At 33.7% G+C, this 70632-nt stretch overlaps 11 protein-coding genes and 3 pseudogenes across 12 annotated transcripts; 8 read left to right on the top strand and 6 right to left on the bottom strand.

Annotated features, from left to right (window-relative positions):
• The first annotated feature begins 7422 nt into the window (after positions 1-7422).
• Positions 7423-10953, top strand: LOC11406813 (oligopeptide transporter 4). The gene is made up of 5 exons (XM_024780348.2): positions 7423-8024; positions 9066-9635; positions 9727-9979; positions 10058-10240; positions 10339-10953. The coding sequence occupies exons 1-5, from the start codon at positions 7423-7425 to the stop codon at positions 10951-10953; spliced, it is 2223 nt and encodes a 740-aa protein (XP_024636116.1).
• Positions 10954-12036: 1083 nt separating this feature from the next.
• LOC11413350 (uncharacterized) lies at positions 12037-15652 on the bottom strand. 2 transcript variants are annotated; one of them, XM_003608306.4, is made up of 8 exons: positions 15292-15652; positions 15022-15123; positions 14755-14914; positions 14485-14664; positions 13811-13945; positions 13412-13494; positions 12770-12863; positions 12037-12670 (listed from the first exon to the last, which is right to left on the bottom strand). In XM_003608306.4, exons 1-8 carry the CDS (start codon positions 15564-15566, stop codon positions 12581-12583), a joined length of 1119 nt encoding a protein of 372 aa, XP_003608354.1. In that variant the 5' UTR covers positions 15567-15652; the 3' UTR covers positions 12037-12580. The 2 variants fall into 2 exon arrangements, 1 of the variants encoding a protein (XP_003608354.1); XR_003011634.2 differs by having other exon boundaries at positions 12630-12670; positions 13407-13494.
• Positions 15653-16911: 1259 nt separating this feature from the next.
• LOC11415399 (F-box/LRR-repeat protein At4g14103-like) lies at positions 16912-18463 on the top strand (annotated as a pseudogene).
• A 2659-nt stretch (positions 18464-21122) lies between these two features.
• LOC11416417 (MADS-box transcription factor 23) lies at positions 21123-33650 on the bottom strand. The gene is made up of 8 exons (XM_024781848.2): positions 33477-33650; positions 33073-33321; positions 30161-30239; positions 22405-22466; positions 22192-22291; positions 22010-22051; positions 21839-21919; positions 21123-21468 (listed from the first exon to the last, which is right to left on the bottom strand). The coding sequence occupies exons 2-8, from the start codon at positions 33252-33254 to the stop codon at positions 21343-21345; spliced, it is 672 nt and encodes a 223-aa protein (XP_024637616.1). The 5' UTR covers positions 33255-33321; positions 33477-33650; the 3' UTR covers positions 21123-21342.
• A 3212-nt stretch (positions 33651-36862) lies between these two features.
• On the top strand, positions 36863-39446 carry LOC11413351 (L-type lectin-domain containing receptor kinase IX.1). Its single transcript, XM_003608312.4, has one exon. The coding sequence runs from the start codon at positions 37368-37370 to the stop codon at positions 39372-39374; it is 2007 nt and encodes a 668-aa protein (XP_003608360.1). The 5' UTR covers positions 36863-37367; the 3' UTR covers positions 39375-39446.
• A 1108-nt stretch (positions 39447-40554) lies between these two features.
• On the top strand, positions 40555-42813 carry LOC11409269 (L-type lectin-domain containing receptor kinase IX.1). The gene has a single exon (XM_003608313.3). The coding sequence runs from the start codon at positions 40555-40557 to the stop codon at positions 42520-42522; it is 1968 nt and encodes a 655-aa protein (XP_003608361.1). The 3' UTR covers positions 42523-42813.
• A 351-nt stretch (positions 42814-43164) lies between these two features.
• On the bottom strand, positions 43165-43585 carry LOC112420913 (18.2 kDa class I heat shock protein-like; annotated as a pseudogene).
• Positions 43586-45156: 1571 nt separating this feature from the next.
• Positions 45157-47857, top strand: LOC11406814 (L-type lectin-domain containing receptor kinase IX.1). The gene has a single exon (XM_003608315.3). It carries the CDS (start codon positions 45314-45316, stop codon positions 47495-47497), a length of 2184 nt encoding a protein of 727 aa, XP_003608363.3. The 5' UTR covers positions 45157-45313; the 3' UTR covers positions 47498-47857.
• Positions 47833-48537, bottom strand: LOC112421259 (18.1 kDa class I heat shock protein-like; annotated as a pseudogene).
• Positions 48537-50805, bottom strand: LOC11405239 (L-type lectin-domain containing receptor kinase IX.1). The gene has a single exon (XM_024782065.2). The coding sequence runs from the start codon at positions 50699-50701 to the stop codon at positions 48614-48616; it is 2088 nt and encodes a 695-aa protein (XP_024637833.2). The 5' UTR covers positions 50702-50805; the 3' UTR covers positions 48537-48613.
• Positions 50806-55480: 4675 nt separating this feature from the next.
• On the top strand, positions 55481-57778 carry LOC11407225 (L-type lectin-domain containing receptor kinase IX.1). Its single transcript, XM_003608319.3, has one exon. It carries the CDS (start codon positions 55613-55615, stop codon positions 57662-57664), a length of 2052 nt encoding a protein of 683 aa, XP_003608367.1. The 5' UTR covers positions 55481-55612; the 3' UTR covers positions 57665-57778.
• A 1177-nt stretch (positions 57779-58955) lies between these two features.
• On the bottom strand, positions 58956-60191 carry LOC120579977 (uncharacterized). Its single transcript, XM_039832778.1, has 2 exons — positions 59620-60191; positions 58956-59469 (listed from the first exon to the last, which is right to left on the bottom strand). Exons 1-2 carry the CDS (start codon positions 60189-60191, stop codon positions 58956-58958), a joined length of 1086 nt encoding a protein of 361 aa, XP_039688712.1.
• A 5395-nt stretch (positions 60192-65586) lies between these two features.
• On the top strand, positions 65587-68168 carry LOC11408375 (L-type lectin-domain containing receptor kinase IX.1-like). Its single transcript, XM_024781167.2, has one exon. It carries the CDS (start codon positions 65742-65744, stop codon positions 67791-67793), a length of 2052 nt encoding a protein of 683 aa, XP_024636935.1. The 5' UTR covers positions 65587-65741; the 3' UTR covers positions 67794-68168.
• A 472-nt stretch (positions 68169-68640) lies between these two features.
• On the top strand, positions 68641-69144 carry LOC112420914 (class I heat shock protein-like; the record flags this gene model as incomplete). Its single annotated transcript, XM_024780721.2, is given in 2 exon segments — positions 68641-68922; positions 68924-69144. Coding segments are annotated over 2 exon segments (363 nt in total), but the record flags the coding sequence as incomplete, so codon positions are not given.
• Positions 69145-70632: the final 1488 nt, after the last annotated feature.

The following is a 70632-nucleotide window of genomic DNA, read 5'->3' on the forward strand; positions in this document are numbered from 1 at the left end:
CATCGACAAAGATTTTCATGACTATTTCTACGCCTTTCATTGCATTGTTGTGGTTTGGGCAAGAGTTTTTGCTGCTGCAGTTTCTATGTCTGCTTTGTTTGCATATAGTGCATCTACCATTGTTTGTACTACAAATGGTGTTGGAACCCGAACGATTGTCTGTTGAGAAAATAGTGATAGTTTTGGTGGACTTTGTCGAAGTGGTTTCTGTCTTTTGCGGTGTGCCCTCGAGGGGCAGCAGGTTTGTTTTGGTGCCTCAAGGTTGGCTGCGTGAGGTTGCTGGTTTTTAGTTAGCAGGTTTATGGTTACTGTCATTAGGAACCGTAGTGTTGTTTGTGCTTTTGGGTGCTGCACTTTTGTTTTATGCCTAGCCTTTGTCCTTTGTTTTTCTTTTCGTGAATCATGAGGCAGGGGTATGCGTTTGTGTTGTGTTTTATAGGTCTAGATGATGTTTTTTTAGCTCACTGGTGTCCTATTAGGATTCATTCATACTCATATCGCTCTTTGCTTTTAAAGATATGAATCCCCTAAAAGTTTTGAAAGTGTGCATGTGTTTTATATCTGTCCTAATTCACCAAAAAATTGAAGAAGTCTTTTGTTTTCTTTTGTTCAGTATCTGAATTCCTATGATTTTTCATTTAAAGATGCGTTTTAAGTGGTTAGACTGAATTGCTTACAAAACTATCACTGTACGGTTGAGGATTAATATATTCTACTACAAAAAGGCTATTAAATTATATTATTATCATATCAAGGAAAATCATTTCTATGTTTTTTTATGCTTTAAAATAGTGGCATTCTCATAGTTGATAAGAATTACTATTCAAAACTCTCATTATTGATAATTGTGTTTAATCAAACTTTTTGATTGAGATTTTAAATTTATATCTTATCAAATCTATTACTCCTAATGGTTTTAATTTGTACCTCTTTGAGACACTTTGGTGATTTTTTATTTACCTGTTATGCAGATTTGTTTAGAGATATGCTTTGAGCCAAGTACCACCCCTTGTTGTCACAGATATTAAATTGTCACGGGTATGAAACACACTTGCTGAGTAGCATACACCTTAATCTCATGCTTTATTCTTGTGCTTGTTTTTGGTATAGAAAAATGTAGAAAAAAATTACAGTAATGTTTTAACATTCTATAGGAGGATTTTAGGAACTAGATTAAACTTAGATTATATATAGCTTGCTGCATTCTAGTGAGTATATACACATATAGTCATAGATGCAACATAGAGTGATTTTGTTGCAGCGTGTGTGAGCTATAACGTGTTGTGAGGATTTCACGTAACTCATGAACCGAAAATGAAGTTAATCAAAAATCGATCGGTTTGGAACCGAATAAAGGAATAGCTTACACGATTTTGGTAAGAAAAAAATAGTGATTGATTGATTGATAGGTTGTAATGGAATTAAAATTGAATTAAGGTGTAACAAATAACAATGTAACAGATCAAAATAATTATGAGGGGATTGTCTTGATAAATAGCTTTAAATGGAGTTGGATGACAAGGTTTCAATCAATATGAAGGAGAGGCCCATAAAAACTAGTCAACGATTTTGACTTGTCTAAAGGTATTAGAGAATCTTAATGGAATCCTAAGCGTTATTTGAAATCAAAGCCACTAGTATTAACTAAGAGAGCCTCACGAGCTGCATTTGGAAATAGAGAGGATTAAAGTGGTAGCACTCTTGAGAAGGAATGCAGGCAATATCATTTTTTTTTTTGGTATAAGAGAGGGCAAAGCCCAAAAAAAAAACAAAATTAAGAAGCTAATCGAACATTCCTAGGCATGCAAGCTCCGGATAAATCATCAAAAAGGATTCTTTTGACCTCACAAGGAGGAGACTCCAACACTAGAAAATTAAAATGATCTGTATAAATGCTTAAATTAGCGAGCCAATCAACACTCCTATTTCCTTCACGCCAAGTATGGTTGAGTTGAACATTCCAACTCATCTTCAGCAACTTCCGGATCCGGTAAACTAAAACAGGAATATTCACATTGAACTTGAAATTATTAGAAATCATGTCGATCAAAATCTTTGAATCACTTTCCACTATAAGATGAGAGTAATGTTCCCTCCAAGCCATGTCCAAACCCAAATATAGCCCCCACATCTCAGCATGTAAGGCATCACAAGCTCCAATCTTCTTAGTGTAGCCTTTGATCCATCTACCGTCTGAATCATGAAAAAAGCCGCCACATCCAGCAATAACCCCCATATCCTTGCAAGCACCATCATTATTAAAGCTTGATCCAACCTTCTCGAGGCCGCTTCCAACCTATATAGAGATTTCCTTCAACTTTGGACCAATATGAACATGCTCCAGGTTACAATCTTCAGTATTTTGGACAAATCTCCAAATTAAAGAAATTGGGTTGTTCGGCCTAATAAAATCAGCTTCCAAAATACTTTTATTCCTCCACTTCCACAAATACCAACATGTCGTCATGAAAGTTGTCTTTCAAATTAAAGCGTTTGTCCCAATGTCTTTCTTGTTGAGGTTATTGAAGAACCAATCCCTGCAATCGAAAGAAAAGAAATTAGTTACAAAATCATATGGAACGATGTAAAGCCATACCTGAGTAGCGTAGATGCAATCGCGAAGCACATGAAAAACAATTTCATCTTCATTTCCACAACACGGGCAAGTAGGAGAGATTCCACCACCCCATTTACTCCTTCGGAAATTTGTAAGAATGCGCTCGTGCGTAGCCAACCAAATAAAGGTTTGGATGCGATGTGAGCCATGCCACTTCCAAATACTTTTCTAGTCACCCTCCAAAGTCAGGAAATCCTGATGTTGCAAAGAATAAACGCTTTGAACTGTGAAATGCTGGGTTCTTGCCACTATCCAACGTAAGATTAATAAAAACTAGACCATGCAAATATGAAAATAAATACTTACCTTGAATCGAAAAAATAGTATAATTCAATTCATAAATAAATTGCCACAAACGTTTTTAATGTACCACATTAAACAATTTCCATGACATCGACTCTGTTACGGTAACATAACATATAAATTTAATGGCATAGTTTATTGAAGAAAAGAAAATCCAACGTCTGTCGACATAAAAATAGTACCGATATGCAATAACAACAATACTACAAAACAAAGTGCTAAACATTACGGAAAACTTCTCTGTAGACCACATTTGATGTCATATCAGTATCTTGGCCGTCCTCATCATTGATCAATATCTTTAAACCATCCCTTGAAGTTACCCTCGATATTGCGACGTACAATTGGCCATGTGAAAAAACAGGAGACGGTAGATAGACACCAACATTTTTCAAAGATTGACCCTGAATCTTGTTAATAGTCATTGCAAATGAGACAGACAACGGAAACTGCCTTCGTTTAAACTTGAACGGGATTCTAGTATCAGACGGTTGAGGCGATAACCTTGAATAAACACCTTTTCACCTATATTAGATCTAGATATTACCTCTGCTTCGAGCACAAATTTACCCATCTTTGTAATAATCAATCTTGTATTGTTACATAAGCCCAAATTTTGATCTATGGTCCTCAATAACATCACATGTACTCCTACTTTCAATCGAATCCTATGATTTGGCAATCCGGATGCAACAATGGTGTTGAGAAATTCAGGCGTGTGGATATCGTCCACTGCGTCACCGTCTAGGTTTTTACGATAAGGTGTATCATAACTCAAATAAATTTTTTCCTCACCAGGAATCAAGTTTAACACATAATCATTAACCTGATCAGCAATTGTATTCTTTGGTGCCAATATTGCTCTATTTTGAAAATATTATGCTTTACCAATGTTTCATAACAAATTTGGGTAAGTGCTTTCAACAATAGATGCAATAGGATTACCTGAACTTGGAATAAGCAAGTCGGACGGGATTTCAACAGATATGTTGACATCATTGATTTCCCCAGTTTTACCATCCCCAACTCTTAAAACCCAGTCAGAAAATAACTTCCTCTCTTCAATGTCCGCTTCAGATGCGCCGCTTAGAACCCTCATATTTTTTGTAAGCGTAAGGACTTCACAGTACCTCCATAAATTAGATGAGTTAATTGAAGCATAGACAATCTCTGGCCTGGTAGCTTTGGGCATAACTAGTAATATCTGTCTGAAATCTCCACCTAAGACAACAACCTTACCACCAAACGGTATGTCCTTGTTTCTTTCATCTACAGTCTTTAGAACATCTCTCAAGGATCGATCAAGGGCTTCGAAACAATGTTTATGCATCATCGGCGCTTCATCCCATATGATAAGTTTAGCCTTAATCACCAGCGATGCCAACGGTATATTTGGCGTAACTCCACACATTGAGGTCTCGTCGATTATAAAAGGGATACCGAATCTTGAATGTGCAGTTCTTCCACCGGGCATAAGCAAGGCATCAATCCCACTCGATGCACATGCTAAAACAATCTCACCTTCAGACCTCAAAGCAGCTGACAAAGCCCTCCAAATAAATGTCTTCTCCGTACCACCATAATCGTACAGAAAAAACAACCCAGAGTTGTCTTCCCTGACTCTTGTAATGATTGTATCATATACATTACATTGTTCCGAAGTCATAGTCGACATCAACCGGGTATATATGTTCAGCAGCTAGTATAGACTTATTATAATTCATCTCATCATAAATCAATCTACATCCGACATCACAGACCAACGATGCATCGACCTTTGGTATTGGAGGAAAATCAGACAAACTCTTCCCAGCACGCAACAACATTTCTAGTTCGGCCAACACATACGCCTTCAACTGCTCATCAATCAACCATAAATATGGGAGACAAATCAAGGTTGTTAAAAATAAGCAGGACTTGTTTATCGAAAATATCCATTCTTTCAAAATCGGTTCTTGCCACTATCCAACGTAAGATTAATAAAAGATAATTCCTTGCAATTTTAATTTGATTAAATATTGAGTAAATTACACTCCCCTCCCCTCAAAGATGCTTAAATTACACTCCTCCCCTTTTAAGTTAAAATATACACTCCCCTCCCCTCTTATTCAAAATATATTAGAAAATATTTCATCCCACTCCTCTAAGAGAAGCTTGAATTACATTACCCTCCCCTCTTATGTTAAAATCTACACTTTAATCCCTCAATAAAATAATTTATTTTTAATAATCTAGCAAAAAATTATAATCTAACACACTTTGGAAAAAAAATAGTATTACAGGCTATTTTAATATAATCAAAATTTGAATACATATTTTCGCTATTTTTTATTCACAATTTCATTAACATATAGTTTTAAACCCTAATATAAAATATGAAACAACCCAAAATAAAATAAAAATATGTGAAAAATAACTAAATACAATAAAGTATGGTTATTTAAAAGCTATAGCAAAATATTTAAATTTAATTATCATTGATATTTAAATTATAAAGAAATGAATTTACTTTTCTTAAATGGTGGTTCAAAATTATTATATATCATAAAAATATTTATTTAAGTTAAAATAGATTAAAGTGTAGTGCATATTTAATTATTATGGGAGACGGTTGTAATTCAAACATCTTATAGGGAATAAGAGTATAAATTTTTCTTTTCAAGGGAGGGGAGTGTATATTTTAACATAAAAGGAGAGGGGAGTGTAATTCAAGTATCTTTGAGGGGAGGGGAGTGTAATTTACTCATATATAGCCGATAAATCCACATACTAAAAAAAGTAATCATATTTTTAATTATTAGCAAGCTTTATGAATTGGTAAATAAAAGAATCGATCATAAAGTAGATAAATATTTTACCAATTGAAGGGAAATATCTATTGAAAATATTAACACATACATAATAAAATAAACTTTTAGGGATTTGTGTTATTTCTGTTGAGATATTTCTGTTACATAAAATATTAGGAATTCAATGAAAAAGTTAAGTAAAATATTTAATAGATATGATCAAAAGTTTGTTGAGATATTTATGTCAAATCAAATATTGGTTTTAAAAAGAGAAAATTATAAAAATATTGCGAATAAATGTGAAAGTGACACGTGGCATAAAAAAACCTTACTTTATATATATATATATATGCTATTGATTGATTGATGATTTATAGTTGAAGGGTATCGTATGTAATTTGTTGAGATATTTCTGTTACATAAAATATTAGGAATTCAATACAAATGTTAACTAAAATATTTAATAGATAAAATCAAAAGTTTGTTGAGATATTTATGTCAAATCAAATATTGGTTTTAAAAAATAAAAAATAATAAAAATATTGCGAATAAACGTGAAAATGACACGTGGCATAAAAAAACCTTACTTTATATATATACTATTGATATATATGATATGATTTAATTGACTGGATTGATTAACCTTTGATAATCCCTTCAATTCATATTTATTTATTGGAAACTAGCAAATTATTCGTATATACATATACAAGTTTTTCCTAGTATATATCTTGTTAAACAAAAAAAAAAAAATTCCTAGTAATTTATTTTATGTATAGAGGAATATTGGATGAAATTTGTATCACCCTTGATTTAATTAATAAATCAGTATTTGACTCTAACTATTTTATACACTTATTTATTTTATTTTATCTACTCAATTTGACGTGGTAAGAGTCGATCAATATTTAACTCATATTTTATAAACCTTATTTTTGATCATATCTATTAAATATTTTACTTAACCTTTTCATTGAATTTCTAATATTTTATATAGTAAAATTATCTCAACAGAAATAATACAAATCCCTAAAAGTTAATTTTATTATATATGTGTTAATATTTTTACTAAATCCAATTAATTTTATCTGTATGTGATCTATAAATTTACGAGTAATTATAATATGGTATATTTTATTATATTTGTGTGTATTTATTAAGATATTCATCCTATTCCAATCCGTAATAAATTTTATTTGCGGATATCATACATATAATTTTTTTATCTTCTTGAATATGTCTAATCCGGGCAACGCCGGGTAAATACACTAGTGTGTGTGTGTGTGTGTATATATATATATATATATATATATATATATATATATATATATATAAACCTTTTATAGACTTGTGCGAAACACAAAAACAAACTTTCCAAATATATATATTTTTTTGATCAGGTAAACTTTCCAAAATTTAAAACACCTATAAAGTATAAGTACTAGTGAAAGTAACAAACTATAAACATAAAACCTTAACCTTTTAAAAAAATAAAACAAAAAACCTTAAAAAGAAAAATTAAACAAACAAGAAGTAAAAAAACAACTAATTATCCGGAAGACAAGTAACAAACTAGTCAAAGGTAACAAACTAAACATAAAACCCACAACAAAAATTCCAACCTATGTGGACCAAAAAAGACTATATATAATAACCATTGTGGCAAACCATAGTGCATCACAAAGTAGGGAAAGGAGAGTTGAGAAAATATCAATGGAGAACATCAACGTAGACACCGAAAAAGGAACCATGAAGGAAGAAGAAGAAGAAGAAGAGTCACCAATCGAGGAAGTCCGGTTAACGGTGAAAAAAACCGACGACCCAACACTTCCAGTATGGACCTTCCGCATGTGGTTTCTAGGTCTTCTCTCATGCGCTCTCCTCTCCTTTCTCAACCAATTCTTCGCATACCGAACCGAACCACTCATCATAACTCAAATCACCGTTCAAGTCGCCACACTCCCCCTCGGCCACCTCATGGCCTCCGTGTTACCTTCAAAGACGTTCAGGATCCCAGGTTTTGGATCGAAACGGTTTTCGTTTAACCCAGGTCCGTTTAACATGAAGGAACATGTTCTTATTACCATATTTGCAAATGCTGGGGCTGCGTTTGGGTCTGGTTCATCTTATGCTGTTGGTATTGTGAATATCATTAAGGCGTTTTATGGAAGGAATATATCGTTTCTTGCTGCATGGCTTCTGATTATTACGACTCAGGTGTTGGGATATGGATGGGCTGGTTTGCTTAGGAAGTATGTTGTTGAACCAGCTCATATGTGGTGGCCTGGTACCCTTGTTCAAGTTTCTCTTTTCCGGTAATCTATATATATATATATATATACATACATGCTTCCAATTTTTTTATATTATATATGCTTAAAATTTTCTATATTAGGTTAATTTGCATGTGCTTTTGGTAGGGTTAATTTTCTATATTAATATTGTTTTTCTAGGTTTTTTTATAGTGTACATATAATAATATTTGAACATAATTTTCCATTGCTTTGATTTAATTTGTTATGGTATATTGGTATGGTATCTCAAAGTGACAAAACTCATTAACCATCAAATAAACACAATTATAATTTTGAATGTCGTTAACTATAATATTCTGGTGTTCAAATAGACTACCTCCGTCCCTAATTATAGGGCCATTTTGAAAAAATAACGAGAATTAAGATAGTGGATATTTGTATTAAATATGTTTGTAATTAGTATTGTTTTTACAATTTTATCCTTAAGAGAGAGATGATTTATGTTTTCAACATGTTATTTATTGTTGATTGAAGAAAAAGATGTATAATTAATAGGGGCATGTATGTAAAGAAATAATTAATGTAGTTGGAAATAGCAAGGGAGTCTTACAAAAAGGGACAAAAAAAAAATCTCAAAAGGATCTTATAATTAGGGACGGAGGTAGTACATATATCTATTAATCATCCAAATTGTGTTATACAAACATACATAATTTTCTGTAATATACATATTAATCATTCAAACCGTGTTTTTTTTTTTGTTAAGAACCTTAATATTATCAAAAGTTATCGGTCGTATGTTGGGATTCATATTTGGTGGTGGTTGAAAGCTAAGAATGCTAACTTTTGTTACGATTTAAATCATTGATGACTTAGTCCTATTTGATTTTTTGGCACCTTGTATTGTTTGGGTGCTTTTTGTTTTTCCTCTGTGTGATCATACATTTGTTTCTCTTCTATTCTTGGCTTAAATTTTTAATTTTATCAAACTCATACTTATCAATTATGTATGTGTGCCGATGTTGACTGAGTTTTGTGTATCTATTAAGGGTACATTTACATATCAATTCTTACCAAACATGTTTATGTTTATGTACACAGAACTTTGCATGAGAAAGACGATAATCCCCATCAATTTTCAAGGGCAAAGTTTTTCTTCATAGCACTAGTATGCAGTTTTACATGGTATATAGTCCCAGGATACTTATTCACAACGCTTACAAGCATATCATGGGTATGTTGGGTATTCTCCAAATCAGTCACAGCTCAACAAATAGGTTCAGGAATGAATGGTTTAGGACTTGGAGCCTTAACACTTGATTGGTCTGCTGTTGCTTCATTCTTGTTCAGTCCTCTTATCTCACCTTTCTTTGCCATTGTCAATGTTTTTGTTGGCTATGCATTGCTTGTGTATGCTGTGATTCCTATAGCATATTGGGGATTCAATGTGTATGGTGCAAATAGGTTTTCTATTTTCTCCTCTGATCTGTACACAGCACAGGGACAACCATATAACATATCTAATATTGTTAATGACAAATTTGAGATTGATCTTGCAAAGTATCACGAACAAGGTCGAATTCATTTAAGCACGTTTTTTGCTCTTAGTTATGGATTTGGATTCGCCACCATAGCATCCACCGTTACACATGTTGCTTGCTTCTATGGAAGGTATAATGCTCTAGACTCATTAATCAAAGTTAAACTATTTAATCAGCGATTAATCAATGATGTTTAATTGTTTATGATATCATGTTGCCAGGGAGATTATGGAGCGGTATCGTGCTTCGAAAAACGGAAAAGAAGATATTCACACAAAACTGATGAAAAATTACAAAGACATTCCTTCTTGGTGGTTTTATTTGTTGCTAGGAGTGACATTTGTTGTTTCTTTAATGATCTGCATCTTTCTAAATGATCAGATTCAGATGCCATGGTGGGGACTTCTCATTGCTTCAGCATTGGCCTTTATATTCACCCTCCCAATTAGTATCATAACTGCAACCACAAACCAGGTTAATATCTTTAAACTTTTGCTTAAAAAGAAACAAATTTGATTTAAACTAAATAATAATCTATTTCTCTGCATACAGACACCGGGGTTGAATATCATCACTGAGTATATCTTCGGTATCATTTACCCTGGAAGACCAATAGCAAATGTATGCTTCAAAACCTATGGTTACATAAGCATGGCTCAGGCTGTCTCATTCCTCAGCGATTTCAAGCTTGGACACTACATGAAAATCCCTCCAAGATCAATGTTCTTAGTGCAGGTATATTTACTCAGCTCTTATTATTGTGTCTGAAAGGTTTTACTAACATTAGATTTCTTCTATGGTCTCTGATGTACTTTTTTGTGTTATTTTTTTAGTTCATTGGGACAGTGCTTGCTGGAACTATCAACATTGGTGTAGCATGGTGGTTGCTAGACTCAGTCAAAAACATATGTAATAAAGATCTTCTTCCCAAAGGCAGTCCATGGACATGTCCCAGTGATCGTGTTTTCTTCGATGCATCGGTTGTTTGGGGTTTAGTAGGACCTAAGAGGATCTTTGGTTCTCTTGGAGAATACTCAACATTGAACTGGTTTTTCCTTGGAGGTGCAATAGGGCCCATACTAGTTTGGCTATTGCACAAGGCATTCCCAAAACAGTCATGGATTCCATTGATCAATCTTCCGGTACTCCTGGGAGCAACAGGAATGATGCCACCAGCAACAGCATTGAACTACAATTCATGGATTATAGTTGGAACCATTTTCAACTTCTTTATCTTCCGTTACAGAAAGAAATGGTGGCAGAGATACAACTATGTTTTATCAGCAGCACTTGATGCAGGGGTGGCTTTTATGGCTGTACTGCTTTACTTGGCATTAGGTCTGGAAAATGTGAGTCTCAATTGGTGGGGAACTGCTGGGGAGCATTGTCCTTTGGCAGCTTGCCCAACAGCTAAGGGTATAGTGGTTGATGGTTGCCCTGTCTTCTGATGACATGGTCTCTTTTTATATATTTTTTTTATTATTTAAAATTGCAAAACTTTATGAAGTAGTACTTGAATTGTACGTTACTATATTTTATCAGCAAACAATGGTATTATGTTCTGTTTTTATTTGGTTTATAATTTTATATTGTTATTTTCGTATTTTCTCCTTCCGTTAGAGGTCGATTTAGATCTTATAACTCATTTTACCTTTAACTCAAACTACTTGAGCTATCCAATCACCCCATTTGGTTTATTAGAGCATCTCCAATGGGAGGTCCTTAATAAAGACTAGTTCCTGTTAAGGACTCCCATTGGAGGAAGAGAAAATGAGTCTCCATTAAGTAACATGTAACTATATAAGGACCCTCTCCCTTCTAGGTAACAAACGGGTCCCACGTTTCAGAGAAGTAATAAAATATGTACTATGTGCTCCCACTTACGACAGAAGTAATATTTTAATAATTAATAGTTGTTTTAAACATTATTGTATCTATTTTGTCATCATTTTAAATAAAATGTAATTCATGCAAATTATTATTATTATTTTTTAACGAAGGTATGTAAAATTTGTAATGTTAATTTTTCCATTTTCAAATTATTAGCAAATGTGGCAGAAATTTAAGTTCATACGAACAAATAAATATTTTATAATTTAATTTTATGTTAAGGATTATAATTAAATATTATGAGGTAATTTATAATTTAATAAATAAATTATTTTTGTTTAATGATGTAAAGTTAGTGGAGCCTATTTAAGTATTTTTCACTGGAGTCCTTATTAGTGTACTCCCATTGGAGCCATTGAATCCTTGATAAATACTTTTATTAAAATATTATAAATAAATAATGTGTAACATGGGGTCCATTTAATGAGTCTCTGTTAAAGAACTGTCATTGTGGATGCTCTAGTTGCCGGAAACTCATAGTAATATTTGATGGACTTGTTTAGGGAATTTGTATCAACGAGAGCATCAAATCAACCACCCAAGGGTGAAATTCAATTTTGTAGATGGTGAAAACATTCCACCCTTGAAACTAAAAATAATAAGTACATATGAATTAAGGATGCAAGTATAAGAAGTGAAGATAACAAGGATAGAAGTCACTGCCTTTCAACAAAAAAAAGGATAGAAATCACTGAAGCTAATAATTGAATACCAAAATGTCAAAAAATATGTAATAAAAAAGAACACTGGTGGAAGAAGATCCAATAACTGATGGTAAAAAACACAATTGCAGCGGTGGTATTAGAGCCTCAACAGTTAAAACTAATCAGAAAATAGACGCTAGGAATGTTATTTCAATTTCATCTACTTCGACATCTTTGTCCTTGAAATCAACCTCCTAAACAATAGCCTGTTTACCCCCAAGATGAATGCTTTGTTCTTGCTCATGCTCTACCTTCTCAACTCTTATCGTGTGCAACATCAATGATCAAGACAGTCTATGGATAACGCTACTGTCATTCTCCATATCAGATGAGGAATATAAGTGTTCTACAGACACCGCACCCTCTGTCTCTGCCTCAATAGATCCTTATTTTGCCTCAAAATTTGATATTACATCAAGTACCACAAACCATCATATTATCATTCCTAAAGGCAAGACGAGATATTCAAACCCGGAAACCATCATAATGAATTAGCTGAAAGCCATTGGTTATACTCATCCATCCTTATTATGAAGGAGCTTGAACTTGCAGAACCTCCTCCGCCATATGCCTTCAAGTTGGCAATGCAGAAACAAATTAATGTGTATTCAAGTATTAAAAATATCAAATAGGTAAGACAAAAAAAAAAGTGGAACTAAACCGCACGCACCTTAGCAACTTCAGAAGTATCAGTAGCATTATCAGAACTTCGCAGGCACATTTTGAGATTATTCCGTTGCATGAATATCACAGCTCCTATGGGCCTGTCATTGATGAAAATGGCCAGTTGATCACATTATAGAATTTGACAATTCTTTAACCAAATTAAAATCCACAATAAGAGTTGGCATGCAATCATGCCTATAAGTTGTTAGGAAAATATTTTGATTCTTCACAAAAGAGGATACTCAGAGGAAGAATCAACAAATATTTAGAATTAACAAACCATAATCGAGATCCAAATGCTTTTTATCGATATAATTGTTTCCACATATGTATGTCACTGAATTTCAAGCCCAAATGCTGACAAGCAATTAGTACTGAATGATTGCAAGTTTTTTGTTCTTCTGAAGACAAAATTAGTGTAATGAATGACTACTCCAATCACCATGAGCAACCTTTTCATGAGAAAAGGTTGCTCGAGTTATATAGTCAAATTTGAATTGAATTTTTATTACTGTCTCAGACAACGTCAACCTCTTGAAAACCCACTCTTCTTCTAACAAGATAATAATACAACTCAGACAACGTCAACCTCTTGAAAACCCACTCTTCTTCAAAACAAAAATTTCATCAAAACAAATTACCTCACCTCAGACCAATAGAAGCACTTTTTACGCTGAGAAGCATGCCAATTTCATCACTTAAGTTAGAGTTCCCATCTGCCCGAACTCCCTGCGTAGTAACCATGGTAACAAAAAGTGAATAAAAATTTCAACAAAAAAATGGGGGACCACATTACCAGTGCATGATTCTGTCATATTCAATTATTACAATCTAACTGGCAAAAATTAGTTATGCATTAAGCACTAAAAAAAGCAGCAAGCAGCAGAGAAAGTTCTTGGTACAAATTCGGATTTTATTTATTATTATTTGGTTAAAATGTCACTGATTTGTAGTGAAAGTTTGGCTACACAAACATGCACTAAATACAAAATTAGAGCATGTTAAGAACAATAGAAACTAAGGTGATTATATCCTGAATTATTACCAGACACTCTCCATAAAATCCTCTACCCAGCCGAACCCTGAAAACCTTATCCAGCAATTTACTTGCAGCATTCCGGCGAGCTAAAAGAGATGAATTTCCTTTAGCAATTAACTCTTCAACACTCAATTCCAGCAACTGCAATACAGATTTTTCAAAGGATAGGCAATATTTAGCGAATATACATAATAACCAGAGATAAATAAAGAGTAATAAATACAGATGTTTTTGCTTTGTGGAATGTTACAGTAAGCACATAAAAGCAAGTTAGCAACAAAATAGATGGTTGCTATAGCCTGAAATGTCACAGTACTTCTTTATGACAGTGTAATAGAAAGGTTCTGAGTTTGTATTAGTCATGGCACTTCAAATAACCAACCAACTTATGAAGTTGTTTATTCTCTTCCTAAGCAGGAAACAAACAGATGACAGATCAACAGTCAAAGGTCATAAGACATGTCTACAATCTCAGGAGGATGCATAGTTCTAAGTAGCTCGAACACATTAATCTATTTGACTTGGCTTAAGTAAATTACATCCTTTTGAGGAGAAGAAATCGTATATATACACAAATTTATTACTTAATCCATTGTATTTGTGTCAACTTAAATTAAATACCTGCTTAAACAACATCAAGGATAATCAGAAAAGCAACACCCAAGGATAATCAGTCATACCTGCTTAAACATGTATGGGTTAGAAATGCAGCTAAACCTCGACCGCCATTCACTCAGTCCAATGTTAAAGGGTTTAATGTCAGGCAAGCTCCAATGGCGAAGATCAGCATCCTCAATATACTTAAGAATAAGCTCCACTCGCCCTTTATCTTTTGAGTCCACCAAACTTGGAACCACACCCTTCAAAAAAATCCAAGCATCTTTCTACCTCAGCCATTGTTGCATGAGATGCAAAAGAACTAAAGCGCATAAACAAATTAAAATTCTTACATTAGAAGTTTTAATGTCTTCGTGTTTGTCGGTAAAGTACTCATAAACAGCTCTTGAACTACTCTTTTCATGGTTAAGATTAATCATAATATTCTCAGGACACTCATTTGTTGAAGGAATCTGTGAAAGCACCGATTTTCGATGATCAAACCCAATAATCCTAGATACATACAAAATACAAAATAATTACATCAATTATAATTAATCAAAATCACATGAGAAATGGAATTAAAAATACATATATAACACAGAGTGCAATAAACCTACTTGCAATTGGATTGATGGGAAAGTTTGAAAATGAATTCGTTTGGAGGAAGAAAGTCAAGCAAATAGCATGTCTGAAGGCTTTCAATGCACAAATCTTCAACCCTATATTATAACAAATATGTAAATTTCTTTTATAATATTAAAAACAGAAACTTTACAATGACCCTTTTCACCCATTTCAATTTTTCAACTACAGAATCAAGTTAAGCACATAAATTAGAAAAAAGAAGAAGAAAAAAAATTAGCGGGTTGAAGAATGAAGAAACGAACCTGAAAGCGAGGGAAGGGACAGAAGAGAAAGGTAAAGAAAGGGAAGGGAGATTGTGACGAGTGTGGAAGAGGTGAGCAAAGAGAGAAGAGAAAGCTCCAGAAAATGAAGGGTAATTGTAGAGAACTATGTTGGGAACTTTGTCTTCTGAAGCTTTAGCTATGGCTTCTAATGCTGCATCTGAACGTAAGCTTCTATACCCAATTTCTACGCATGGAGGGAATGAGAATTGGATGTTCTTCTTCATCCCCCATTTTCCAAGCAAACACCATTTCATCTGAATGCGATTTTTTTTTCTCACTGATTTTGTTGTTGTTCCAATAACCCTTTTAGTATGACCAAGACTTTAGAAGGTAGCCTCTCTAATATAAATTAACATTTTTAATTAATTACACAAAATTACCTAAAACCCCTTTTCTAAATTAAAGTTTCACATTTGTCTTTTATTATTTTTATTTTTATATTCTCAATTTTTTTTTTCTATTTTTCTTTCTTTGAGAAATTCCTTCAAAATATTAAAAGAGTTTAACTGTGGTGGGTCGACATTCCAAAACTATTTTGCACAAACAACCAATTAAAACATTCTGAATTGCTATGTTTGGCCCACGTTAATTAAAAAACATTAATTGATGTGACAATTCAGAATGTTTTGATTGATTGTTTGTGCAAAACAGTTTTGGACTGTCGATTCACCACAATTAAACTCATATTAAAATATTGAGTTAATATCTTAATTATGAAGCTTAAGAATAAAGGTACTTGTAAAAAAAAAAAAGAGTTACTTAAAAAATGACAAAAAAGATTTTTTTTCTTTATAAACAAATGTTAGTTTGTTAGTAAATTGTTATATGACATTTATTTTTTAATCGAACTCCAAATTATTATAGTCACTTATCCTTAAAAATTGAAGGGTTAACATCAAAATAAAAATTGCTAAAGGGGGAGGCAGAGATGTTTGATTCCAAAGAATGAACCTCTTTCTTGAATCTCCTTCATCGTTATTTAGCTTACCAGCCAAACTATCTACACGAGACGATAACCTAAAATAGATAAATAGTATAACAGTGACAATTTTGGTTGGGAATGTGATAATTTATTTTCCGTGTCCCATATTTTTTTAAATTAATATCTAAAATTTTACATCCTTAAAAAAATATTAAAACTTTACATTTAAGTTTTTGTAAATTTACAAGATTCATAAATAATTTTACAATTTATTCTTAAAATAAAATACTATATAAAAAAAGAAAATAATAATAACAAAAGCTGACTCCGTTCCCCCTTAAAATTTTGTTTCCCTCCCTCGCACAAAATCAAAATAAGGAACCCTAGAAAGCATAATTGATTTATACACGTTTCAATCCATTTTGTGCGGTATTTTACATTTTCCGTCTCAATTTCATTTCTCTGTTTCACCCCTAAATCATACTTTCTAGGTTTTCTCCCCCAAATTGTTACGTTTGATTACTCCTACTCTCATATTAGTTTATTTTGTTACTTGAACAGTTTACTTTAATTTGTTTCATTACTGGAACATAATTTTGCTTTGCCTTGAAATCTCGCTTTATATATTCTCATTTTCTTCTTGTTCCGTTGTATTACTATCACTGCATTACTGGACCATGTCTGATTATCTTGAACAAAGCGCGATCCTAGAAAAGATGAAGTAAAGAACCCAATGTGAGAATGAAAATAATGAAGACAGACTGAGTGACTTACCTGATGCTGTTATCCTTCACATTTTATCATTCTTGAATACCAAACATGCCGTCGGAACTTGTGTTTTTTCCAAGAGATGGGGACATCTCTGGAAGCGAATTCCAACTCTTATGTTACATTCTTCAAGATTTTCCACTATTAAGCAATTTACAACATTCGTGTCTAAGATTTTGACTCTCCACCATACTTCAACCGCACTGCACAAACTTGATCTTGACCGCCGTGGTGATATTGAGCCTCAACTCCTTAAAAAGATTTTAAACTATGTTACTTCCCATAATACCCACCTCCATGAATTAGGAATCTCTGTCCGTGGTGACAGTAGTCTCATTATGAGATGCGTTTCTTCATGTCATGCCCTTACATCTCTTAAGCTTTCGCTTTACCCTAGAGGTAGCACTCATATTCATAATTATACAAAAACATTATTTCCAAAATCTTTGAATTTCCCTTTCTTGACCACCTTGTATCTAGAAAACTTTGCCTTTTGCGGTAGTGAAAACGGTTGTGCTGAGCCCTTTTTCGCCTTTACCAAGTTGAATAGTTTGGTCATTAGTAGCTGTGAGGTAAAGGATGCTCAAATCCTCAACATATCAAGTGAGACACTTGTCAATTTAGCCCTGCACGATAATTTACTTGACTTTGTCAAATTCAAGTTATCTGCTCCAAGTCTTTGTACCTTTACTTTTACCGGTGACCTTCTTCAGAAAATATATGGGAGCAGTCTCTCTTCTATTAAACAAGTAAATATCGATGCACAAGAAGTGTTATATTCGGAGGATTCTGCTATGGTTCTATTAAGCTTGCTGCAAGACCTTGCCAATGTAGAATCATTGGCAGTCACTTCAACTACTCTTCAGGTACCTTGTCATGTTTTCAAGCTTTATTTTTACTTTCTTCTTAAGATGCATTTTTTATTTTTAAATTTTGTTAAAATTCAATTGACTTGCATAAACTGATCCTAACTCATCCTCATTTCTTAGATTCTGTCCTTAGTTCCTGATTTATTGGAGGTTAAATTCCATTCTTTATGTAACTTGAAGTCATTGGAAGTAGAGTTGATACCACTTCAGGATGGATATTTATCCCAATCAATCAAAAATGTCATGTATAAAAAAGCTGCTGCCAAGTCACATGAAGAACTTCTTAAGTTATGCAAGGCATTTAAAAGACGTATGGAACTACCTGCCATACCTGATGGAATAGTTGACTTCTTGCGACAAAACTCGCCCTCAGCGGAAGTTAACATCACAACAGATTACTTTATTTATTTTAATCTTAAGCAGGTAGCTAGTTATTTAAAAACCATATGGGAGCTGAGTGTGTTAATTTTTTGTTGAGAATCTGAGCTTAGATAATTTTAAATGACACAACCATAAGAAGAGTTTGTAATTGGTTGTTACTAAACAGGTTGTAGAATCTATAAAGGGCGCGAAGATTATCAACCATTGTTCATAATATTATCAACTACGGCTCACAATTTGCCGCGCCTGCCACTGCCGCACCTGCTCCGGCTGCCGAGTCTGCTTCTGCCACTGCGCCTGCTACTGTTGCACTTCCAAATCTTCTTCTCTGCCACGCTGAAAAGGTAACATTCCTCTCATGCCTTTTGATGGATTCCCTTTGAGTTTCTGTTATTAAATTTTTGGGTGCCATTTGTTGTTTTCATGTGGAGATTTCAGTTTTTGTGATAATTCAGAATGAGATAGTATGCTAGATAACTGTAGGAACCCTTGTCTGCAATTTACTCAAGTAGAAATTGTTCAAGAGTGACGACAGAGGCATCTATAATAAACTCAGTTTTGAATCTTTTATATTCAGTTATTGTTCTTTTGGTTTTTTATAACTTGTAACCTTTTTTTATATGATTGATTTCACAGTGACAATTAAAAGTGTTACTTTTTCTGCCTTTAGGACGACAAATCATCAATTGAAGATAAGGTGGAGAAGCACTGATCTAACTCCAACTGTCCACTTCTAGATAATGAACTGATAGTGAAGAGTTCTCATACCACCTTACAAGTTACAATGCCTTCTTTGTGAACTTTTCTTTTAAGATTAGTGGCTGAAAAAAATCGGTTAGGCTGACTTACTAAAACATGTTTGATTTGACAATCATTTGGTCTATCGCATGACCTCTTCATCTAGCTGATGGTCTCCAATTTTAAAGCCAAATTGTTATACTTATTTAGCTACCATCTCAGAGTATGTATGGGATACTAAATTGTAATGTCCAAATCCTATACTCTTACAATTGTATGTGTGCTCGTCTCTGTAGGAACAAATTTCTTTTGTTGTGCTTTAATGAATCATTCAGTTGTTACCGGACCTCGTTTATCAATGACTTTTGGTTTGTGCAATAAATTTGTTTTTTGATCATGATAATTCAAGGCTTTCTTCAACATATAACTTGAATTAGGCTGGCTAATGCGTACAAGTAAAATAGTTTTGCATCGTGCACAACTTTATTTTTCACCATTGGATAATAAGTTCCATCTTATCTCATTTGATCAAATGGTGAAATTTATGTTCCAATGGTAGAAATTAACTTGTGCATGATGCATGATTTGTCTCATTTGTACACCATAGAATTAGCCCCCAAACTAAAGAGTATATTTCACTGTGTTGATACGACTTTGCTTATGATGAGTTAACGAGTCCAAATTGCATCTTTACAATGTACGTTTCTAAATTGATATAGGTGGTAGTATAATTCCTTAATATTGACGAGTCTACACATATCTTACACACCGATCTTAGGGATATAGGGATATTTTATGTTGGATCCAGAAGTGCTCTAAACCATCAAACGTTAGTAGTTTTATTAAAACAAATTGCCAACTCAAGAAGAGTTGAAGTCTAGGGGTGTTTTCCAAGATGAACAGCAGTTGAGCTCTGCTTTCTGTTTTGTGCCTCGGGAGCACGTTAACCACTTGTTATGTAGTTTCCCTTTTGCTTTGTTATGTATGGTTGTTTGTAGCCGTGTGGCTTGAGTCTGATGGAGTGTTTCCTAATGAAGCCGAGTGCCCACTGCATTCAATTTGGGAGGTTATTTAGAGGGAAGTGGGCAAGGAGAGTTGGACATTTCTCAGGTTATTTGGAGCGTTGTTGTGTGAGTTCATTGACCATTGAGGAATCAAATTATTTAGGGATGGTGTGACTGACTGTAATGAGGCCATTTCTCAGGTTAAAACAACTTCTTGGAGTTGGTTTGTGTTTCGAGTAAAGTGAGTGAGAAAATCAAAGATTGTTATCGTAACAAACTCATGATTTGTTAAGATTATTATCTACTTTACACTCTAAAATGAGTAGTTCATTTTGAATCAAAGGAGGCTTCATTTCATGTCGTATTTAATAACTCATTTGCAATTGCATGTCATCGATCCTGAAAAACAATAATTATATCATGTATTTGCATCTCTTGAGAAAAAATATTCACAACATTTAGTTGGCTTGGCTTGAATTATTGGATTTAATTTTTCCAGTTCAATATATTTGAACCAAACACAAGTGGTTTACAAAAAAAAAAAAAAAAAAAGAAGCGAGAATTTGTCAACATGCTCCTGATGTTACCGGAAACACTCCTAGTAATGTATTCTGACAGATTTCATTTGAGGTATAGGGAGAAAATTGAGAAATTATCAGAAAATGGCTGAACAAATAATTCGAATAAAATCAAATCTTTGAAATTATTATTATTCCCTTCCTCCATTCACTCTTTGTTTTTTTTTTTTTTTGGACCAGGACACCCACTATTGGATTTTGAAATTAATTTAGGACTTTTTTCTGTTTATTTTTGTGTGGCTAAAATTAGGATAACATCAATCAACAACTTTGCGGCCTTATTTATACGAGTCTGAAATTTTCACTTTAATGTTTATCATGTTGTCCCTTATTTTCAATATATTTTTTCCTTCTCACCTCTAGGAATTAATTATAATACGTCTTAATTCTAGGAATAATTATGGAGAGCATGCTTAGCTTGTCATCCGTTCAATCAATCATAAGAATAAGAAATCACAAAACCACACCATGCACAACACAACGATGTCGATGACATTACAAATTTACAATACAGAGGTAGGCAATCCTTAAAGTTTATGGAGACAAGTTGGAAGCTTTGATTTTGGCAACTAATTTAATCTGTTGACAGCTTATGAGACAGACACGATAAACCAAATCGAGTATATCTGCAGCTGTGATCATCTACTCTAGTAATGCAGACATTATAGCTCATTAGTTTTTAGTAACAATGAAATTAAAAATGAACATATTTATAGTTCTAATGTTTTAGTTTTTACATCCTCATTTTGAGGGAATACCCCATATTTGGTTCACTGTCGCGGTTGTGGCTGCCTCAGCTGGAGACTGATTGATTCATCATGCATATCATGTCCATAGCTGATAGTACTGTGTGAGGCATTGGATGTTGCATATTCCCTACGCCTTACTCCAATAACCTAGTTTCCAAATCAATAGAGCAAACAAAGTATAAATCATTATGCGTGACACTTCTATATTGTGTTTGTGTGTAGTCTTTTTTATTCATTTGCAGGCACGCCAAAAAGTCTTACATTGTTTGAGAATTGAGTTTAATGGTAGTTCATAAACATCCACTCTCTATTGAGGTGCTTTCTCATGACGAAATCGCGAGTCTTCACATAAATTACTCAATGCAGAAAATACCTCAGAAAAGTGTTGCCTTGTACTCGAGGTTGGAACAATTTATAAATTTATGAACCATGCATACTTTTGAACATTTATGAACCATGAGTATGATCAATGACATATTGTTAAATTATAGAATGTGTTTTCCTTGATGTTGTTTACCTTCTCTAGTTCTGCATTTTTCTCACCAATGAGGTCTATCTTCTTATGAAGATCTTCATTTTCTTGACTACTAAGGCTTCCCTACAATGACATCAGCGGAAAATTGGTAAGAACTTTGCTGGGAAAACTTTAAATCATCAAAAGACATTAACCAAGTCTGATTTCTGCAACCTTTTTGAGTAATTCATTGATCTCATCACTAAAAATTAGACCCTGCAGGTGAATAAATGTTTGTGTTATATATATAAGACTAAATACCGGAACAACCAAAAAACCTCTTTTATATATCATTCAATTAGTTCATTCCTAATCGATGTGGGATTAAGCTTTCACACTTGAATTCCAATAAATACCTTTCTCGTGCGGATGCTTTTCAAACTCATCTCCAATTGACTTTCTAGATGCTGCAGCTCATTTAAATCTAAACCAGATAGTTCTTGGCCCATCAATTGCCTGCATTTACCAAAAAGTGAGATGTGGAATCCTTTCTTGTGTTAAATTTGTTTATTGCTGACAAGTATAATATCTCTTATATTCATTTAATGCAAGTCTGTTTAATATATTACCTTTGGCTATCATTCAAGTGCTGCAATTGTTGCCTCAAGCTTGCTGCTTCTCTTTGCCAAAACTAGCACGTATATAGTAATACAACTATTTAAGCAATGTACCTTTAGTTTTTTTTTTTGAAGGAAGCAATGTACTTTTAGATTTGTAGAACTTATGAAATAAGCATCTAAGTTCTAAGGAAGTCTTTGGCAAACCATAAAAAATGATCATGACCTATCTTATAAATCAAAATATTAGAGCAAGCATAACTATTTCATTAAGCTTTGTGTATAAGCTTGTGAAAATTAATCAGCTTATGCACATTACGTCAATTTACCAATATCTTCCAACTAGAGAAGTTAATAATAGTATCAATTGTACTAACATCCTCTATCATATAGGTATGGGGGTAAGGTAGATGTGCAGCAGAATGAATGAGAAGTTCATGAATGGTAACTTTCTGTTAGCCTTGCTATTCATAGCCGGTCCAAAGCCCAGATAAAAGGAGAGGGTTGTGTTAGGTAGTCGACAACCAATGTAAGTTGACTCTATAACATGGATCAAATACAATATAATATGAATGCTAGATCATCAATCGAAAGTAACACACTGTATAGCTTGAGTATAATGTCAAATTAATGAGCATGGGTCGTTGGATCGCCACCTGGATGCCGTGAAAAATACTCGAGAGTCCTCACATCTTTGTGAATAGGCGTGGATAAAAAAGTTAGTTCATGAGAGTAGAATTTGTTTTGGAACAAGAAATATAGGCACACTTATAAAAAAATCTATGGAAACAATGAAAACTTTGATTAGGGGGAGGATCAATTTCATGTCCTATAAGAAACCAAGTGGTTGAGAGGAAATGTGAAAGAATTAGATAGTTCAGATCTTAAGCTTTAGTACACTAGCAAAGTAAGGTTGATAAATTGGATATGTATCATTGTTGATAAGAAGTGAAAGAAGGACATTGTGGATCTAAAAATCATATAAGATCATATCATAGCCCTAAAATTTATAGTGAGACGAAAGAACTTTAAAGATAGTAGTGCTTAGGTACCTCTGGTAGGGCTTGAAGAGCATATTACAATAAAGTTCGAGAGAATTTAAAAGGCTTAATTCAGGAAATATCTCTAAGAGAAGAGATTTTCAACAAAATTATTTATGATTTGTTGATTATTAACATGAATCTTGAAGATAAGGATACAACTTAACTCTTGTTTAGTTCATCTCCTAGGTCCTCTGAGCAATTTAAGGATGCACTCCTTTATGGAAAGGAAGACACTATTACTCTGGATGAGGTCCAATGGACGATTAGGACCAAGGATCTAACCTAGCCTTAAGTGTGGTGCATCCTCTGAGCAATGTGATATTTAATTTTGGTTTGGTGCATTTTAATGAATGAGTTTAGTTGGAATAGCTGAACAAGGATTGATAGGTGATGGAAGTGTACTGGAAATGCTGGAAACTGACAATGATTGGGAGTTTTTCATAACAGTTGAATGAATTTTTCCGATTATAAGGCAGAAGATATAATGGATGTACATTTTTGAAGTTGAATAAGACAACCAATAATGTCTCCTAGTTATCTTGTAATAGATAGGGAAAAGGGGTCACTGTTGCACTAGACTAACAAGACTATGGAGCCCTTGTGTGGTATGCTCTAATTGAGTTTGAAAAAGTGCAAGACGCAAAACCGAGGAAGTTCAGGGAAGTAATAGAGAGCATGAAAACTAAGACTTTGAAACTCGTGGACTACCTCAAAAGCCAAGGGTATTTAAATGCAAGAAAATAATTAAAAGTACACAATATATTCTAGGTGTTGAAGAGGTAATGATACAACTTATGGGACTATCAAGCGTAGTTGGACGCAAGTGGATCCACAATCGTAAGAAGGGTTTGGAGATACATTAAATACTCAATGAGGGGCCTTAAGAGTCTGCAAATAATACTCAACCTCATATTGGAAAGGTTGTTCTGTGAGTACTTAACCTAAAGAGATTGTGTTAACAATACTCATCATTAGTTTGGAGAGGCAATGTTAAGAATACTTGATATCATTGGTGAAATAAGCAAGATGGTTGATGGTTAACTTGATATCATCACTGTTTCCGAGTAAAGTTGGAGAATTATAGTGAAATGTTGACTTAAAAACATGGATAGTTTAGTCTATTTATAAATTTTCTATAATTAGAGTTTTTTTTACCTCATTGTTTGGAATCACCAAAAAGGGAACTTTCAAGGAAACATAAGGGTTCTGGGTTAAGAGATTTTGGGCGATAAACTAGGGTTGAGAAACACATTCTACACATTTTGGGTGGAGATATTTCATCAAAGTAAGTGTTTGACCTTTCTCTCTTGCACTTAATTCTCCTTGATTTGGTGAATACATATGATAGAGTGCCTACAAATACTTTGTGGAAAGCCCTGAAGAAGAAATAGGTTAGGATACCTATATTTGAGATATCAGAGATATGTATGAGGGAGCCTCAACTAATGTGAGGACACATAGTGGTTATATAAAATATTTTCCCATAACAATGAGACTACACCAAGGGTCAACTCTAATATCTTAACCCTAGAAATTTTATACACTTTTATGTTGTGTTGATCTGTAGATTCCATCCTTTTCATCTTCCCATGAGAATTGTGTCTCCCACTATTCTTGACGTTAAAACAATCTTTGGAATGTCTATTACTAGGGTTGAAGCTCCTTTTTTAATGATACTCCTATTCCCTCTTAAAATTTCTCATTGGAATCTTCTGTGGATTGGAAAAACTTTATTAAAAATAATGATGGCATCTTCGATGATGTTATGGAAGTCGAGCATAATGCGTTTCTACATTGGTTCAGTTAGATACTTTGTTTGTACTGGCTCAAGTGATGGTTGTTCTAGAAATGCAATTGTATCTCACCCTTCTTCAAAATGGTCAAAGAGTATCTTGAGGTTCCCTATTTATTGACACTAGAATGAATGACTTGGCTCCATTTTCTCAGACATTTGTTAATGAGAGTTGGTCGTATATTTTGACAACTAGGCACTTGTTTTGTGGGTTAAAACCTACTAGCCGATTTAATCCGACTTCAAATGAGTATTGTAATCCACAATGCATTGCCCGCCACTTTGGTCTTTATCAACATATCTCATTTAGTTGTCGTATGTTCCAGGTAGTGATCGAGGATTTCTCGCTTCGACCGAGATCTATTAAATATATCACGACCCTCTCCTCGACATGGTCTGTTAACAAGATCTTTGGTGTGGAACTCCAATAGAGACCATGTCTTCTCCCTCACTCCTAATAGCGGATAATGGTGCTAAGAAGAAGGAAAACATGGTTCTCTCGTCATTGTCCGGTCCCACTATGTCTTGACTCAGTTACGTACCTCTAAAAACCCATGTTCTCAAGTGGTCACCTCGAGAAAGGTCAGCCCCTTTCCTCGGCTACTCTAGCATCTCCTAACCTTCAATTGGTTGAGAGGCTTCAGCGCCCAATAACTCAATCTTCTATTTTTCGAGTTTGACTAATAATATAATTATTTTTAGATGTAAACAATAGGTTTGTGTGATTTTGCACAATGTTATTTTCTCAATCTCTTTGATTTATAAGTCTTTATCACTTATTTTCATGCCGACTTCTAGTTGTTGAGGGATATGGTTAAGGTATTGAGTTTCCAATGGAAGATTATCTCTCCTTCCAAGTTGATTTTCATTTTATTTCCTTTTTGAGTCAAATGATGAGGGATAAAGGTAATTTTAGTTGTTGAAGCTAGGCATGGCAATCAGGCGGGGTGGGGATGAGTTTTACCTTCCCCGTCCCCATACCCTACTCTCATATACTTACCTGTTACCCTGTCCATATCCAGCGGGGATGAGAAATTGAATTCCATCCTTGTCCCCGCCGGGTTCGGGTATTCTCGCCCCATCTCCATCCCCGCAATGGATATTTTTTTTAATTAAAATGATTATTTTGAAGCCCCGAGCGCAATGTTGTAATGCATTATCCAGCAAAAAGATGATGGCAATCGATGACTGCGGAGAAGGAGAAGAGAGAGGCCGAGAGTGTGACGCATGTAAGGAGAAAAAAGAGAAATATGACAAGTGGATGTCATCTGAAAGTCTGAGACTCTACTGTGTGAGTGAAATGATTTAGAGTTTGAGTTTCTATTTATATAAAAGTGGTAATAAACTGATTTTCTACATCCGGAACGAGTTTGGGTATGGGTTAAGGATGGATACCTATATCCACGTTACTCGTCCTATACACATGTTTTAAAGTCGGGGAAAACTCAAACTCATACCCAAACCCAGTTAAAGCGAGAAAAACCCGTCAAATTGAGTTTGGTTCGGATGCGTACCCGCGAGTATGAGTTTTGTTGTCATGCCTAGTTGAAGCATCAAATTGTGTCTTTTGTATGTACACTTGTTTTCAAAGTGTGATTTTTCCATATCAATTCCGCATGTAGTTTATCGGTGGTTAGGGGTTCATTTTCGGTGAATTATCTTAGTTGCTGCGAATTCGATGAAAAATCACACCAATAACAAACTTGATGTGTGGAGCAAGGGATAATCAGGCAACCAAAATAAAGTGTATGGAACAATTATAAACACAAGTCAAAAGTAGAAAACAGCGAGAGAGAAAGGAAGAGAGAACACAAAAGAATTTGTTGACCCAGTTCGGTCCAAATTGACCTAGTCTAGGGGAGAGAGCAGCCATCTATTCCACTATATGATGAATAACGTTACAAAAGAGATATCAATGGATTACAAGAATAAGTCTCCCGCCTAATTCTACCAAAAGTCCCAGCCTCTTCCCGTAACCAAGAGACTCAATCCTAATAGTGTTTCCCAAGGTGAATCAACCCTCAAACCCTAGTGTTTGTTGCCAAAGAGACAAACTTTATCCAAACCCTAGTTTTGTTGTTGCCTTTCTAAACCCTTGTTTCAGCCCCCTATATCTATCAAAGTTTACTCTGATACAAGGTCTATATTTATAGTAAAAGTATCGCTTAAAATTTGGAACAAATCTGCACCCAAAAATACGTTTCTACTATTCGCTGCCAGCGCACCATCGTGCCACGATGCGACCCCATCGTGCCACGATTTTTCCAGTGACTTGCCTCAAAATTGAAACCTCCAATCGTGCCACGTTGCCCAGCCATCGTGCCACGATTTTGCAGAACCTGATTTTAAGTTAACTCTCACAATTCTCCACCTTGACTTCAAATCAGTGATGATGCCAATTATCAACCACCTTGCTGCTCTTTCCCTTGCTTCTCACTATACTAAGTAGCTCCACAAGTTTACACCCTAACCTCTTCAACCATCGGAATGCCTTCCGCCCTTTTGAAGATCCTTGTGTCCAAACTACTCAAGGAATTTAGGTAGTTCCACAAGTGCACACCTTATCCCCTTCAACCATCAGAATGTCTTCCGCCTTCTCGAAGGTCCTTGCAGTCCAACTACGCTAGGAATTTTAGGTAGTTCCACAAGCATTCACCATAATCTCTTCAACACAGGACATCTCCTGCTTCCTTGAAGGTCTCCTTGCATCCAATCACCCTTGGCCTTTTTTTAGGGTAATCCCGCAAGCTGTGCTATACATTCTTCAACCTCCGGAATGCCTTCCGTCTTCATGAAGAAATCCCTTGCTCACCATAGAGCATTGCACCCAAGGTCCTCCATAGTCGTACCATTACCGGTGTGTTCAAATGCACCTCACGCTGAACGTACTCTACCTCAACTAGCAAATGCGTACATCCCACTATGTCTTCAACCTTGAAACTCCACCTCAACAGGTAGATCATGAATATTGTTGCCTCCGCCTCTCCAGACTGATGTTGAGTGTTTAACGTCTCTCCAGACGATCACCGCTCCACTAGGCATCAATCTCAAGGTGAGACACATCACATTCTTCATCCTCCAAACATCACCACACCATCAGAGCACCCGCATCCCTAAGACGCACCTCAATGTTCTCCAAATCACCAATGATTTTGTTGAACTCCACAAGTAGCTCCATGATGGCCTTTGACTTTACCATCTTGAATGAGTAAAGTTGTTGCTTTAAGACTTGCCAATGAGCCAAAGACTTTGTCATATACAAATATTCAAACTTTGACCACATCGATGCCGCGATTGGATCCTTTGCTGCTTCTCTCAAAACTTTATCCCCGAGGTACAAGACAGTGGCACTCCTGGCCTTGTCCACCATCTCGGTGTTCTCCGCTCGTGACATGGTGACTGGTTACGAACCTTCACCCTTCAAAGCTTTCTCACACTTTTGTTGTATTAACACCGCTTCCATCTTTACCTTCCATAACCCAAAATTGTTATCTCCGGTAAAATTCTCAATATCCCACTTTGAACCCATGATACTTGATTATCCTCTGACCCTTGCCCCATGGTGGGCGCCAATTGTTGCGAATTCGATGAAAAATCACACCAATAACAAACTTGATGTGTGGAGCAAGGGATAATCAGGCAACCAAAATAAAGTGTATGAAACAATTATAAACACAAGCCAAAAGTAGAAAACAGCAAGAGAGAAAAGAAGAGAGAACACAAAAGAATTTGTTGACCCAGTTCGGTCCAAATTTAACTAGTCTGGGGGAGAGAGCAGCCATCCGTTCCACTATATGATGAGTAACGTTACAAAAGAGATATCAATGGATTACAAGAATAAGTCTCCCGCCTAATTCTACCCAAAGTCCCAGCCTCTTCCCGTAACCAAGAGACTCAATCCTAATAGTGTTTCCCAAGGTGAATCAACCCTCAAACCCTAGTGTTTGTTGCCAAAGAGACAAACTATATACAAACCCTAGTTTTGTTGTTGCCTTTCTAAGCCCTTGTTTCACCCCCTCTATCTCTCAAAGTTTACTCTGATACAAGGTCTATATTTATTGTAAAAGTATCGCTTAAAATTTGGAACAAATCTGCATCCAAAAATACGTTTCTGTTATTCGCTGCCAATGCACCATCGTGCCACAATGCGACCCCATCGTGCCACGATTTTTCCAGTGACTTGCCTCAAAACTGAAACCTCCAATCGTGCCATGTTGCCCAGCCATCGTACCACGATTTTGCAGAACCTGATTTTAAGTTAACTCTCACATTATTTATTTTGTTTGTATCTTTTGTGGACTATGGTAAAGGGGGGATGACTTTACTTTTGATATGACATGTACTTATATTATATGCCTATTATAGAATTAGGGAACTTGTATTTTTTTTTTTTGAACCAGGGAGTTAGGATCCTCCATTTATGTCGACTTTATTATGGATAGTACATGATCACTTGTTTGATTGTATTTTAAAGTATCCATTTATTCATTTGGAAGTAGGTTTTGAGCTTTCTTGAAAAGTAGGCTGGTTCTGAATTTTTCTTTGTAACGACTAAAGTGCTCATTGTGGTTTTTCATTATTTTTACATTTTAAATACACAGTTTAAAAGAATGTCAATATATGTAAAGCTGCAACTATTCGAATAATAACATATGCAGGTGGCTGTAGGAAAGAGTGATATATGAGTTGTGTTTTTTATGTGTTAAAAATATCAAATGTATAATTGTAAATAAAAGAGTACAAAATATACTCTTTTTTTTTTTTTTGAGCAAATACAAAATATACTCTAAACATTACAAATTGTACAAATTAAATACCTAGCACAACATATACCCAACATTATAGCCTAAAATCTATGGATGTATACAATATAACGAGTTCATATACTATTAATAATAAAGATAAAATTCACTTCCCATCATGGTTGTATTACCTTGAGTTCCAAAGTAGGATCCATTGCTTGATGATGGTCCTCTACTAACTTGTTATAGCGCTCGATGACTGACTGCATGCTGCAAAAAATGTTGATATTTGTATTAATGGGATGAAAATATTCTTTTTATGAATAAATTAACACTAGCAGTGGTTTTATGAATACAACAAGTGAACTGCCCATGCATTAATTCACACAATATAAAATATTTTACCTATTTGTGCAAACGTCTTGTTCAATTTTTTTTTTGACAAAGTTTTGTTCATAAATAGTTTATATTATTATGGTATATAAGTACAATTTTTTTTCCTTCAAAAAAAAAGTACAACTTTTTTTTTTTGCAAAAAAAGATATACAAATGAGTTTCTCTACACTAACCTTTTACAATTTTGGCATCACTCATGATGATATATATAGGGGCATAATCAAATGACATTATGGTGTCAAAAAACATTATATTTTCCTTCAAAAAAAAATTTATATTTTGTCCAAAAAACTAGTAAAGTAATTAGCTACGTATTTAAACTAGTAGATCTATCCAATGCGACTTAATTGGTCAAGCATAGTCGAATTTGTAAAGAGAATCACGGTTTGATTTCCGTTGAATAAATACACATTTGAGAGGAGTAGAATGAGGTGCAGCTATACAGATGTGTGAAATGTATAGACATGACAAAGAAAAAACTTATTCATGGGAATACTTAAGGTATGTTTACACCTAAAAAATAATTATTATGTAAGGCAAAATTGGCAGATAAACAATTTAAAAATAGGCGAGTTTCCCTAAGCCGATACCAAGTTAGCGAGCACTCTACCCCCAAACAAGGGTCAAACGATTCTTTCTATAGTATACTGAGGAATACATAGATCTTGAAGTAATCAAACTTAATCAAGACTCAGTGTAATTGAACAATGAGATAACCAACTCGCACTCCACGTATGTAATGCCACTAACCCAAAGGAATGATGGGCACATACTTACGTTTCGAGGAAAGTTGTGCACTTTAGACTCTGCCAACGGATCATGCGACAAAATGAAGAGCTACCAGCCAGCCAAACATGAGGTTCCACGCACCCCTTCAATGAGGGAAAATTTATGCATTACACATGCAAATAGCCGATCAAGGCTAAACGTTGTAGGTAACATGTTATATTGTTATGTGATACATAAGAATTTTTTTTGCCTAAATACTTCTCTTGTACAATTTCAGAAAGGACACAGTCAATCAAACTCAAGCTACTTACAAAACTTTATCTCTTTACATTGTTTTAATTTTTGGTTGTCATTAGACAACGATAATTTTGTATTTATTTTTGAAGTTTTCACGTTATATTCTACCGTATTATGATTATGTATCAATATTTTTTCTCTTTGTCGGTTTTCCCCAACAATCCTAATAGCAATCATGGGACAACCGATAAGTTTTGAAATACATATATTTTTGAAGTTTTCACGTTATATTTCACCGTATTCTGATTATGTATCAATATTTTTTATCTTCGTTGGTTTTCCCAACAATCCTAAAAGCAAGCATGGGCGGGTGCGGTTATGGTGCATAAGGAAATCCTTATGCACCCTGCATAAATCCAAAAATAGTTTTGGAGTACAACTCACAGAAACCATTTCCACAGCAAAATGGTTTTGACATAATTTTATACAAAACATACTATGATTTATGCAGGGTGCTGGAAACCATTAAGTACATCTAATGGTTTAATTAGAGTACAATTCACAAAAACCATTTATGGATTTATGCAGGATACATAAAGATTTCCTTATGCACCATAACCGCAATCAACATGGCTAGCCAGTAAGTTTTGAAATACATATATTCATTTCCAACCTGAGCAAATAATAGTCAAATTATGAAGTTCTAACTTACATGTTTCTATAACAATACATTTTTTAACAAGTTCTATAACAACATATATATTATATATACTTTTTTTTATTTTATAATTTTAAGGTTTTTGTGAGTATTTAAATTGGAGAATTATAAATAGGATGCTATTTTTACTACGTAGATATTCCATGGAGAAATTGTGATTATATAACTTAAATAGGATGAAGTATAAATAGTAGTAAGTTTGAGTGAGTAAAATACACCAACCATTTTAACTCTAAGACATAACTCAACCGACAATATTAATATTGTTAGATTGAACACCTTCATTTATATTTAAACTCGAGAATTCGTAATTGTTTATGTGAGTTTTAGTTAATGCTTACCACTTCGTCTAAAAAATAAAAGACACTCATCAATCTAGCTGAGGAATTTAGACTCCATTTGTTTTGCGTTTTTTTTTCTTTCTTTCTAAACTTTATGTTAGTTTTACTTGTACAATATTTTTTTTAAACAATGAAAATATAAAAATCGCTTTTGTAAGCGAATGAAAAATGTCAGAATCTTGTTTCCTTATTTTCAAAAATGCATTAGCCAACATTTTATTTTCTCTCAATCACAATTGTTCACTTTATTAATTTAAAATCCTTGAAGATTGTCTATAGAGTACTCGTTAGGAAACACAATAAATAGTTAGCTAGTCCCTAAAAAACAAATTTATAAATATGGTGTAATAAACTATTAACCGTAAGTATAGTAAACATTAGAGACAGACAGACAGACTTTGAACACGAGCAGTCTAGTAAAACTTTTTTTGTTGTTGTTGAGAGAATCAGTCTAGTAAAACTTGAAAGGTTTAATTAATATACATGCATATATGATCAATTGTAACACAATATATACGCAGGTCAGCTCCCTTATCAATAACAACTAATTTTCTTGAAAAATGATTTGAACCAATACAATTAATGAAAAATATATATGCACAAATTTGATAGTAATTTTGATGATGACTCACAGTAAAATAAAACCAAAAGGAAGAGATAAGAAAATGATTTGATCCTATACCTTGAACTTGCATAGTCATAAAGCTTGTGAGTAGAGGAGAACAAAATCAATCCAACTTGTGCATCACAAAGAATGGATAGTTCTTTAGCTTTCTTCATCAACCCTTTTCTTCTCTTTGAGAAAGTCACTTGACGGCTTGTCAAATTCTCAATCCTTCGAATCACAATCTTTCCTCTTCCCATCTTTGATTCTACTAGCTAGGGTTCTTGCAATATTTTAATCTCTTCTTTGTATGTCAATGAGCTGAATCTGAAATATATTGATTCGTATGAGTTGAAATTGATAAAATAAAAAATTCATTGATCGGTTGAATATAATGAATTTAATTATTGAATAATCATAGAAATCAAAATAAAATACAATCATGCATAAATTAAGAATGAAGAATAATGGAAGAAACTTACTGGAGGATTATTAGGAGAGGGGATGTTGAAACTAAAACGGGAAGAAAATGGTTTGTGGAATTAATTAAAAGTGGTTTTTGTTGGACTCAAAGCGGTTTATTGTGCTGATCGAGAAGTTTAAGGTTTTGGTGTTTGGGCCAATGAGCAATGAGCAAGGACAGAAAAATATGTTTAAGAAAATTGTCAAATGAGAATCACAAACAGCTCAAGTCACAATACATAAATAACATAGAGTACCTACCTGTACGAAAATGACAGCGTGTTACAAATTTATGATGACGTGTCAGTGAATGTATGGTATCCTGGGACTGTTGAAGTTCTACTTCAGGAATCCAGTCAAATAAAGTAATAATATATATTCCTCAGAAATAGCAGTACAGTACTAGGATGCCTTTTTTAATCCAGAGTTGTTGTATAAACAAGATTAAGTGTTGAACATTATGAGAGTTAAAACAGACATAAACATTTCCCTTAAAACAAAAAACAGACATAGAAATTTAGAAAGTTACTTGAATATTTTTTGTGAATGTTTAAAAGTTATTTTTAGTAGTGTTAGGGGTGATGAGGAAAAAAAATAACCATGTCCGCAAATAAAATCTGTCACGCGTACGAATCATGTAGCTTAACCAAATACGTACAAATAAAATAAATAAATATTTTCAATTATACATTAGTTAATAAATATGAATGCAGATTTAGTAGCATTTTTATCAATAGATATCCCAATAATAAATTAATAAAATTATTTTAATATCCCTTATATATACTATATATAAAAAGAAAATAGTCTATTTTGCCTCTTCAAAATTACCATCAACTTTCAATACAAATAACACATATAACAAATAAACAAAAAAAATTCAAATATTAAAATAAAAGTGTAACAAACACGATATGAGTATATATATGTCCAATTTTTTTATTTATTTATCCTTTAAAAAGTTTACTTTTGCATTATCCAATTATTTTCTTAAACAACTCTTTATATAGATTGTTGTTGGTGTCATTAAAAAAAAGAATTTAGATTATATATTTTTTTGCATATTGTTGTGTCATTAAAATATATAATCATGGTTAGTTGAATTTGTTATAATTTGAAAGCAAAAAGCATTTATATTTTTTTTACTTTTAATCAAAATTTAAATTTTATAAAAAAATATCGTTTATAATTTTCAAACGTTAGTGCAATAAAAATAGTGGAAATAGACTTATTTTCTTTTGTTTTTTGAACAAGTACATCGAAAGAGACTTGATTTTAATAACAAACTTTGTAATAATTGATGGAAAACCATTTCTATTAATTTGATTGTCCTTGAAACTATTATTATTATGTGATGAATTTAAAACCATTATTATGTGGTAAAAGAAGAAAGAAAATGAACGTAATATATTTTATTTTGAGTAAATAGTCAATTTCTCCTTTGAAATTATAGGTTTCGTCAATTACCTTATTGAAATTAACAAAACTTCGATTACTCCTCTGAAATTGTATAATGTTAATCAATTTATTCCCTCCGTCAAATTATTATGTTAACTGTTTACAGTTATGATCAAATACCCCCCCTGAAATTTTGCACTTATGTGCAAAATGCCCCATAAATTTGAAAATTTATATTTTTTTTTTATCCTTGACTCAAAAGATATTAAAGGCAAACAATTAACAATTATTGATCATATAAATCTTTATGGAATGTATGTTTATGTAGCTATTGGTCATATAAATCTTTATGGAAGGTATGTTACTCTCATGTGTTTTAAATATATACATATTTAGAAGACTTTTTTTACACAAGTTGGTAATTATGTTAGAGTATGCAGTCATAAAGTACACAAGTCTTTGATAATTGTGTGTTCATAAAGAAAATTCATAGGTTAATATCTGCATAAAGAAGAAGAAACAAGGCTTAGGTTTGTGAATTTGCAACTTAATTAATGATATAATTTTTATAACGCATGAAATGCCATATCTATTAGTTGCAGCATGTTAAATAGATTATGTCATAGACCTTCTGCATGAAGCCGGTATATCACATTGTACTACAAAGTTATGTGATAGATATTAATTTTCTGCTGCTATGACATTCTTGTCTTGGTTTATTTCAACAACTTGATATCTTTTTAATGTTTGATTTTTAGTTTTACCTTATTTGTAAAAAATTTATCATGCTCCTTATTGATAAATATGAAATATGAATGAAAAAGCTGCACATGACAAAACCATGATTTCTTTGGCATATATTCATTCATTTTCTTGTGAATAGAATTTTTATGATAATAGGTACAATATACTACTTGAAGAACTAAATGTATGATTTTTGGTAAGAAAAAAATCTAAATTTTTAAGTTTAGGGGGCATTTTGCACATAAGTGCAAAATTTCAGGGGGGTATTTGATCATAACCGTAAACAATTAACAGAAAATTTTGACGGAGGGGTAAATTGATTAACGTTATGCAATTTTAGGGGGAGTAATTGAAGTTTTGTTAATTTTAGGGAGGTAATTGACGAAACTTACAATTTCAGAAAAGAAATTGACTATTTACTCATTTTATTTTGGTTAAAAAATTTGTTGTTGAATGAAGAGTGAAACGTATGGATACAATTATTCTTGGTCATACAATTCATTCAATCTATCTGTTTAACAGTCTTATGGACCTTTTTTTCATTTTTATTTTTGACGAACTTTTTTTTTATTAAAGAAGGAAATTGTAAAAAGACTAAGGAATTAGTCTAGAGATACTACATCCCCTTACATCAAATTGAAGTTTAAGGGCTAAAGAGGAGTAAGGAGATTGAAGAATTGTCCAAAGAAAGAATCCAAACGACCTAAGTTGGTAAGAAAATATGCTTCAACGAGATTGAAGGATAATCCAATAGTTAGACTCTCTATAAATATGTTTCAATGAGACATTTCAATCAAAAAGATGGATAAGATGAAGAATGTTGAGTATGAGAGATTGAAGAGCTCCAATATAAGTTGAAGTGCATTGAACAATCTGAGAGACACCTTAAAAGTCACATTCCACAAGAAGACAGATAATACCTTGTTGTTAAAGTATTCTATTACGTTTCAATATTCCATTGAACTTCATCAAAGAATTTGTAATATTGAAATCTCTACGGCTATTTCTGACAAACTGTTTTTTTATGAAATTCAATGGATCAATTTATTTTTTCAAAAGAAATTGATCACTTTAATATAAAACAAAAAATTATTATAACTATGTTAAAAATTAAATATTTTTATTCAATTGAAAAAATGCCACTAGTGGTCGCCGCCCTCCACCCCTGGTCACCACTACTTCCAATACCATTTATTGAAATTATTAATAAATAAATTATATAAATTATCTTCCATAAATTAGTGGTTTAGCCTTGCCAAGACAGAGGCAAATTGTATTTGCCAAACGACTTTTTTCTTTTTCTTGACTAGTTGCCAATGCCAAATGACTTATAATATGTAAGGGATGAGTATCACCCTTCCCTTGCCATATTCCAATACAATCTAGCTTCTATTTTTATTTGATCAATTTTTTTTCACACTTGGTTTCCTAATTGAATCTCTTCAGAATCGCTCACTCACTTTGTTCAAGTGTTATCTTGGATACACAGTCGCCGGTCATTTGCTGTAAAAGGATCCTAAAGGCTACATGCCAACATTCATTTAAGTCAATTTTTTTTGTGTGACGTCTATACCACTATGGATCAAAATCATTGGGGTCATCGCTCATTCTTCTATCTTACATGGTGGCAGACAAGGTAACACAATTATTAATAAATAAAATCTAGGCACCTCGCTGCAACAACCTTAAAGTCTTACTTACATAGATATGATATGTGATAATGTTCCACACAATTTTTTTGAACACCTTACTTTCTTTTACAGTCACAGATGGCTCCTTTGTATGTTAGTCTTCACACTCAAACTCTTGTTTTATGTTATACAATAGGAATCATTTCCACCCTCCAAATAATCCATATTGCAAACTCACTATCATTTGAATACCCCTACTTTAAGAATGGTGATGTCAATTGGGAAGGAGATGCTTCTCCTTATAAAGGAGCTATTCAAATCACTTCTAATACCCTTGACCAAAACAACAATTACAGTGTCGGGCGAGTCACAAGTTTCAAACAAATGCGTCTCTGGGATTTGAACTCTGGAAACCTCTCTGACTTCACCACCAAGTTTTCCTTTGTCGTATATTCAAACAAAAGAGATTATGGAGATGGAATGGTATTCTTCTTGGCTGATCCAGCTCTCCCACTTTTGAAGAATATTTCAGAAGGAGGTGGTCTTGGCCTTGTGGATGGAAATCAAGTGCTAAAATCAACTCAGCACTCTTTTGTGGCAGTGGAGTTTGACACCTTCAATAATCCATGGGACCCTCCAGGTGAAGGCACTCATGTTGGCTTGAATTTCAACTCTATGAGGTCTAACATAACTAAGCCATGGTTGACAAATATTCAAGAACGGAGAGTTTACAATTGTAGCATTGAGTACAAATCAAGCACTCTAAATTTGAGTGTTTCATTCACCATGTATGATGATGATGATGATAAACCATTTGAAGAGTACATATCACACAAGGTTGATTTGAGAGATGTCTTACCAGAGAGGGTTATTGTTGGCTTCTCTGCTGCAACAGGAATATTGTATGAGGTGCATACTCTCCGATCATGGTCATTTAGTTCAAGTCTACTAAGTGATGAGACCAAAAATCAGGTAGTGGCACCGATCCCCAGTCCTATAATTTCTGAAAAAGAAAACAAGATGGGATTGAAGGTGGGGCTTGGAATTGGTACAGGCTTGGCTGTGAGTTTATCAGGGTTGGTTTGTACTCTATTATGGAAGATGAGTAGAGGGAGAAAAGAAGAGTTTGGTTTTGATCTCAACATGGATGATGAATTCCAAAAGGGATCTGGACCTAAGAGATTTTCCTACAATGAACTAGTGAGTGCAACAAATAAATTTTCAGAGTCAGGTAAGGTAGGGCAAGGTGGTTTTGGTGGTGTATACAAAGGTTATTTGAAAGACTTAAATTCCTATGTTGCTGTCAAGAGGATATCAAGAGAGTCTAGACAGGGAATACTAGAATACGCCACTGAAGTGAAGGTCATAAGCCAATTGAGACACAGGAATTTAGTACAACTTCTTGGTTGGTGCCATAGGAAGAATGATTTTCTTCTTATATATGAGTTCATGTCAAATGGAAGCTTAGATTCTCATCTATACAGTAAAAAGAGCTTATTGACATGGACAATGAGGTATAATATAGCATTGGGCTTGGCTTCAGCATTGCTTTACCTACAGGAAGAATGGGAACAGTGTGTGCTTCACAGGGACATTAAATCCAGTAACATTATGTTGGATTCATGTTTCAATGCTCGGCTTGGTGATTTTGGTTTAGCTAGGCTTGTAGATCATGAGACGGGGTCACAAACCACAATTATAGCTGGGACAAGGGGTTATATTGCACCTGAATATTTCACATCAGGAAAGCCTACCAAGGAATCTGATATATTCAGCTTTGGAGTAGTGTTATTGGAAATAGCCAGTGGAAGGAAAGCTATTGAAAGAGAAGAAAAAGAGGGTCAAATAAGTGTAGTGGAGTGGGTTTGGGAGCTCTATGGATTGGGGAAGTTCCTTGAAGCAGTTGATCCCAAGTTATGTGGAGCATTTGATGAGCAACAACTGGAACGTTTGGTGATTGTTGGCCTTTGGTGTGTTCATCCAGATTATTCATTCAGGCCTTCTATAAGACAAGTGATTCAGGTTCTCAAATTTGAGTCTCCTTCACCAATACTTCCAGAAAAAATGCCTGTGCCAACCTATCTTCCTCCAACAATAAAAGCACTTTTTTCTTCAGTTTCGTCTATATATTGGACAAATAGTTAGAAATAGGTAGAGTGTAACAATCATTGGATAACTTCTGTGTATAGGAACAAAATATTTAACATTATTATTTGCAACATATATGTTCACTCGTTTTTTTTCCTGAGCAAATATACATACAAATTACAAATTTACCTATTACTAAAAATCATGTTATACAGTTTTCTCTAAATATGTAGTACCAAAACTCAAGGTTGTCAAACTCTTGAGTTAACTCTTAAACTCGTACGGGGTTATGATACTAGGTTACGAAAATGAGTTACCTCACACAAACTCTGATAAAATTGGTAAAATTTCGATCAATATTATTTGCGTGAGTTCTAAGGCGAACCACTTGTACTCAAAAAAATTATTGAAAATTCTAGTGACGGTTGACAATCCTCTTCATAAATATTGACGGTCGACACCGGCACGTATCTGGTACATGTGATTATATTCAATATACTATTTTCTCAAATTATTATGAGTGTCTATCTGTTAGTGTCAGTGCCATGTGAAATGTATATGTTGGTGCTTTATAGCTAAATACTACGTGAGCTCAGCTCTGTCTAAGAAAATACTGTCAGAAGACATTCATTCAAAATTTGAAGAATGCACTGTGAACACGTAAGATGCCTCAGAAAAATTTACTAGGAGCACTTGAACTGCTATTAAATACATGAGATGCATGTGTGGCTTTTGAGAGAGAATGGGTGACAAGTGTCCTAAATGATTATGAAGTTTGATAACTTGTGCCTTAGGCAACATTGCAAAATGATATTAAGTGTATGTTTACGGACTTCGTTTGATATCCTTAGCCTTAGCCAAAAGACAAAACTTGATTATCTATTTTTAAAATATTAAATCGTGCATGAACAAATTTAATTTATATTTTAGTTCTATATATCTTTTATCTCCTTAATGTTTCCGTTATCCACCCAACATAGTTTGTTCCTATTTAGAACAATCTTACAACTTTAAACTTTTCTGTCCGTTAACTCTTATGGAGTATGATTGTGATGTTTCCATCAACAAGAGTTGTGGATGTACAAAATCTAGACTATGTAATAATTAAAATACATAATTTACATATGAGAGAGGAAGCTAGATACATGACAAATAAAGAACAGGAATAAATACGTCCATGAAAGTATTAGACTTCAAACATGAAGCTAAACAACTCTGACATAGCTAAGCTAGACAAATGGCTCCTCCTATATTCTGCTATGCAAGGGGAACAATTATGCTTTTCCTGATAATCCCTCTTGCACATGCCCACCTTGTGTCTTTTGATTACCCTATGTTTAATCACAACTGTAAAGAGCTACCAGAGCTTGATGGTGATGCCACTATTGAAGATTCTGACAATATTATTCAACTCACTGGGTATACTGATGACCCAGATAAGGCTTCTAGTGTTGGTCGAGTCACAAGTCCCAAACTTATCAAACTTTATAACAGAAGCACAAATGAAGTGTATGACTTTAGGACGAAGTTTTCTTTTACTATATTTTCAAATCACAGTTCTTATGGAGATGGTTTGGCATTCTTCCTAGCAAGCTCAAATCTCACAAAAGCAAATCGTATAGGAGGTGGAGGGGGTTTTGGTCTTGTGCCTGCAAACGAAGTTGCTTTAAACTCAACTGAGTATTCAATTGTGTTAGTGGAGTTTGACACGCACAAAAATATTTGGGACCCAGGGTTCCCCCACGTGGGAGTGAATATCAATTCTGTGGTGTCCGACACAAATATCGAATGGTTCTCAAATGTTTCGGAAAGGATGGTTTATAATTGTAGCATCGAATACATATCCAGAAATAATGTTCTGAATGTTTCTTTCACTGGATACAGATTGAACGCATGGCAAGAGCCACAGAACTTTTCACACATCATTAATCTAAGAGAGCATTTACCAGAGTATGTTAGGGTTGGCATATCAGCTTCAACAGGAAAAGTGGACGAGGAACATATGCTGCTCTCATGGTCTTTTAGTACAAGCCAACCAAGTTATTTTGTAGTTGATCCTCGGAAGACTAAATTGTGGGAGGGATTGGCAGTTGGTGGTGTATGTTTGTCTTGGAGTTTAGTAGCAATTTTAATCATTTTCTTGTGGAAGAAGAACAAAGGAAAAGAAGATGAACCTACTTCAGAAACCACTTCTGATCAGGATATGGATGATGAATTCCAAATGGGTGCTGGACCAAAGAAGATTAGTTATTATGAATTGTTGAATGCAACAAACAACTTTGAAGAGACACAGAAGCTAGGCCAAGGTGGTTTTGGCGGTGTTTATAAGGGCTATTTTAAAGACTCGAACTCAGTTGCAGCTATCAAGAGGATTTCAGCAGATTCAAGGCAGGGTGTAAAACAATACTCCGCAGAAGTGAAGATCATTAGCCAGTTGAGGCATAGAAATTTAGTGAAACTCACTGGTTGGTGCCACAAGAAGAATGAACTTATCCTGATATACGAATACATGCCTAATGGCAGCTTAGACTTTCATCTTTTTCGCGGAGGAAGCATCTTGCCTTGGAACTTAAGGTACAATATAGCTCTTGGGTTGGCCTCGGCATTGCTTTATTTGCAGGAAGAATGGGAAAAATGTGTGATTCATAGGGACATAAAATCAAGCAACATAATGTTGGACTCCGACTTCAATACTAAGCTAGGGGATTTTGGTCTAGCTAGGTTGATGGATCATGAGAAAGGGTCAGAAACCACAGTTGTAGCTGGAACCCGAGGTTACCTAGCACCTGAATACATTGACACAAGCAAGGCTAGAAAAGAATCAGATATATTTAGTTTTGGGGTTGTTTTGTTGGAGATAGCCTGTGGAAAAAAAGCCATACACCACCAAGAATTAGAGGGTGAAGTATCATTAGTTGAATGGGTTTGGGAGCTGTATGGATTGAGAAATCTAATTGTAGCAGCAGATCCAAAGCTATGTGGGATATTTGATGTGAAGCAATTGGAATGTTTGCTAGTTGTTGGACTTTGGTGTGCTAATCCAGATATCACTTCAAGACCATCGATAAAGAAAGTGATTAAGGTGCTCAACTTTGAAGCTCCATTACCAATTCTTCCACTAAACATGCCATTCTTAGCCTCTCTATCTCCTACAACTAATGAGCAATTTTTCTCCGTTCCTTCTTTCTTTAGGTCTACAGGTTAGCCAGAACTTGTATGTAAGCAGAAATGTAAGCAGAATGTAGTCATTTATCACTAGGATATTGGTTATTCATATCCAGTTTGGGATTTGTGAGTTAAATGTGCTTACAATTGTAGCACTTTTCATTTATACATATAACCAACATTCTGTAAGTTTTACACATATAACCATTCTGTAAGCTTTTTTTGAACCAACTATTCTGTAAGTCATATAAGGGGAATTAAACTATCTAGCACCTGCATCGACACATCCGGAAGGCATGTCCAGTGTCCAACACCGGCTCATATGACTATATTTAATCAATTTTTTACTGGTGTCGACATGTCTAAGTCAATGGTGCATCCGCTATAGCGCTTCTTAGATTACAAGCATTTTTGGAAAGAAAAAAAAGTGAATTTTCCATCAATGCTGTACCTAGAGATGATTTGGTCGTCAAGGATTGATTATATGTTGACCGGCAACCATTGAATGGGTGAAACTAAACAAAAGATACAGACTGATTAAAGTTCTAGTCTAAATATCAATTTAACCTTATAAATATTCAATTAACAAAAACTACTTCAAAGCTTTTGAATGTGTTAATCGAAGTTTTTGAAGAGTATGTATATTTTCGGCTGTAATTAACTAGAAAATTTGTTTCAAAGATAAAAATAAACTGGAAAATTGGAATATGATATTTACTGCACATAAAATTTTCTCAAAATTAAAAAACACATTACATGATTTTCCTTCATACACACAGTACACAAAACACATGCAAGCAAAGAACATCATTCTAACATGGAACTCGATTAGTATCTAACCAGAGATATCAATGGTCTTCACTTCAGGCTTCTTAACCTCTTCTTGTGGCACGGTAACAGTGAGAACACCATTCTCCAATTGCAGCTTTCACTTGATCCATTTTAGCATTCTCATTTCTCTCTCCGCTTATCTGAAGAACCATATCATCTTCAATCTCTACTTTCACTTCCTCCTTCTTCATTCCTGGAAGATCCGCCTTGAACACATCTACTTCTGGGGTCTCCTTCCAATCCACACGTGTGCTCAGGAATGCAGAATTCTCTCAGTGACATCTTCTCTTCAATTTGGCTCTGATGTTTCCGCGCCAAATGTGGGAGAGGAACGTTCTAGGTTTTCTCCTTTGGGATCAAAAGAACATTCTAGTTGGGCTTGGGCTTTGAACCCGAATTAATTGATATTGGGCTAAAACAAAAGTTGTGTTGCTTACTAGAAGATTTCTTTTTGAGCCACCTCCATATCTCTTAAGAACCCCTAAAACTACGAAATTTCCCTTAATGTCGCTCAAAATTCATTTTAAAATAAATTAATATAAAAATATGACATAATATTAAATGATTAGATAATGAGTACGTACCCAACCGAACTTTAGGGATATTAGAGTGTTAAAATATTTTTATCAACAAAAACAACAAACAAACTTCATTCAAATAAGTGAGGTCGGCTACATGAATCAAACCACGTCACAATATTTCATCATACAACACATTTATATCCAACACATTAGTTTATGGATTTTTTTTTAATAGTTTCTTTTATAGTTTCCTAGATGTTTCTCTCCTAATCATTTGACTACCTCTATCTAATTCATTCTCCTTACTACATAATTCATAAGTCTTATCTTCGCATATCCAAACTCATGAGCCCTAGTTTACACCATCTTTTCTATTATAAATGCTATCATCCGTTAAAGACTTCTTTATCAATATTTATTTTTTAAAATTAATGGTTCTAAGAAAGAGTTGGATCTTGCAATGCTAGAAAGAACAATAAGAAAAGAAAAAAAAATGAAAATAATTGCCTCAAATAGGTAAGTTAGTGGGGTTTAAACATTGAAAAATGAAGTGCATTGGTTAAGAGAATAAAATAAAAAAATATAACATTGAATAAAAAATAATAAATTTAACTTTTTAAAAATTAAAATGTTATCAAATTACATATGTTGGTTAGCATAACCCTTAAACAATCACTTTAGGTTACACAATTACCAGCAAGGAAGGATTTGGTGTTTAAATGATACATTTGTAAAAATAAAATAAAAATGGGTCATGTTAATTTGTGCCCTAATGACACATGTTAAGGAACTCAAACAGAGCAATTTTACATTGGAAAACATGATACTCCCTCCGTCTCAAATTGTATGTCACTTTAAAAAAAATATTTGTCCCAAATTATATGTCTCTTTACAATACCAATAAAAAATTAATATTACTTTTTCTATTATATCCTTAACTATTTATTACTCTCTCTTCTTTCAATTCCTTCATTTATCTTTCACATATCATTTATTGAAGATAATTTTGTAAAACAACTCATAATATATTTTTCCCACACAATATTAATTACATTTCTTAATATGTGTGAAATGCCCAAAACGTCATACAATTTGGGACGGAGGGAGTAGTTTAACTTTTAAGAAGTTGAATGCACGTTTTTTTATACATATATTTCTATAATGAGTTTGTTAACATGTGTCATTTGAGGGCACAGATTAGCATTCATCAATAAAAATATAAACAAATTATCCGACATGTATTTTGAACAAGTTATCATTCAGGTCGTGTTGTATAAAATGAAGCAAATGAATTTTGAAAACGTGGATCATTTTTACATTAACGTGGACGGATTCATTGAAACATCGTACTCAAACGGATTGACCCGTTACCATACTAATTCAAAGGTAAACTCATTGATTAATTCCACCACCCAACACAAGCAAGTAATCTTCCCTATTAGTATTAACTAATATCTACTACATACACATAACCACTCCATGCCATGCCATTTTGTATGGTTCCATTATTTCCACAACATAAAATTTTCAGTTATGGCATCGTCTTGCAACTATATGAAACCTCATCTTCTTGCTTTCTTTCATGTAACACTATCACTCTCGCTTCTTGTAACATCTCATGCAGCTCCATTAACTTTCAACTATGACAACCTTAGTAGTGACAAAACACATGCTTTAAATTTTTCAGGTGATGTCTACCATGACAACCAAGTCCTCCAACTCACGAGGTACGAGAAAGACAGTCTAGGTAGAGTCACATATTCAAAACTATTTCATCTTTGGAACATAAACACGAGTGAAGTCACGGATTTTACTACTCGTTTCTCATTTACTATCAACACCCTCAACAAAACCGATCATTCAGATGGAATCACCTTCTATTTGGCACACCCCAATTTTCCACTACCTGTTCCAAGAGATGGAAGTGGTATTGGTCTCATGAGCAGCGTTCAATTAGCTACTCCAAATTACACAAAAGAAAATCCCTTTGTGGCTGTGGAATTTGATACATTTGTCAATACATGGGATCCTACATATGATCATGTGGGGATTGATGTTAATTCAATCAGTACTTCTTACACAACCCAATGGTTCACTAGCTTGGACGAAAGAGGATATGATGTTGATATTAGTTACAATTCTAGTTCAAACAATTTAAGTGTCACCTTCACAGGTTATGGAGATAACAACACAATCCAACAGAATTTGTTTCAAATTGTCAATCTAAGAGAAGTCCTACCTGATTGGGTTGAATTTGGCTTCACTTCAGCAACAGGGTTGTTTTGGGGGGAGGAACATACTCTTAGGTCATGGTCCTTCAACTCTAGTTTAGATTTTGAAGCACACAAAGACGAAGGAAAAACAGGACTTGTTATGGGACTAGCAGTGGGATTAGGAATTGGTGGATTTGTTTTGATTGGTGTATTGGGTCTTTTTTCCATTGTGTTGTGGAAGAAGTGGAAGAAAGAAAGTGAAGAGGAAGATGGTGAATTTGAAGAGTACATGGGAGAGGATTTTGGAAGGGGGGCAGGACCTAGGAAGTATACATATGCAGAATTAGCACACGCAGCTAATGATTTCAAAGACGAGTATAAGCTAGGACAAGGAGGATTTGGAGGTGTTTATAGAGGTTTTCTTAAAGACACAAAATCTTATGTTGCTGTTAAGAGGGTGTCAGAAGATTCACATCAAGGAATAAAGGAGTTCGCATCAGAAGTAACAATTATTAGCAAATTAAGGCATAGAAATCTAGTGCAATTGATTGGTTGGTGTCATGAAAGAAAAAAGCTTTTACTTGTATATGAGTACATGCCAAATGGTAGTTTAGACATTCATCTTTTCAAAAATCAAAGTTTCTTGAAATGGGGTGTTAGATATACAATAGCTAGAGGCTTGGCTTCTGCACTGTTATATTTGCATGAAGAATGGGAACAATGTGTTGTACATAGAGACATAAAAGCAAGTAACATCATGTTGGATTCAGAGTTTAATGCAAAACTTGGAGATTTCGGTTTAGCAAGGTTTGTGGACCATGCAAAAGGTGCACAAACTACAGCTTTAGCAGGGACTTTGGGATACATGGCTCCTGAATGTGCTACCACAGGAAGAGCTAGTAAAGAAACAGACGTGTATAGTTTTGGTATTGTTGCTTTAGAGATAGCTTGCGGAAGAAAACCTATAATAAACCTTAAGGCTCAAGAAAATGAAATACATATTGTGGAGTGGGTTTGGGGGCTATATGGAAGAGGGAAAATTCTTGAAGCAGTAGATCCAAAACTAGATGGAGATTTTGAACAAGAACAAATCAAGTGCATGATGATTGTTGGTCTTTGGTGTGCTCATCCTGATCCTAATAATAGGCCTTCAATAAGACAAGCTATTCAAGTGCTTAATTTTGAAGTTCCACTTCCTAATCTTTCATCAAGTATGCCTGTACCAACATATCTTGAGGGGCCTTTAAACTCTTTTTCAGCTCCATTCAGCACAAATAATTCAGAGGAAAGTCAAAACCAGAATATAAAAAGCTTTAGTTCAACTTCAAACTCATCTTGCTATTCCGTATCCTCTAAGACTCTTGCTTTTGAAAATAACCAAACAAGGACCTCACAATCAACCTTTGATGTCATTTCTCCATCGGCTGCACTTCTAAATACATACCAATAGTTAGATTTCTTTTTTAAGATTTTTTTTCTCATTTATGCATGTTTTTCTTGTTGATTTGCGTTTGTGCTTGTATATTTTGCATAATTTTTTTATCATCAATATGCATTAGTATAAAGGGTTAGGTTTGGTTGAGTCAATTGGGTGTCCCTCATCCGACATGCACATTTGACTAATCTAGTATTTTAGACAGAACTGGATAGAATCGATGGGTACAATTCGATAAACAATTAATTAGTTACACCAAACCTAAGCATAAGACAATGTACAATTTAAAACTCTTCCAAAAAAACATATTATTCACATAATATTTTCAAAATTACAAAACACATTACATGTTATCTTTCTTTCTTACACACACAGAACACAAAACTTATTACATTAAAGCAAAGAAACACAATTCTAAACTGCAAAACAAAGTAAGAGAACTCAATTTGTACTTTACCAGAGATATCAATGGTTTTAACTTCATGATTCTTGATCTCTTTTTTAGGCACAGTGACAGTGAGAATGCCATTCTCCATTGCAGCTTTCATTTGATCCATTTTAGCATTCTCAGGCAATCTTAATCTCCTCATGAACTTCCCACTGCTACGCTCCACGGGATGCCATTGATCGTTCTTATCTTCTTTCTCAACGCTTCTTTTTCCACTTATCTGAAGAACCCTATCATCTTCAATCTCTACTTTCGCTTCCTCCTTCTTCATTCCTGGAAAATCAGCATTGAACACGTGTGCTCCAGGAGTCTCTTCCAATCCACATGTGTGCTCACAAATGCAGAACTCTCACGAGACAATTCAGAAATTGATATAGTTAATTTAATTTCATACTAGTGAGAACTCGCACAATGTAATCCTTATTTCTTAGTACTACTATTTCATATCACAAATTAGTCTGTAGTACTCATTTTTTATTTTGTTTGTGTTCTAAAAACGAGTTGGAGCTTGTTATGCTAGGAAGAATAATTTACAAGAGAGACGAGTCAATTTGAATGAACAAATGAAAAATATTTGACATAAAAAATGTGATTAATAAACATACATAAAGAGAAGTTTTAAATAGATTCAAAAGAAAGAAAGACCGATTAAGACAAAATTAATTTTATCTAGAATACATAAGTCACATAGAAGGAGAAACATCATTAGAAGTAGTTGTAGTAGTCAAACCAGATGAGTTTGTATTTGAACTAAAGCTTTCTATATTCATGTTTGGACCTTCCTCTGAACCATTTGTGTTGAATGGAGCAGTGAATGAATTCAAAGGGCCATCAAGATATGTTGGTACAGGCATACTTGATGGAAGATTAGGCAATGGAACTTCAAAATTAAGCACTTGAATAGCTTGTCTTATTGAAGGCCTATTATTAGGATCAGGATGAGCACACCAAAGACCAACAATCATCATGCACTTGATTTGTTCCTCTTCATAATCTCCATCTAGTCTTGGATCTACTGCTTCAACAATTCTCCCTCTTCCATATAGCCCCCAAACCCATTCCACAATGTTTATTTCATTTTCTTGAGCATTAATTATTGGTTTTCTTCCACAAGCTATCTCTAAAGCAACAATTCCAAAACTATACACATCGGTTTCTTTACTGGCCCTTCCTGTGGTAGCACATTCAGGAGCCATGTATCCCATAGTCCCTGCTAAAGCTGTGGTTTGTCCACCTTTTGCATGATCCACAAACCTTGCTAAACCGAAATCTCCAAGTTTTGCGTTAAATTCTGAATCCAACATGATGTTACTTGCTTTTATGTCTCTATGTACAACACATTGTTCCCATTCTTCATGCAAGTACAACAATGCAGATGCCAAGCCTTTAGCTATTGTATATCTAACACCCCATTTCAACAAACTTTGTTTCTTGAAAAGATGAATGTCTAAACTACCATTTGGCATGTACTCATACACAAGCAAGAGTTTTTTCCTTTGATGACACCAACCAATCAATTGCACTAGATTTCTATGCCTTAATTTGCTAATTATCGTTACTTCTGATGCAAATTCCTTTATCCCTTGATGAGAATCTTCTGACACACTCTTAATAGCAACATAAGATTTTGTGTCTTTTAGAAAGCCTCTATAAACACCTCCAAATCCTCCTTGTCCTAGCTTATGCTCATCTTTGAAATTATTAGCTGCATTTGCTAATTCTGCATATGTATACTTCTTGGGTCCTGTCCCTCTTCCGAAATCTTCACCCATGTACTCTTGAAATTCACCATCTTCCTGTTCTCTTCTTTTCCTCCACAAGAAAACCCAAATAAAACCAAATACACCAATGAGAACAAATCCACCGGTTCCCAATCCCACTGCTAGTCCTGTCTTGGCCTTTTTGTTTGAAGATGGAGACTTTGTAACTGGGTCTTGTGTGTTTGTTTTGTTGTTATCTTGTTGTCCTTCTAAAGTTGAGCTAAAATCCCATGAAGAGATACTGTGTACAGCAGTGCGATTTCCAGTGGCAGCTGAGAAGCCAATAGTAACAAATTCTGGCAGATAAAGTCTAAGATCAACTATGGAAGATAAATGTTGATTCACAATGCTAGAAGTTACGTTATTAAAACCAGTGAATAAAACACTTAGATTTAATGAACTAGCATTGTAATTGATCCAAGCCTCATTGAGTCTACCTTGTTTGATATCAGCCAACCATGTAACATTAGCAACAGACAGCATAGAGTTGATGTCGATTCCGGCATGTTCAAGAGGTGGATCCCAATGATTCCGATAGATATCAAACTCCACAGCAACAAATGGATTATCAGTTGAGTTCAACCTTTGATTATCAAGTGTTAGACCCATAGAACCACCTTTTGTTGCATTAGGCTTTTTTGAACCATAAGGGGCTAGGAAGAATGCAATCCCATCTCCATACATTTGTCTATTCTGTGAATCTATTGTAAATGTGAAATGAGATGTGAAATCTGTGAGATTGTTTGTGATTTTGTTCCAAAGATGGATAGGTTGGTAATATGTGGCTCTACCAATGCTTCCATAGTTGATTGTAAGTTGGATAGCTGATGAAGCAGGATTTGCTGATCCTTCATAGATTATGCTTTTGTCATTCGGGTCAAAGCTAGTGAAATTAAAGGTCAATGAAGATGCATTTGGAATAAACAAGTTCAAGTTCAAGATTAAGAAAATTGTTAAAAATAAATAATTGGGAAACTGAACATGCATTGCTTTTGGTGATGCAAACAACATTATTAGTTTATATGAAAATGCAAGACTCTCAAACTATTTTATATGAACTTCCTAGGCAGCCATTGTTTACTAACTATTCTTCCTTCCTATTTCGTTTACAAATGTGAAGTTTATTGCCACGTGTTCTAGAGGAAAAAAATACTGAGAAATGAGACTCATTGTATAATTTATAAGCTACTTACTTAGCTCAATGACGTGTTGCTAAACAACTTATATGACATAATGTGCAAAATTCAATCAATTAAGATTACCCGATTTTGTTTTATCCGTAAATGGAATAATCATTTGCCTGAATTTAACTAATTCGTATACACCAAAACAAAATGTTCAATTGTAGAGTCTGCAAGTAGGGATTATTATAATTAAGGTCTTATTGGCCAGTGCCTGAAGAGCATTGGTCAATGAATGTATAAATAATTGTTTTGATTAAATAATAGTTACCTATGAAGCCTCAATACTTCAAAAGTACCGTATCCCCTGTGTATCCTGCACCGATACCTACCCGATACGTATCAGAAGAGTATCCGAAGATTAAAATTTATTTTTTTTAAAAATAATTATCTGATACTTCCTGATACGTATCAGGAGAGTATCTGATCATTATCCTACACCGGTATCTGCCCTGATACTTCCCAATTAATGTTAACTAAAATAACTTAACTCTTGAGTAGTGATGTGTTCTTTTTTGAATATAGTGTTTCTTTTTTAGATCGATATAGTATAATACTAACAATGTTCCTTTTGGATATAGTATAACACTGATGATGCTCTTTTTGGGATATATTGTGTATGTAATTGGCTAATAATCAATCTCTTAATCGTCAATATTATTTATATTTATATTTATGTTGATGTGTTGCGAGCCTATGACTGATTTATGTTGTTTGTTAATATATTTTCATATTAAAAAAATGGTATAATTATATTGTACATTTGTATATATAATTTTTTTTATTAACGTATCTCAGTCGTATCGTATCTTAATTTTTGAAATTTTTTCGTATCAGTGCAGTATCGTATCCGTATCGTATTTCATATCCGGACTTCATAGATAATTACATACTTTTCTCATGAAAATTTATTTGTTTTTTATGTTTAACCAATATCTTGACCATTGGTTCGCATTCTCCATATAATTATTATAGTTAATAAATCTAGGTTCCTTTACTTGCTTCGGATATTCAAATACCATGTTCTACAACAAAACAAACAAGGACTAAGTTTGACGCGCAAAATGGGTGATGGGCTGATGGCTTCTCAATCACGTTCTTCTACCCCACAGTACCTTTGCAATAACAAGGCAATGACGGAGAAAGTCCAAAAAGAAATTTGTGGTTTGAATTTCCATCATAACATATATAATTCAAGGTGGCATTTCACACGTGAAAGGTTAATCTTTTTCCACCATGGAAAAGTTGGATTCAATGATTAGATTAAGTGAAGAACATATTCTTAACATGCTCTTTCAACACTAGATTTTTCTTCACACTATCTTCCAATAATTTAAAAATTCTGAAATATAATTTTCAAAAATTAAAAAAATCGAAAAAAATTCAGATAATTTTTTTTTAAAATTCTGCAATTCATTTATTGAATGTTAGAATTTTTTTTTTTGAAAAAATGAAAAAAAAAATTCCAGAATTTTATTTAAAAACCTTATTTTCCCGAATTTTATTTTCTTAGAAAAATAAAAAACTTCAATTTCAAAATATTTTTTTTAGGATTTTTATTTATTTTTCAGAATATCTTATTTTATTATGAAATTAAAAAATATATTCTTTTTAGAAAAATAAAAACTATAATTTTATTTTTTCAAAAAAAAGAAATCTGACATTCAATAAATGAATTACAGAATTTAAAAAAAAAATCTGATTTTTTTTATATTTTTTCGATTTTTTTAATTTCTGAAAATTAATTTTCAGAATTTTTAAATTGTTGGAAGATAGTGTGAAGAAAAATCTAGTGTTGAGAGAACATGTTAAGAATATGTTCTTCACTTAATCTAATCATTGAATCCAACTTTCCCATGGTGGAAAAGGATTAACCTTTCCCATGTGAACACACACCGTAATTCAATGTTCATATCAATTGAGTTAAGTTCACGAGAATAAGAAGAAAAAAAAAGTTCACAAGAACAAATTGATTTTAATGTTATATATTGGTTCCATTTCTTTTTAAGTGTTGTTGTAGAATAATAACATCAAAAATTTTGTCAAAAAAAAAAAAATAACATCAAATTAACTAAGTGAATTTTTGGATATTTTTTTATTGGCTTAATTGCACTTTTGGCCCCCTATCTTTTCAAAAGTTGCGATTTTTGCCCCCTAACTAATTAAAATACAAAACAGCCCCCTATGTATTGGATCTTTTTGCAGTTTTGGCCCCCAAGGTCACTTTTGGCCCCCTACATTTCCACTTTGGGGGCCAAAACTGCCAAAGATCCAATAATTTAATTACCCACCATTCTTCAAAGGGAAATTTTACCATACACCCCTACATCTATACTTTCACCCCAACATTTTACACAAACTTCCTATTATACCCTCCTATATAAACATAAGAGCATCCATTAATTATATTTTTCTCAATTTTTTCAAGCTTTCCGGTTTGCTACGGATCTTCTTCCTTTTCTTCCCTAGAAACCCAATGGTATTTCAACATTCATCATTCATTTTTCTTTTCGATTTTTACTTTTCATATAACAATCTTTTTGAATCTCTCATTTTCTGTTTGTTCATAATCATATTTATTATCTATTAAATCTAATTATTTTCCAATTCCAATTCTCATAAACTCTTAATTTCTTCTCTTATTTTCATTTGATTTCTCTTTTAAAATTATCCATTCATATCAAAACAAAATCTGCCGGAATAATATTCAGATTTCAATATGAATATGGTAAAATTCATTCACGCTTTGTTTTTCAGTTTTTACAATCCACTCACTCACTCTTCAATTGAATTGATCTGAGGATTGAAAAAAAAAAAGGCTCCCCTTTTTTGCTTGCTATCAACAGAACATGTAATTCTAATTTGAAAAGTGGAAAACAACTTTTGGATTTTTCTATGTCTTTTGTTAATTGAAAAAGGCAAATATTGTAACTGCTTATAAGTTTATGTTTGGAAACGCTCAAGCTTGGTGTCCAGTTTACCTTTCCGTTCGGAAAAAATGGTAGGTAGGGGTGAACCGAAGTTGGAAAATTGGAAAAAGGGCAAAATTGAAATTTTTGGTAAATTGTAGGGGTGAATGTATAGAGGTAAGGGTATAGGGTAAAATTTCCTCTTCAAAGCTAATCTAGAAAATTCCAAATGTGCAACACGCGCGGGTTTATACTACTAGTAAGTTTTTGAAGCTCCACTGCCTAATCTTTCATCAAGTATGCCTGGACCAACATACCTTGAGGGCCCTTTGAATTCATTCGCTGCTATTCTATTGTCAAAAAAAAACACAAACTCTTCTGTGTTTACTACTACAACTTCTGAGGATGTTTCTCCCTCTATGTCACTTCTCTATTCTAGATAAAATTAATTTTATTTTAATTAATCCATATATCTTTCTTTCTTTCTTTTGAACGTATTTAGAACTTGTCTTCATGTACCCTTATTAATCATATTTGTTTATGTCTCAGACACTTTAGATTTGTTTATTGAAATTGACTTAGTTCTCTAGTTAATAATTGTTCTTCCTCACATAGCAAATTAAACTCCAACTCTTTCTTAGAACCATTGATAAAAAATGAGTAGTGATATTTTGACAACCATTTTGATATAATTTTTGAGATAATTTTGTTGTTCTCTCTTTTTATTGATCAAAAACAATAGAGAGAGAAAAATGTAGAGAGAGAATAAAAACATAATGTGGGTATGAGAGAGAAAGTTATACAAAAATATTACCAAAATAGTTGTACAAATATCATTTCTCATAAAAAAATATATATATATTAGAACCTTTCTTTGTTTTTCATGAATAGGAAATTGTTAGTATATTTGTTGTTGAAATGCTGTCCACCAACTCTACTTATTGCGAATATCTCACGTAGTAATTGATGATCAATCATCAATTACGAATCATAAACCTACAATACCAACAACATACGTTGTATTATTATTTTCTCGTTCACTCATGTTCGAAGGTAAGTTCTTTAACTACTTTAAATTTTTAACTCTTAATTCAAATTAGTTGAACTGTCAACCAAGTATAGAACCAGGGGCGGAGCCAACCCCAGCTAGCTTAGGCACTAGCTCAAGCTCAGCTCCTACTTTCTTTGTAGCAAGTCCAGCAATCTCTCACTTTTTCTGCTGATTTACCTGCGGATTTTTGTATAAATTCTGCAGGAAACATATTTCCTGCGGATTTTGCCAAGAATTTAGGTTCCCAGGTGTGGTAATACCTTAGGATTTTAGGATCCGCAGGAAGGAAATATTGTTTTGCGATAATTTTTTTGTCCAAGCTTTATAAAATTCCTAACTGCGCCACTGTATAGAACCTTTCTTGTTTAAATGTTTAAAAAATATCACTATATATTTGCATATATAAACATCACAAGAAAAACATTACTACTATAAAATTATTTCAATAGAAATTCAAAGCTTATACGATAATATAATAACAATTCATTGACCTATTTCTTATTATAAACTTCATTGACTTCTATGGTGTTATAGAAATTGAAGCAAATGAATTTTCGAAGCTTAGGTCATTTTTGCACGTATATAGATGGATTATTAGAAACAGAGGACTCATAAACGAATTGACCAAGACTAATTCAGAGGTAAATCCAAAGACTCATTCAACTACCTAACACATTAAGTAACCTTTACCCATCAATGACTATTACAACTACATGCAACCACTCCATGCTCATTTTGTGTAATAATTCCATTATTTCCAAGCAATATCAAACTTGCAATTATGGCACCATCTTGCTACCATCACAAACCTCACCTTCTTGCTTTCTTTCATGTAACATTAACATTCTTGCTTCTTGTAACATCTCGTGCAGCTCCATTATCATTCAACTATGAACAACTTGGTGGTGACAAAACAAATACCTTCAATATTTCAGGTGATGTCTCTCAAGACAACCAAGTCCTCCAACTCACAAATTATGAGAAAGACAGTCTAGGCAGAGTCACATATTCAAAATTGTTTCATCTTTGGAACATTAACACAAGTGAAGTCACAGATTTCACTACTCGTTTCTCATTTTCTATCAACACCCCCAACAAAAGTTATCATGGAGATGGCATCACCTTCTATTTGGCACGCCCCAATTTTCCTATGTCCCAAATAGATGGAAGTGGTATCGGTCTAGCGAGCCGTGTTCAATTGAGTAATCCAAATTACACAAAAGAAAATCCATTTGTAGCTGTGGAATTTGATACATTTGTTAATGACTGGGATCCTAAATATGATCATGTTGGGATTGATGTTAATTCTATCAGCACTAATCACACTACACAATGGTTCACTAGCATGGATGAAAGAGGATATGATGCTGAAGTGAGTTATGATTCAAGTTCAAACAATTTAACTGTCACATTCACAGGTTACCAAGATAACAAAACAATCCAACAGCACCTGTTTTATGTTGTTAATCTACGAGATGTTCTACCGGATTGGGTTGAATTTGGATTCACTTCTGCAACAGGATTTTTCTGGGAGTATCATACTCTTAACTCATGGTCATTCAACTCAAGTCTAGATTTTGAAGCAAAAAAAGATGGAACAAAAACAGGACTTGTTATAGGACTCGGTGTTGGTGGAGCTGTTGCTTTGATTTGTGTTATTGGGCTGGTTTGTCTCTTGAAATGGAAGCTGAGGAATAAAGGCATGAAGGATGAATCACATTTTGATCTTGCAATGGATAGTGATTTTGAGAGAAGCTCTCTACCTAAGAAATTTACCTATGAAGAACTTGCTAGATCAACTAACAACTTTGCAAATGAACACAAAATTGGAGCTGGAGGTTTTGGAGCAGTGTACAAGGGATTTATAAGAGACTTGAAACATCATGTTGCAATTAAGAAGGTTTCTAAGGAATCAAATCAAGGAGTGAAGGAATATGCATCTGAAGTCAAAGTCATTAGCCAATTGAGGCATAAGAATTTGGTCCAACTCTATGGCTGGTGTCACAAGCAGAATGATCTGCTTTTAGTTTATGAGTTTGTGGAAAATGGAAGCTTAGATTCTTATATTTTCAAAGGAAAAGGTTTGCTGATATGGACAGTGAGATACAATATAGCTAGAGGTTTGGCCTCGGCATTATTGTACCTGCATGAAGAGTGTGAGCATTGTGTGCTACATAGAGACATAAAATCAAGCAATGTTATGTTGGATTCTAATTTCAATACAAAGCTTGGAGATTTCGGGCTGGCTAGACTAATGAACCATGAGACAGAATCAAAGACAACTGTTTTAGCAGGAACATATGGATATCTATCACCTGAAGCTGCTACAAGAGGAAAGGCTAGTAGAGAATCTGATGTATACAGTTTTGGAGTTGTTGCTTTGGAAATAGCTTGTGGTAGAAAGGCAATTGAACCAAGTCTTAGTGAAGAACATATTTACTTGGTGGATTGGGTTTGCGAACTATATGGTAATGGTGATCTTCTTAAAGCAGCTGATTCAAGATTATATGGTGAATTTAATGAGAAGGAAGTAGAGAGGTTAATGATAGTTGGACTTTGGTGTACTCATACAGATCATCTTCAGAGGCCTATGATTAGGCAAGTTGTTCAAGTGCTTAACTTTGATGCTCCATTACCTAATCTTCCATTACAGATGAATGCATCTACCTATAATACATCTTTCAATTCTGTGTATTCTAAATCTAAGATTTCTGGTTTTGAAAATAACCAAACTGGGACCTCAACTTCAAGTGATAGCACTATCACAGGGTCCTCACAATCAAGCACAGCCTTTGAAGTCATATCTCCATCGGCTGCACTGCTACATAAATAATAGTTTGATTGAATTTTTTGAATCTGTATTTCTTTTTTTATATGCTTTATTTTCTGCTTGAATTGAGATTATACATTAGTGTTGCACATAAATTTTTGGGCTCTTTTTGTTGAATATTTTGCATTTACTTTTATTTATTAATAAAATATAAATGAAATATATAGTATTATATATTTAATATCATTGTACTTGTTATTTATATTGGGTTTTGTGTGAATAGATAGACTCTCATGGGTTGGGTTGTTCTTATTAGCCAGTCTATTTGAGAGGTCATTGCCTCCACTAATGAATATAAAATCTAACTATCTCATTAGGTTTGAGACACCGAAAATAAGAGAATGTGCCATCAGTAAGATGCAAAAGCATCTCTCAAAACACAACTCTCTGGTCTCTTTCAAATCTTAATGGATTCTTCAACTATAACATTAATAGTATTGTTTAATAATATGCTATATTTTCATATCTATGATTTTGTTATTCGGTTAAATATCTTTCACTTTTATATTAGACAATACATTTTCTCCCTGCAACTTTTTTTTTTTTTTTTTGAAGAAACTAAGCAAAATATATTAAAGAAACGACCAGCCCCTCAAGCACAAGGTATGCCTAAGAAAGCTGAAAAATGTTAATTACAAAAGAGACAGGCGATAGACAGCCAAAGAAACAGAAACAGACATTACAACATAGTCTGAATACAAAGTAAAGGATTGTTCCTCCAAAATAGGTAGTCAAAATCGAACATAACGTAATTCGCTTTCAGCCACCAAAACGTTTGAAGTTTAATCCTTTCAAGAAGAGCTTCAAGATGATCAAAGTGATTCTGAAAAATTCTTCTGTTTCGATCTTTCCAAATGACGAATAAAACAGACATCCAGATAACTGTAAATCCTGTCCTAGATTTTTTTGAGAAACCTCCAAGAGCACAAAATTGAGTAGCATGAGAGTATAAATTACCATTCAGAGTTGTAACAAAACCAAGCCACTGAGAAATTAAAAGCCAAAGTCGCCCATAATGATCACAATTAAAAAACAAATGATCCCTTTCCTCTTCCTTACCACACAAAGTCGCGCAAGCCATAAGAGTGGGATCAAATACATTTCTTTTACGCAAATTATCTTTTGTAGCAAGTCTATTCAGAAAGAGACGCCATACAAAAATGTTAACCTTCAACGGAACCGCTTTCAACCATAAAAATTGATTGAAATCTTCAACAATGTTAGAATCCACCTCCGTCAAATACGAATAAGCCGATTGCACCGAATAGCATTTTGTCGAGTGAAGTTTCCACACTCACCTATCAGGAACATCAACCTGCAAAGCAAAGTTAGCCAACCGCCCCACACACTCCCCCACCAAACCTTCCTCCCACGCAAATAATCTACGCCTCCACCGCCACGCACCCCCTTCAGTCCCCCAACCTAACATAAACATCTCCCTCACCGTAGATAATTTAAAATTAGACAACTCAAAAAGCCTAGGAAAAGACACAGCTAACGGAACATCATCCAACCACGTATCCTCCCAAAAAAGAGTGTGACACCCATCTCCCACCTTCCGCACAATATTGTCCACCAACCACCTAGAATCCATCAACCCCACACCTGATCGAATTTGGTTTAAATGACGCCACCAAATCGATCCCACCCCCTCATAAAACCGCACCCTCCCACCAACCTCTCCATACTTCGCACTTAACACTGCCTTCCACAGACTCTCCCCATCCTCCAACACTCTCCACACCCATTTTCCCAATAAAGAAATATTAAATTCCTTCAACCATTTCACCCCCAAACCTCCATTCTCCCTTTTCAAACAAACAGTATCTCATTTGATCCGAGACAGTTTCATCACATCCTCACTACCACCCCAAAAGAAATTAATAAATAAAGAATCAAGAGTAGAAATGATACCTGAGGGAGCTTTGAAAAAGGAAAGAAAATAAACCGGAATGAACGATAGAACGGACTTAAGCAAAATCAACCGACCACCCATTGATAAGTTTTTACATTTCCACCCAGATAAACGATTACGAATCCTCTCAACTAGGGGCTGCCAGAATTGAAGTTTCCGTGGATCACCACCAATAGGCAAACCTAAATAAAGAAACGGAATTCGTCCATGTTTACATTGCATAACCACGGCCGCCTCATGAAGCCAAGAATCATTTACATTCACGCCAAAAAGCATACTCTTATGGAAATTAACCTTCAACCCGAAAATTGATTCAAATAATAACAGAACAGCCTTCAAAGCACGGACATTTGCCCAAGACTTAACTCCTACTAGTAAAGTATCATCGGCAAACTGCAAGTGAGAAACCAGCACATTAACTTGCGCCCCGATAGCATATGGAGTGAACAACCCTCTCATTACCAACGCAGACATCACATTTAAACTTTCTGCTGCTAAAAGGAACAAAAACAGAGAATGCGGATCCCCTTGACGGAGACCCTTTTCAAGATTAAACTCATCAGTCGGGCACCCATTAACTAACACAGATGTCGTCGCCGTTGTAATACACTCCATAATCCAAGACCGCCAAACACACGGAAAATTCATCTTAATCATAACCTCATCAATGTAGCCCCAATCAACAGAATTATACAGCGCACCTTGTCAATATGTTAAAATGTCTAATAAAAGATGCAAGTGAAATAAATCCTAATACATTAGTGCCACAAATAATTTCTTTTTTTTAACAATAAAAAATGGAATTTATATTAACAAAACACGGACACCTCTAAGTATAAGATATATCAAGGAAGCCCAAAGTATTTACAAATATACAAAGTTAATCAAGACAAAAATTAACCAAGTCCCAAACAAACCAAAGTACTTAACCACCACAGTTGAGAACCAAAACCAAAAACAACATTATTAACTTTTAGCCATCAAAAAAAGTACCGTTTGACTTTGTCCATCAACTAATCAATAATTTCTAGTCTTGAATATGTATTGATCCCAATGATTTTTCTTTATCCTTCAACGTCAAATTTAAAACCTAAGGACGCAAGTGCTGAGAAGCAGGCCTCTTAACAAATCAATGTCTTTTGTGCAAATCTTTTTTAATTAAATGTTTTATTTGACTGGATTTCTTATTAAAGTGTATTGTTTATCAAATTGTCTTGTTTTCTAATTAAATAGTATTGTTTATCAAACATGCCATCCTAAATCGAAGTTTTTTTTTTTTTTTTTTTTTTTTTTGAGAAAGCTACTCGAAGTTTTTGACGAGTATGTATCAAAATATTTTCAGCTATACAATTCACTGTAAAGTTTTTTTTTTAGAGAATTCACCGGAAAGTTGGAATACTGGAATTATTCACATAAAATTCTCAAAAATTGCAAAACACATTACATGTTGTCATTTCCTTTATTTTATACACACAAAACACGTATGCAAGCAAATAAAATTAGAGCTCGATTAGTATCAACCTGGGATATCAATGTTCTTCACTTCAGGCTTCTAAACCTCTTCTTTAGGAACAGTTACAGAGAACACCATTCTCCATCAGTCCATTGCAGCTTTCACTTGATCCGTTTTAGCATTGTCAGGCAATCTAACATGTCCGTTTATCCGTTTTTCTATTTTATATATATATATATATATATATATATATATATATATATATATCAATTTTAAAATATGACTAAATATTTTTAGCAAATAAGATTGAAATAAACCCTTTTTATAGTGCAAAGGCTGCTTCTGTTGTGGTAGAATAATAGTTCCTATTTTAATGGGTTATGTAGCTAATTTTTAAATTAATAACTTAAATAATATAATAAAAAAGATAAAATAGTAAATAAAAAAGGTAAAAATAGAAGAAAAAATATAACACAAAATTATCCATTTCTTTTTTTTTTTTTGGTACAAATTATCCATTCCTTTTATACGTTGATATAGATAAAAAAAATATATTCCCGTGAGCATAGCTCAAGTTGGCAGGGACAATGCATTATTATATGCAGGGGTCGGGGTTCGAACCCCGGACACCCCATTTATTCACTTTAAAAGTGAATTTCTAGCTACTAGGCTACCTGACAAAAAAAAAAAAAATAGATAAAAAAAATATCTTTCCGTAAGAAATTTGAAAATGTATCAATTATATTATGTATTAAAATTGAAATTTATCATTTTTAGAAAATAATAGAAAACATCGCTATACTATGAATGAATGGAAAAGATAAACATACTTTTATTGTATACAAATTGTTTTATTCATTTTAATTTCACTTGTTTTAGTTTTATAATTTCTATATTATTTATCTCATCTAACTCTCAGTTTCATATTGTATGTTATGAAATTTAGATTGAATTGGGAAAAAAATATCAAACTAAAAACAAGATTTGTATTTGTAACCCCTAAGATAAAACTAGTACAAGCTATCATCTTAGATGACAACCAAATGTGACCTTGAGAGCTTGTTATATTAAAGATGATAGTTTGTACTAGTTTTATTAGCTCATCTAAAAGATGGCTTCGAGTTGATGGTTTGTTAGATCTCCGTAAAAAATTAGTTTAAAATTTAAATTTTAGATCCAAATTTTTATTACTTTTATTTTGAAATCACGACCAGTGGCGGAGCTAGAAAAAAATGTTAGGATGGGCCACTAATATTAACTATTGAAAAATTGTTTAAATTCTCGCAAATTAGACTCATAATTGAATTATTTAAATTTTTCGGGTGGGCCACTACACCAATTTGCGGGGATTTGGATCAACCGAAACGTAAAATCGACATAAAATTGTATAAAATCTCGCAAAATAGACCTATAATTGAATTATTTAAATTTTCGGGTGGGCCACTACACCACTTTGCAAGAATTTGGATCAACCAAAACATAAAACCAACACAAAATTGCATAAAATCTCGCAAAATAGACCTATAATCGTTGATTTTTTAATTTTTTGGGATGGGTCACGGCCCACCCCAGCCCATGAAGGGCTCCGCCACTGATCACAACATTTAAGAAAAATTCATATTTAATTTATTACATATTAAAAATAGTATAATTTTTATAAAAGATCTTATTACAATGTACGTACATGTAATGTAAAATAATCATTAAAGAATTTATAAGTTTAAGAATAATCAAGCAAAATTTAATGGGATTTGCTAGAACACATTCACTAGTTTTTATATGGGAGTGTTTTAGCAAACTACAACGGTGTAATTTAACTACTTTTTAGTTATAACTTGCTAAAACACACATTATAAAAAATAAGTGAGTGTATTCTAGCAAATGCCTATATGAGTTGCTAACATACACCACTTATTTTTTAGTATAAGTGTTTTAGCAACATTCACCTTAAAGTATATTTAACAATTTTTTAGTTATATCTTTGCTAAAACACACCTTAATGAAAACTAGTGGGTGTTCCTAGCAAACCCCAAATTTAATTTATCATGGACTAAAAATATGCGCTGAAATTTTTTATAGCACCAAAACAAGTCACATTTTTTTTTAGGACTAAAAACAAAATTCATTATATTTATAGCGAACAAAAACTTATTTATCTTTATATTTTATGCATACTTAACTATATTGTTTGTGGCCTAAAACCTTTGAAAAAATTTATAATTTTTTGGGGTGACCCTGCATTAAACTATTTAGCATAGATCCAACAACAAAAAAGTATTCCTCAAAAAAAGAAAAAGAAAAACTAGAAAATTGTGTATGTTGAGCTTTTTTATTTGTCAAGTAATTCATTTGTTAAAAGTTCACCCTTAAAATGAATAAATGATAGATTTATAGTTTAAATCCCAACTCTCATATACTGTAATGTTTTTTTGCTAATTGAGTTACGCTCAAACGTAGATTTGGATGTTGAGCATTAATAGTAAATTTTGTGAATTTCATGATCCAAACTTCTAGAAAATTTCTCTTCTCCCAACCAAAAACGCTCACTCCTAACCAAACTGTTCAATATATTCTGGCGTGAGTTAACTCACGCATGTGTATAACACAGCGTAACTTAAGTTACGTTGAAAATACAATCTATACGACTTAAGTCACGTTCCGAACACCAGCGTAAATTAACTCTCGTTTGTGTCAATGTCAAAGGCATTCTTTTTATTTTTCCCAATGCTATTAATTTATCAAGAGTAATATTCTGATCAAATCATGTTTCAGTGTTTTAATACTTTTGGTTGAACATTCAAACCGGGTTAGATATATGCATAATTTAATGCACCGTGTGATAGCTATTGCACTGACAAATTGTTTGAAAACTTGTAACATAACAACCAGTCAAACTCATGAAAACATTAAAAATTACCATAACAAGGTTGTTGTAGAAGAGGAAAAAAAAAAACCATTATTACACTTTCTTTGTGGGTGAATTTAACCAGTTGTCTTTGACACTTAACTCACGTTGATATTTAAAACGTGATTGAATGTAATTTAAGTCATGTAAGTTGTATTACAACATGACTTAAATCATGTTGTCTTTGACACTTAACTTAACCAATTGTCTTTGACACTTAACTTAACTCACGTTGGTATTTGAAACGTGACTGAATGTAATTTAAGTAATGTAAATTGTATTACAACATAATTTAAATTATGTTGGGTATAACACCTATGTGAATTAACTTATACATATACATGGCTATTTTGATCAATTTGATTGGAAGTGAACTTTTTTTGTTGAGAGAATAGCAATTTTCAAACTACTATTGAACTAGTTCAACTCCGTCTTGCATATCAACATCACTGCAACTTCTTTCATGTTTCTAATGGTACGGTCCAAGTCTCCAAGTATCATTGTTCCCATTTGTGGAAAAATAAAAATATCATTGTTCCCATTTGTGGAAAAAAAAAATATCATTGTTGGTGTCGTTTAGCTTGGGAAAGGTTAATTTTTCTCACCATAAAAAAGCTCTTTTCTGACCAATAGATCTAATAAAGAACAGATCTTTATTATGAACTCTCAATATCAAATCTCCCTCACTTTCTCTCTCCACCTCCTCCCATCTCTCCTCCCAACAACAAACTTCCTTCCACACCATCGCTGGCACCTACTCTTCCACCACCACCACCCCCTTCCCCACCCTCCTCCCACAATACCACTGCCATCCAAAATCAAATACACATATTTTTGAAAATGTATTGTTGATGATAATAAGAAAGTGTTGTATTAGATTTACTTGAAAATGGGTTGATGATTATGAGAAGCTTTATGGATTGCGTGGCTACCGCTTAAAATGAAACCAACACCCTTTGTTTCTAAGAACCCCGTGTCTCCTATTTCTGTGTTCTTCACCCTAAAGCAACTAACTATATTAAAATATGCTAGTTCATTTTTTTTTTTTTTTTTGATCTCAATTTCTGGAAACTGACACCTATCCATTGAAACTGGACTTTCCCATGGTGGGAAAAAACATCCCTATCCCAGGCTAAACGCCACCTTTGAACAGCTATCAGACAATAGTTTGAAAAAAATTCAAATAGCATAAAAAAAAAAGTTTTGACGTTTTGTTAAATATGTTTTGCTCTTCCTCAAATTTGCCTTTGACTTTTAGGCTATGTTTGGATGGTGAGAGGAAAGAAAGTAAAATGAAAGAATAATTAAGGAATGAAAGTGAAAGGAAAGTAAGATGATTATTAGGTTGTTTGGAATAAGTGAAAAAGTGAGTTTAAAATTTGCCTTTGACTTTTAGGCTACACGTTAGTTGATTTAAAATAGGGACCATAGCGGTGGTTGAAGATTTTAGATGGACTAAAAATGGTTGAAATTTTTTAAAAGAATTAAAACGAAAAATTAAATACATTTAGAGAGACGAAAACATATTTAACTCTTGTATAATTGTGTGGCAAACTAGCGTATAATATACTATGAGACTCATTCCTTTGTTTTCATTCTAGAAAACTTGGGTGTTTTTCTTAAGTGGCAATAAAGTGAACATTTATAAAAGACTAAGAACCGAAAGACTGGTTCGTAAACAATGACCGATCTCTAAAAAAAAACAATGACTGCCTAAGAAACTTATTAAGTAGTTTGAAAAATCCCATTATTTCCATGCTCATTTTGTATAATTCCATTATTTCCACCCAATATCAAATTTACAATTATGGCATCATCTTGCTACAATCACAAACCTCATCTTCTTGCTTTCTTTCATGTTACATTAACATTCTTGCTTCTTGTAACATCTCGTGCAGCTCCATTATCATTCAACTATGAACAACTTGGTGGTGACAAAACAAATACCTTCAATATTTCAGGTGATGTCTCTCAAGACAACCAAGTCCTCCAACTCACAAAGTATAAGGAACACAGTCTAGGCAGAGTCACATATTCAAAATTGTTTCATCTTTGGGACATAAAAACAAGCGAAGTCACAGATTTCAATACTCGTTTCTCATTTACTATCAACACCCCCAACAAAACCCATCATGCAGATGGCATGACCTTCTATTTGGCACACCCCAATTTTCCCATGTCCCAAATATATGGAGGCGGAATCGGTCTTGCGAGCCTTGTTCAATTGAGTAATCCAGATTACACAAAAGAAAATCCATTTGTAGCTGTGGAATTTGATACATTTGTTAATGAATGGGATCCTAACTATGATCATGTTGGGATTGATGTTAATTCTATCAGCACTAATCACGCTACACAATGGTTCACTAGCATGGATGAAAGAGGATATGATGCTGAAGTCAGTTACGATTCAAGTTCAAACAATTTAACTGTCACATTTACAGGTTACCAACATAATAACACAATTCAACAACACCTGTTTTATGTTGTTAACCTGAGAGATGTTTTGCCTGATTGGGTTGAATTTGGATTCACTTCAGCAACAGGAACTTTTTGGGAGTATCATACTCTTAGCTCATGGTCATTCAACTCAAGTTTAGATTTTGAAGCAAAAGAAGATGGAACAAAAACAGGACTAGTTATAGGACTCGGTGTTGGTGGAGCTGTTGCTTTGATTTGTGTTATTGGGCTGGTTTGTCTTGTGAAATGGAAGCTGAAGAAGAAAGGCATGAAGGATGCTTTGCATTTTGATCTTGCAATGGATAGTGATTTTGAAAGAATCTCTCTACCTAAGAAATTTATATATGAAGAACTTGCTAGATCAACTAACAACTTTGCAAATGAACACAAAATTGGAGCTGGAGGTTTTGGAGCAGTGTACAAGGGATTTATAAGAGACTTGAAACATCATGTTGCAATTAAGAAGGTTTCTAAGGAATCAAATCAAGGAGTGAAGGAATATGCATCTGAAGTCAAAGTCATTAGCCAATTGAGGCATAAGAATTTGGTCCAACTCTATGGCTGGTGTCACAAGCAGAATGATCTGCTTTTAGTTTATGAGTTTGTGGAAAATGGAAGCTTAGATTCTTATATTTTCAAAGGAAAAGGTTTGCTGATATGGACAGTGAGATACAATATAGCTAGAGGTTTGGCCTCGGCATTATTGTACCTGCATGAAGAGTGTGAGCATTGTGTGCTACATAGAGACATAAAATCAAGCAATGTTATGTTGGATTCTAATTTCAATACAAAGCTTGGAGATTTCGGGCTGGCTAGACTAATGAACCATGAGACAGAATCAAAGACAACTGTTTTAGCAGGAACATATGGATATCTATCACCTGAAGCTGCTACAAGAGGAAAGGCTAGTAGAGAATCTGATGTATACAGTTTTGGAGTTGTTGCTTTGGAAATAGCTTGTGGTAGAAAGGCAATTGAACCAAGTCTTAGTGAAGAACATATTTACTTGGTGGATTGGGTTTGCGAACTATATGGTAATGGTGATCTTCTTAAAGCAGCTGATTCAAGATTATATGGTGAATTTAATGAGAAGGAAGTAGAGAGGTTAATGATAGTTGGACTTTGGTGTACTCATACAGATCATCTTCAGAGGCCTATGATTAGGCAAGTTGTTCAAGTGCTTAACTTTGATGCTCCATTACCTAATCTTCCATTACAGATGAATGCATCTACCTATAATACATCTTTCAATTCTGTGTATTCTAAATCTAAGATTTCTGGTTTTGAAAATAACCAAACTGGGACCTCAACTTCAAGTGATAGCACTATCACAGGGTCCTCACAATCAAGCACAGCCTTTGAAGTCGTATCTCCATCCGCTGCACTTCTACATAAATAATAGTTTGATTGAATTTTTTTAATCTGTATTTTTTCCTTTCTTTTGGAAGCTTTATTTTCTGCTTTGAATTGAGATTTATTTCACTTGCATCTTTCATTACAGATGCTTTAGCAATAATCTATTGAAAGATGCAAGTAAAATAAATCATCATAATACATCAGTGCCACAAATAATTTTAAGTCTTTAATATGTATTCCTCTAAAAAAAAGTCTTCAATATGTATTGATCCAATGCTTTTTTCTTTTACCTTCAACATCAAATGTAAAAACTAAGGGCGCAACACAAGTGCTGAGAAGCAGGCCTCTTGACAAATCAATGTCTCTTTTGTGTGAATCTTTTCTAATTAATTAAATGTTCTATTTGACTGTTTTCTAATTTTCTAATCAAATGTTTTATTTGACTGGTTTTCTAATTAAACAGTATTGTACTGTTGTTTATCCTTATAGCATCTTGGAACGAACTAAAAACCTATATGTAAATCTTCCTTTTCAAACACGCCATCCTTATTTCTTAAATAAATATTTTAGAAAAATCCTATTTTTGTTTTCATAAGTTTCAACTCTCTTAATTTTAATATACAAATATAGCATCAAATTTTGACAATGAATACGAGTATTACAATGCGGTGTCGCAGCTCATAAACTAAACACATCATCAAATTTTGACAACTTGTGTATGGTTAATGAATACGAGTATTACAACGCAGTGTCGCAGCTCATTAACTAAACATATTTAACCACAGTTTTGGACAATTCTCAAGTGATAATAATAAGAGTGTGTTTGGATGGAGAAATATTATTGTTTGAGCAACTTTTCTAAATATTAATTTGAAAAATGAAAATATTAACTTTCCTTGCCGCGATTCACTTTCCCCACAAATTCAGCATTCCTGAGCACACGTGTGGATTGGAAGGAGACTCGAGAAGCGCACGTGTTCAAGGCGGATCTTCCGGGAATGAAGAAGGTAGAGATTGAAGTTGATAGGGTTCTTCAGATCAGCGGAGAGAGAAGCGTTGAGAAAGAAGATAAGAACAATGAATGGCATTGCGTGGAGCTTAGCAGTGGGAAATTCATGAGGAAGTTTAGATTGGCAGAGAATGCTAAGATGGATCAGGTGAATGCAAACATGGGAGAATGGTGTTCTCACTGTAACTATTCCTAAGGAAGAAGTGAAAAAACCTGGAGTTAAGACCATTGATATCTCTGATTAAATATAGATGGAGTATTTAGTTTTCTTTCTCTGTTTTCGGTTTACAATGGTGTTCTCCTTCTTCTTCTAATGCTTATATTTTTGTAATTTAGAGAATTCGTGTGATTAAACTCCGGTTTGTGAATACAATATTCAATTTTCCAGTTAATCGTTAATTGAAATATTTTCTTTGACAAAAACACACCGAACTTTGATTATTGCATTGGCTGGCAAATATTCAACAGAATTCTTTTGTGTGCCTCTGATCGTTTTAATGTCTAGGATCTTCTTGGTAACAACCATTAGAGTTATAATTAATAAAGAACTAACTTCAATTCAACGGCACAAGGTATGCATAAAGAGGTCAAGTAAAAAGTTTCATTCAGTACCACTACTATAGCTAGTACCTACCAGCTTAGGAAACATACTTGATAAAGCCACAAATATAGCCAGAATTTTGCAACTCATGCAATGGATGAGAAGGACCCGTTTTACCAATGTTATAATCTTAGTAAAGGATTGATTATTTCTGAGACCACCTATAATCAATTTGAGCTGACATCGGCATTTGGTTATATGATAAAGAAATTAGTTGGAATGATATGATCACGATTTTAACTTGTTAATGTCTAGAAATTAGTTGGAATGATATGATCAGGAATTTAACTTGTTAATGTCTTATTGTTTTCTGAAAATTTCTATTCAATATGTATTATTTTTATCGGTAAACTTTATTAGTAAACCGATTTAGAAATTACAAACAAAGACCCCATATAAAGGCAGAACATCCACAATAAACACTTCTTAATTATGACCTATCTTCAACACCCATATTATCACCATCTAAATCAAACTTCATCGCAAAAACAACCTTTGAAAAAACAAAATCCATAAACACTCGTCACCCGCTACTTACACTAAAACACCTTTGAAAGTCACCCAACCCAAAGAAAATATCCCTCCAAACCAAACTTCAACTTTTCATCTCCATAGCCGAGCCCAATTTGGCATCCATTAAATGTCCTTTCCCAACGCTTTTTCGGATTGCACCACCTCTCTACTTCGGGTTCACCGAAGAAAACCCATAAAACCCAAATCCAACTTGAGTCAAAGACTGACTCCTGATCTCGAATCAAAAGTAATCGGCCCACCAGACTCCAAAACCAAATCAGTAAGGTACCCCTCATCTTCTATATGTATTGTTAGTGTGTAAATGATTATCTTAATCAATAGCACTGTCTGTCTTTTCGGTATTTTTATTTCGCTAACTTTTGAAAATTATTAACGGTTTTTTTTATGAAATTTTGATGTGGATTAAAACTAAAAATATAGATGTTTGTTGCGTTCAAGTTATAACAAATCAAACTAATCGTGATTATTTATTTCAAATTTTTTTTGAAGGAATGATTATTTATTTCAACGACACAGACAATATAACAAAACAAAAAGTTATATTTAATGACACCAATAACGATCATTATTATACAAAAAGTTGTTTAAATGTATAATTGGGATAATAAAAAAGTAAGTATAAATATTTTTTTGAAAGGAAGTAAGTATAAATATATTCATCTAGTTTATTACATTTTTTAAATAAAGGAAAAAAAAACACACACACACACACACATATATATATATATATATATATAT

This window comes from Medicago truncatula, chromosome 4 (genome assembly GCF_003473485.1).
Source record: "Medicago truncatula cultivar Jemalong A17 chromosome 4, MtrunA17r5.0-ANR, whole genome shotgun sequence".
NCBI lineage: Eukaryota > Viridiplantae > Streptophyta > Magnoliopsida > Fabales > Fabaceae > Medicago > Medicago truncatula.

What these genes read in the sequence shown, in the direction of transcription:
- LOC11406813 (XM_024780348.2), top strand. Translation starts at nt 7,423, where the DNA reads ATGGAGAACATCAACGTAGACACCGAAAAAGGAACCATGAAGGAAGAA. An exon ending in GTTCAAGTTTCTCTTTTCCG is followed by an intron (nt 8,025 to 9,065) that starts GTAATCTATATA and finishes TTATGTACACAG; the next exon opens with AACTTTGCATGAGAAAGACG. An exon ending in GTTGCTTGCTTCTATGGAAG is followed by an intron (nt 9,636 to 9,726) that starts GTATAATGCTCT and finishes TCATGTTGCCAG; the next exon opens with GGAGATTATGGAGCGGTATC.
- LOC11413350 (XM_003608306.4), bottom strand. Translation starts at nt 15,566, where the DNA reads ATGAAATGGTGTTTGCTTGGAAAATGGGGGATGAAGAAGAACATCCAA. An exon ending in TCCCATCAATCCAATTGCAA is followed by an intron (nt 14,915 to 15,021) that starts GTAGGTTTATTG and finishes GTATGTATCTAG; the next exon opens with GATTATTGGGTTTGATCATC. An exon ending in ACCCATACATGTTTAAGCAG is followed by an intron (nt 13,946 to 14,484) that starts GTATGACTGATT and finishes TCTGTATTGCAG; the next exon opens with TTGCTGGAATTGAGTGTTGA.
- LOC11416417 (XM_024781848.2), bottom strand. Translation starts at nt 33,254, where the DNA reads ATGGGAAGAGGAAAGATTGTGATTCGAAGGATTGAGAATTTGACAAGC. An exon ending in TATGACTATGCAAGTTCAAG is followed by an intron (nt 30,240 to 33,072) that starts GTATAGGATCAA and finishes CATTTTTTGCAG; the next exon opens with CATGCAGTCAGTCATCGAGC. An exon ending in TCAATGAATTACTCAAAAAG is followed by an intron (nt 21,920 to 22,009) that starts GTTGCAGAAATC and finishes ATGTCATTGTAG; the next exon opens with GGAAGCCTTAGTAGTCAAGA.
- LOC11413351 (XM_003608312.4), top strand. Translation starts at nt 37,368, where the DNA reads ATGGCTCCTTTGTATGTTAGTCTTCACACTCAAACTCTTGTTTTATGT.
- LOC11409269 (XM_003608313.3), top strand. Translation starts at nt 40,555, where the DNA reads ATGGCTCCTCCTATATTCTGCTATGCAAGGGGAACAATTATGCTTTTC.
- LOC11406814 (XM_003608315.3), top strand. Translation starts at nt 45,314, where the DNA reads ATGCCATGCCATTTTGTATGGTTCCATTATTTCCACAACATAAAATTT.
- LOC11405239 (XM_024782065.2), bottom strand. Translation starts at nt 50,701, where the DNA reads ATGTTGTTTGCATCACCAAAAGCAATGCATGTTCAGTTTCCCAATTAT.
- LOC11407225 (XM_003608319.3), top strand. Translation starts at nt 55,613, where the DNA reads ATGGCACCATCTTGCTACCATCACAAACCTCACCTTCTTGCTTTCTTT.
- LOC120579977 (XM_039832778.1), bottom strand. Translation starts at nt 60,191, where the DNA reads ATGGAGTGTATTACAACGGCGACGACATCTGTGTTAGTTAATGGGTGC. An exon ending in TTGCTTAAGTCCGTTCTATC is followed by an intron (nt 59,470 to 59,619) that starts GTTCATTCCGGT and finishes TTGTTTGAAAAG; the next exon opens with GGAGAATGGAGGTTTGGGGG.
- LOC11408375 (XM_024781167.2), top strand. Translation starts at nt 65,742, where the DNA reads ATGGCATCATCTTGCTACAATCACAAACCTCATCTTCTTGCTTTCTTT.